Source organism: Platalea leucorodia (assembly GCF_965183815.1).
Source record: "Platalea leucorodia genome assembly, chromosome: 3".
Taxonomy (NCBI): Eukaryota; Metazoa; Chordata; class Aves; order Pelecaniformes; family Threskiornithidae; genus Platalea; species Platalea leucorodia.
This window is the reverse complement of record NC_138825.1, coordinates 90,297,754-90,369,842: the sequence shown is the minus strand read 5'-3', so window position 1 is coordinate 90,369,842 and position 72,089 is coordinate 90,297,754. Positions and strand designations below refer to the sequence as shown.

The 72,089-nt window shown below is 43.8% G+C and overlaps 1 protein-coding gene across 1 annotated transcript; it reads right to left on the bottom strand.

Annotated features, from left to right (window-relative positions):
• Nucleotides 1–62,046: 62,046 nt before the first annotated feature.
• TENT5A (terminal nucleotidyltransferase 5A) lies at nt 62,047–65,089 on the bottom strand. Its single transcript, XM_082305522.1, has 2 exons — nt 64,614–65,089; nt 62,047–63,616 (listed from the first exon to the last, which is right to left on the bottom strand). Exons 1-2 carry the CDS (start codon nt 65,046–65,048, stop codon nt 62,837–62,839), a joined length of 1,215 nt encoding a protein of 404 aa, XP_082161648.1. The 5' UTR covers nt 65,049–65,089; the 3' UTR covers nt 62,047–62,836.
• Nucleotides 65,090–72,089: the final 7,000 nt, after the last annotated feature.

Genomic DNA, 72,089 nt, shown 5'->3' with positions numbered 1-72,089 from the left:
AAGCAGGCAACACACACCTTTTAATTGTCACCAGCTAGTTTTAAGACAGAAACACGTTTCTGGATTCTTACTCCATACAAACTCTAAGTCATAAATCCCTTGTATTCATATAAGGTATCTTGTGAATATACTGCATGCATGTTACTTTAGTGTGCTTTACGTTAAAGAAGGTGTTTTCTGAAGATTACATTTTTCCCTTTGCATCACATGGAAATGTGATAGCTTATTAGTAATTCATTTGAACAGACTTAAGTGATTTAAGCATCCTGTTTTGTGGTTGTACAAGATCAGCAAAAGAACTACAATACTTTACAATAGGAGGTATACATTAAATTGAGATGTTGTTGCAGGTCAATGCTCACCACAGGCCTGGCCATTTTTTTGTAAGCATCTGGAGGACATATTCACTGTTCGCAAGCTCAAAGAAGATCAAGGAAGCAGAGAGCCCTTGCCCAACATTGCACACGTCACTTAGTAAGAATCATCTTGGGACTCTCACAATCTTGTTTCCCCATCGCATGCTAAGATCATTTGTAAAACACTTCTAACAGGAAAGATCACTGTCAACCTCCTCTTCTGGCCATGTCGAAAGGAACGTGGAGTTCCTGGAGTGTGTGGAAGATAACTTCCTGACGCAGACGGTAAGGGAGTCATCCAGGGGAGGTGCCCCGCTGGACCTGCTGTGTACGAACAGAGAAGGCCTGGCGGGTGATGTGGTGGTCGGAGGCTGTCTTGGGCCCAGCGACCATGACATGATAGAGTTTTTGATTCTTGGAGAAGTAAGGAAGGGGGTCAGCAAAACCGCTACCCTGAACTTTACAAGGGCGGACTTTGGGCTGTTCAGGAGTCTGGTGAACAGAGTCCCTTGGGAGGCAGTCCTGAAGGGCAAAGGAGTCCAGGAAGGCTGGATGTTATTCAAGAAGGAAGTCTTAAAGGCACAGGAGCAGGCTGTCCCCATGTGCTGTAAGTCGAGCAGGCGGGGGAGAAGACCGGCCTGGGTGAACAGAGAGCTTTGGCTGGAACTCAGGAAAAAAAGGAGAGCCTACTGCATTTGGAAGAAGTGGCAGGCGACTCAGGGGGACTACAAGGATGTTGTGAGGTTATGCAGGGAGAAGATTAGAAAGGTGAAGGCCCAGCTAGAACTTAAACTAGCCACTGCCATTAAAGATAACAAAAAATGTTTTTACAAATATACCAGCGAAAAAAGGAGGGCCAGGGAGAATCTCTGTCCTTTGTTGGATGCAGAGGGAAACATTGCCACGAAGGATGAGGAGAAGGCTGAGGTACTTAATGCCTTCTTTGCCTCAGTCTTTAATAGTCAGACTGGTCATCCTCGGGGTTTTCAGACCCCTGAGCTGGGAGATGGAGATAGGATGCAGAATGAAGCCCCAGTCATCGAAGAGGTGGCAGTCACTGACCTGCTCCTCCACCTGGATGCTCACAAGTCCATGGGGCCAGACGGGATCCACCCGAGGATAATGAGGGAGCTGGCAGAGGAGCTTGCCAAGCCACTCTCCATCATCTACCAGCAGCCCTGATCAACCGGGCAGGTCCCAGATGACTGGAAGCTAGAAAATGTGACACCCCTCTACAAGAAGGGTCAGAAGGAGGATCCGGGGAACTACAGGCCTGTCAGCCTGACCTCAGTGCCGGGAAAGGTCATGGAGCAGATCATCTTGAGTGCCATTATGCAGCATGTGCAAGACAACCGGGGCATCAGGCTCAGCCAGCATGGGTTTATGAAAGGGAGGTCCTGCTTCACTAACCTGATCTCCTTCTACGACAAGGTGACCTGCTTAGTGGATGAGGGGAAGGCTATGGATGTTGTCTACTTGGACTTCAGTAAGGCCTTTGACACTGTCTGCCACAGCATTCTCCTGGAGAAGCTGGCTGCTCATGGCTTGGATAAGTGCACTCTGCACTGGGTTAAAAACTGGCTGGACGGCCGAGCCCAAAGAGTGGTGGTGAATGGAGTCAAATCCAGGTGGCAGCCAGTCCCGAGTGGTGTTCCCCAGTGCTCAGTGTTGGGGCCGGTCCTGTTCAATATCTTCACGGATGATCTGGAGGAGGGGATCGAGTGCACCCTCAGTAAGTTTGCACATGACACCAAGTTGGGTGGAAGTGTCGATCTGCTGGAGGGTAGGAAGGCCCTACGGAGGGACCTGGACAGGCTGGATCGATGGGCTGAGGCCAACTGTATGAGATTCAACAAGGCAAAGTGCTGGGTCCTGCACTTGGGCCACAACCACCCCATGCAATGCTACAGGCTTGGGGAGGAGTGGCTGGAGAGCTGCCTGGCGGAAAAGGACCTGGGAGTGTTGGTTGACAGCTGCCTGAACACGAGCCAGCAGTGTGCTCAGGTGGCCAAGAGGTCTAATGGCATCCTGGCTTGTATCAGGAATAGCGTGGCCAGCAGGACCAGGGAGGTGATAGTGCCCCTGTACTCGGCACTGGTGAGGCCGCACCTTGAGTACTGTGTTCAGTTTTGGGCCCCTCACTACAAGAAGGACATCGAGGTGCTGGAGTGTGTCCAAAGAAGGGCAACGAAGCTGGTGAAGGGTCTAGAGAACAAGTCTTGTGAGGAGCGGCTGAGGGAGCTGGAGTTTAGTCTGGAGAAGAGAAGGCTGAGGGGAGACCTTATCGCTCTCTACAACTACCTGAAAGGAGGTTGTAGCAAGGTGGAAGTCAGTCTCTTCTCCCTAGTAGCAAGCGATAGGGCGAGAGGAAATGGCCTCAAGCTGGGCCAGGGGAAGTTTAGGTTGGATATTAGGAAAAACTTCTTCACCAAAAGGTTAGTCAGGCATTGGAACAGGCTGCCTAGGGAAGCAGTTGAGTCTCCATCCCTGGAGGTATTTAAAAGACGGGTAGATGGGGTGCTCGAGGACATGGTTTAGTGGTGGCCTTGGCAGTGCTAGGTTAACAGTTGGACTCTATGATCTTAAGGGTCTTTTCCAAACTTAAAAATTATATGATTCTGTAATATAGGACATTAATTTCACGGGTGAAAACTTGCCACCAAAAAGCTACACTAAGATTGCACAGGCCCTGGAGAAGAACCTTCATGATTTATTGCCTGGGCTACACTTTGGTAGGAGTTAACATCAACTCACTCCAGGTCCAAACTTGATTCTCTCTGTATTTACTGTGGGATCACGCAGAGCAGTTATTACACCGGCCTCACTGCTTGCTGATGTTGACCAGAGATCCTGGCCCTCTGCGTTTTATCTTCTCTCTCATAGTAAGGACATTCCAGAAAACTAAATCAGAGCCACTAATTTGATAGATCATGATTTGAACATAAACTGCACTTGCCATCTTTTTAGTAGCTTTCTTTTGTGCTGGTTTTGGCTGGGATAGAGTTAATTTTCTTCATAGTAGCTAGTATGGGGCTATGTTTTGGATTTCTGCTGAAAACAGTGTTGGTAATACAGGGATGTTTTTGTTACTGCTGAGCAGTGCTTACACAGAGTCAAGGTCTTTCCTGCTTCTCACCCCACCCCACCAGCGAGTAGGCTGGGGGTGCACAAGAAGTTGGGTGGGGACACGGCTGGGACAGCTGACCCCAACTGACCAAAGGGATATTCCACACCATATGATATCATACTCAGCATATAAAGCTGGGGGAAGAACATTTGGAGTGATGGCGTTTTGTCTTTCCAAGTAACTGTTACACATGATGGAGCCCTGCTTTCCTGGAGATGGCTGAACAGCTGCCTGCCGATGGGAAGTAGTGAATGAATTCCTTGTTTTGCTTTGCTCATGTGCGTGGCTTTTGCTTTACCTATTAAACTGTCTTTATCTCAACCCAGGAGTTTTCTCACTTTTAGTCTTCTGATTCTCTCCCCCATCCCACCAGCAAGGAGTGAGCAAGCGGCTGTACAGTGCTTAGTTGCCATCTGGGGTTAAACCATAACACATTTTTATGCAGTCTGTATCAACAAGCAACCATAAAACTAATTTCCTACAGAACTACTAATTTTGCACTAATTAAAACACTAAAGATTTCACTTTTAGACATATCTGACTGAAAAAATTGCCCAAAAATTCCAGAAAAATATAGGACATTTTCCCCCTTTTTTATTTAAATATTTGGAACAGACATAAAGGTCTCCTGGTTTTCCTCAGTTGAATAGAGAGAAAAAATGTATGCCATCTGAAGAGCTATTCATTCCTATGAGTTATTATGAGGGTAGGCTACTCATTTACTGCTCATTTGTGTTTAGATAATCAGTGCTATATACCCAAATTACATGTATTCCCAGTTTTTCCAGTTCACATAGAGTTCCAAGCCACCACTTCATTCACAGTCATCTGTTATTCCCCTTCCATATGACAGTGCACAAGGCCTGGGCAGGGGGAGGGAAGAAGTAAAATTAGCCTAAACACAACTGTTTTGATGAGCATTATGTGGGACATTTGTGCTTTCAAACAAGCTAGCTATTGCTTCAGTCAATAGGTCACAGTTCTAATGCAGATTATTCATGTGAGCTATCTCCGGAAGAATTAAGAGGTGGTTCTTTATAAAGAAGTTTTATGTCGCTTCACAAAGCATTTCCTTCTGTTTCATAATCTCCTTGAGTTCCCTTTGCTATCAACAGCATTTCAGACTTGTGAAACAGAAAAGAAATTTAGGAGCCAGGACATCAGGTTCATAACATTAACTTATCACTCTTCTCTTCCCATTTCCCCAAATCCTTAAAAACAAAACAAAATTAAATTTCTTGGACCTGAAAGGCATGAAAGGTCATCAGAATATTTTAAAAAAGTATTCTGCGAAACATCTGTAAAATACATGGGAAAACAATTGCCTTACTCTTTTTTTTTTTTTTGAGAAACAGTATTTTAAAGATAAAAAGCCATTGTGCCATTAAAAAAAAAAGCTTTCTTCCCCCCCCCCCCCCTCAGCTGCTTCACTTTTCCTCTCTGAGACATCTGGATCTGGTGAAGTACATTCTGGTTGACAGACAAGAAAGAAATACTCTTACAACAAAAAGCATATGTAAGGCATATTGGCAAAGATTTTGTTGTCCTGCTATATCACAAAATACAATGAAAGCTACAAAAATGCAAATCTTTAAACAAAGAATTAACTCTTGTTCTTCATCTTTACTTACACACATACCAGGTCAGGCCCAAGGGCCCTATAATTAACAAGGACAAACTGCAAGTATCCGAGAAAGACACTGAGGGGGCAGAAAGCACATCACATGCCACCAGAACTGTCTTCCATCCTCAAGTGCTTTCTGGCACAAAAGCTTCCTGAGACAGTAGTGGTGTCCTTGAATTTAACTGCCAAGATGGCTTTTCTTCCTTGAATTTCCTTGATCAAATTTGTGACATAAAATGATACCTACAACATCCCACGGTAAGGTGTTCTGCAGAGTTATTGCACGCTCAGTGAAGTATTACCTTGCCTGTCAAGTTCACTCAATGCTTCCTAACTCCTCTGAACAGTTGTTCCTGGTTCATCTTCCACACAGTGCTTACACCTGTATGGCTTTCTGTTGTCTCTCCAAGCTGAAGACTTCTAGTCCTGGGCCATCCTTGGTTTGCCTCTTTCTTTTCCAGCCATAACAGATCTTTTTGAACTAGGCAATCCAAAATGCAAAAAAAGTATTTCATAAGTAGAAGGAACACTGATTTATATAACATTTTGTATTCCTAATTCTTCTAGCATTGTTTGCTTTTCTCCCTGACCTCCCTGAGAAGCAATGAAGTAATGCTTTTGTATAGTATTTCTGGCCCAAGATCCTGGTCCCAGAGACCAATACAGATTGGCCTAGAGGCCAGCACAGAGCACTCAGGATTTAGATTGTTTCTCCCTCCACCTTGTTTGAAATTTAACTGGATCAAACTTCAGCTGTTATTTTATTCTTTGGTATCAGCAGGTGCTTCTGTGACTCCCTTCACTCAGCCTTTACTATTCTAAATCATTAGCCACCAAATTTTGACATTTCACTACTATTCAAACCAGTTACTAAGATGTTGAGCACTGCAGATCCCAGCAAAGATTTTTGTAAGATCCCACTAATGTTCTGACTTTTCATAGTTTCCTAGCTTTTAACAACTTTTTATCCTTGTAAGGGCACTATCTCTTATATTGCAGAAACTTAGATTCTTTGATTTTCAGACATGCAGCTTGTCAACTGCCTTAGGAAAACCAGCTATAATATATCAGCCAAGTCTCCGTTGTCCATAACTTCTGCTATAAATTCTTTAAAGGAATTCAAGCATTTAAATGTTCTGTTTACAGATACCACATTTGCCTTTTACTAGTAGTCTGCTCACAGAAAGAGAAGACTTCCAGCCACACAAATCGAATCCAGACCTTTATTTGCCCAAAATTCAATGGTTTTTGAATTCAGCATTTTGCTCAGAGTTATAAGAAAACAGCAGTTTCATTGGCATGAATTGAGTCAAAATGACAGGACGTTGGCAGCTGGTCCATATAGGCTATTTTAACTGAATGAGCAGCTCTTGTGCTGCAGTCTTCTTCATTTTGTCTTTCCAGTCCCATATCAATACAAAGATACAAAAATTCATTCACAGCCTTGATTGCTGCTGATGGGTTATTGTAAACTAATAGGCTCAATACAATGTAAAATGAGGGCATGATTCATGCAGTGACAAACAAAAGACAAGGCACCACTGACAGAATTTTTCAAGAAAGACGAATACATGAAAACTAGTTTTACTTGGATTCCTTGATGACAAAGACATTTAAATACAGTCATTGGGATGCTAATGAAATTATAGTTTGGAAGCAAAAACCTCAGCCAAAATAAAAGCTGAATACAAGCAAAGTGGGAATCGGAGACTGAAAAATCCTCATGCAAGATGCCGGAGTCCCCCTCATTGTATAACTGAAAGCCTGAATAGTCCTGAATAAGTTATTCATCCCATATGAAATACATATTACTTTGTTGCTCTGTTTTATTTAGAAGGTCTGAACTGGAATTTGTTCTGTAAAAACTGTCAGGAAAAGATTATTTACATATAAATAAAAAGAATGCGCTTCCAAAAAAGTAGTCACAGTTCTAGGTAAGTCCCCAAAAAGAAGCCTGAAGTGGCTTTAGGTCCCAGAATTATGTGTTTGCATCTCTGCTAAGAGAGCATCATGCTTGTTTTCTGCGCCAGTCAGAGCATGAAATGTAAACTTGGCTGACCTACTTTTGAGAAGTTACTCATACTGGGGTGTGTTCCTTAGTAGCTTTCTTTTTTCCTATTAAAACCCAGTTAAATATATTAAATAGAAATCACTGGCATGATAATTAGTCTGTTTCCTCAGCAGACTTCTGCTCCCTGCATGCTGCAGCGGAGAGGTGGGGCACTAAAATATGCCATCTTGGTCTGTGCAGAAGCCCCCAAATTAATAATCTATCGCATTAACATCTCCAGTTACAAAAAAAAAAAAATATTTAATAACATAATGCCATGATATATTGTTCTTCCCAGAAAAATGCACACACTATTTTTCATTTATCTTGTTATCGACTGCTACTTGTTCTGGTCTTTATGTTGTTTCCCACTTTATTCTAGCATTGCAAGGACTGGGTTGGATCTTCTTCTGACTTTTCAGAGGCAGCACTGAAAAGGAGGAGTCAATTCAGCTCCAACGCAGAAATTTCTGAGTAGGTTTGCAAATGAGCCATTTTCTGTCCTGCCTCTGAAAGCTCAATGAATCCCAGAAGAAGATGGGGAGACATCACCAAGAAATGGACATAGGTGCAGAGAGCATCCTAGAAGTGACACTGCCTTCTCTCAAAGGTGCTGGTTCAGAATTATGGTCTTTGAGAGACGAAGGCCGTTTCATTTCCCCACAGATACTGGAACCCTTGCCGTGTATGCAATATTATGCTATGAACAAGATACAGTCTATAATAATTAGCATCTACCTTATAAAATTGATTACATGGCTTCCTAGTTTCCCATATTTTGAGCAAGTGCTCTAAAATATTACAAACTGTGACCCCTCTGAGTTCAGTAACGTAAAGTCTAGCTCTTTGGTTATCCTCAAGACACAACACAGAGCCCCAGGTGAGGTACCAGGCATCACACGCTGTGGTCTGCCACGTTAATGTGTCTGTGGGTAAGCAGTCTGTGACTTCCAGTTCACACTAGTTATCACCTCTCTTCTTCGCTCTTGCCAAGTTTATGTTTTCCACCAACCCAATGTGGCAATTGTACCTGTACTGCCTGGAGCCTTTCTGCTTTGGCACATCACTCATTATCACACAATTCCTCTCTGTGATGCTGATCTTCCTCACCCCAAATCACTAGTTGTTTCTATTTCCTTCAGGTCTTCAAGTACTGTAACCTACTACTTTGGTTGTATCTCACAGAGAGAAAAAAGCCTAAAAGGATTCCTGGAACAGCTCCTTCAATTCCTCTTCAGCATTTTTTTTTTTTTTTTTTTTTTTAAGAAAATCCAAAGATTCAAAGTTCAAATTTGAAAATTCAAATAACTTTATGATTTCCAGCAGTTGACTTCTACCCAAAACTTCTACCCACAATGGAAAATACTCCCCAGTGTTGAGCTAGACTCTGAACATTCTCAGCTCTCCAAGATGACAGCACCAAGGGAAAGGATGTCATTCAGTTCTCTCAGCCATACTAAATCCCAAAGTCATCTATTCTAACTGCAGCACCTTTGTTGTTAATGAATAGCAAGGCAGACTGTTGTCAGCTAAAGGGAAGGGTGGCTCTCAGAGACCAGATTAGGTCTGACTGCCATACTCTGCTGTTAGATCTGGTGAGGGTGTGATGTCAATAAGGGGATTCTCTTTTGTCCCACCACAGTCCCACCTTTCTGAAGTTTCTTCCTTCGTCCAGCTGCTGTACACCCTAGCCTCTATTCATCATCCCCTCATGGCTTCCCAGGTCCTGTCTTCCACACTGCGACCTTTGACTTTTACTTGCCCTGCTATAGCATTTTCAGCTGGCTTTACTCTGTAATTACAGAGTTTGGGTGTTGGTAGTTCAAGTGTCCACAGGTTCCCCCCACCCTCATCCACATCCTGTTTATTTCTGCTTCCCTGCACATGCAGGCCGTGTACAGGTTATGAGAGCTCTAACAAGGTCAAAACTCAATATAATATCATTGAAAGGAGTGGTGATAGGTTTTCCGTTCTTTCTACCTTCTTCGTTTATTTTCAGTCCACCTTAGGTATCATTAGTTATACATGAACTGCTTGCTATATGAAGCAGAAATGAAACACCTGGCAGCAGATTTACTACAGTATTTTTAAACCCTATCTTAAACTGAGAAATGCTACATAATCAGTCTGCCCACTGAATTCAAAGGACAAAGGAGTATATATTTATCAAGAAGTGCACATATTTATCAGATGTTTATATAGATTTCTGAAAAGATATGTTCTACTTCAAACTACATGTTACTGTTACAGGGGGAATGTCAGGCTCTATAGCATGTGTTTAGAGACTGAAAACAACCATGCATGGTGGTCTTCTATGGATATGAAGGAAACGAAGAAATATACCTGCAAGAGTTGGTGTAGAATTCTGTTTTAGCAGTATTAAGTTTTAGAAAAATTGGATAATATAGAAATCTTAAACTGTACCCTGAAGGCACCAAAGTCCAAAGATGTCATATAACCATAAATAGCCCGATTCATTACATTGTTATATTGAAAATCAACTCAAATGAAAAGCAATTATAGATAGGAAATTGCTTTGAAATTAAAGGAAGAAAAACAAAACCAAACAAATTATTCAAATCCACATTCTGTTTGCATTTTTCTTGCGTCTGTCAGATTCCAGTAAACACCTTTCTAACAGCTTTAACTCATCAAGCATTGAGTATATTTTATCAAGAGTTTCAATATGTATTACTAGCAAAAGCAACATCAAAACAATTTAGCATGTACTAACACTTTGAACTCATAGATGAGTTTAATCTGCAGTGGATAAGCATGCATATTTCCCATTTCTAGATACACTAATGAAAACCTAGCCAGAACCAAAATTAAATACTTCAGATTTCATAAAAAGTAACAGCATATGAAGAATATAGTGTCCTAGTCATGTGGAACTGAATTTACAGAATGTCACTATGGACAAATTATATCATCATTGCATTATCTGTAGTGTATATGACTACAAAAACATGCATTCGAAAAATAATGTCTAGTGGAAAACGGCAGCTTTTGAAGAAACCACTATAAATGGCTGGCTATATTTCATATTAATTCCTTCTTCCACTAGAGTCAGAGTATCACACACGGTTCATATTGCAATACTTGCATATGTTGATTGCTTTCTAAGGCAGTTTAAACCATCTGGTTAAGAACAGATAAACATGTAGTCTGAGATTCTTCAAAATAAAGTTTCAGAGGAATTACATTGTCTTTGAATTTTGAATTAGTTACATGGAAAAAGAGCAGAGATGTTCTAGGGAAGAGGGTGCTGAGGAGAAGAGTAGTTTTATTTTCCACGTAACAGATGCATCACACTTTGAGAGCAAAATCAGAAGAGATCTGGTAGAACAGCAGCATATAATACTCTAGACATTGTGTTTGTGTCCATTGGAATATAGTATTTTATTACCATGCCTCGGAAGTTAACATCCAGTGGAAAGCTAGAGCTTGGTAGGGAAAGAGAACTTGGTAGAAGATAGATCTCCCACGAAAGGTAGAGCAAAGTTGTTGCATTGACTCATATCAACATTGCTCAACCAAAAATACCATCATAGGTACCACACATTGAAATGCAAAAAAGTTCCACATAGATACTATCTGGGTTTTTGAACAGTTACCATATCTATGTCATAAACCTTTAGGCTATTAACTTTTACGTGAACTCTAAAATTATTCAATCTCAGGGCAAGGAATTAGCTGTGCAGCTGAAAGAGCGCACAAGTGACAAGGTTATCTATCTAGCACTGCTGGGCAGTGTTCTGTGCATATTTTAAAAAATCTGGTATTAATTCAGTCACTTCTCTTTGCACAGCATATCCCAAGCTGCTGGATGAACATACCATAGTTTTGTCAAATATTGCAATTTTGTCACAGCACACAACTAGATCAAAAAGTACATGGCCTTTACAAAATGATGTTAGAAAAGATTTAAAGCTTGTTGCACGACCACTTCTTTGGCTGCTACAACATCAGCAAGGAACTGAAGAAACATCATACTAATGCCAGCACATTCAGTAGTACCCCTACACTCCGTATCACCCTGTAGTCAAAGGAAGGGGATAAGCTTGTCAAAACCGGCGTATCAATCACATGCTGCCATTTCTCCACTTCCCAGCAAAGAACTAGCCAGCAAAAGTCTTACCAATGCAATCAGAAACCTATAAGACTTTTCTGCCTACACAAAGAGCCCAGTTTTAAATACTGACGCTAAAACTTTCGACTGGCAATACTGGCTTGTCCAGTGTATAATTTCAGGTAAGTGGAAGAAGAGCTTGCTCTACATTATTATTCCAGGGCCCTATCAAAAAAGGTCCTAAAACAGAACAGACCAGACTTGGGGCTGTGACCTGCAAGCAGGAGGAGACACATAACATGGCAACAAACTGCTTCAACAACAGGCCTTGAATACATGATCGCTTGATCTGGTACCCAGATTCAGTGTAGCAGAAGCTAACCAAGGTCAAATGAGCAGTTTCTGCTCAGTGTGGTAATTCTATAATGCATACAAGACAAATTCTACAATAATTCTGGGAAAAGGTAATTTATACTTTTCTAGAAATTGCTTATAGATTATATGTCTTGCATACATTTTAAAGTTCCCACAATGGGTAGTAATGTTCAATTTCCAATTGATGCTGCTGGGACATGAAAGTTAAATTGGGTGTGCTAGCAATTACTGCATGATTATTGTCAAAAGTGAAGATTTCCTAGATTTATTTTTTTTTATATATAATTGATGCCCTACACACCTCAGAGAAAGCACTTTCTTATTAGAATTTCATGAAAGCAAAATATAGTTCATCCTTTAAATATGCTAGGAAACATTGTCTATTGCAATTTAACTGTTCATTGAGTTCCTGGAGTTTTATGTTCCCAAACCATAAAATTTTTTTGTACATAAACACATAAAATAGTCCTACATAGATAGTAAATTTTTCAATAGTAATAAAACCAGAACTCGAATATTTGAAATCATGGCCAAAGCCCATTCAACCAGTTAGGTTTCCTAACTTACAGCAAAGGAGTGTCTCAGCAACAAAAGCTATTTAAGGCAGGAAACCAAATTTTATCCATTACCAAACAGTTAAATAAAACAAAATAGGAAATCTTATTCGTGGAAAGACGTGACTATGGGTGGCAAACTCTGACAGGCCTCAGACATTACGAATGTTTGCACAGAAGACGTATTTGGAATCAGGCAATGCAGAATACAAGGTTCCTTGCTATTGCTGCTTGCCTTGCCTTCATTTCCATTCAGTCTCCTCTGCACTTCATTCCTTCATGCTGACTGTCAGACTATTTAACAGTCCTGATTTCTGTAGCTTCTGATAGTTAGATGTGAAACAGAAGGCACTATTCAAAGAGAAAGGACAATTTTCCTCCCTCAGCTTTTCATCAGGAGCTCATAGTGTGAAATACAGTATTGCTGTTATCAAGCAAAAGAAAATAAACAGTGGGAGAGTAGCAAAAGAGCCTGTTGCTATTGCTATGGAGTCCATGTGAATGGAAAACATATAGTGTAAGAGAGAAACACTTTCTCTTGATGGTTCAGATAAGCTTATATCATATTTCATGATCTATTAGTGGCAGCCAAAAGTTAGATCACTCTTTGTATATCCCCTAAGCCTGTGTCAGTTAACTGAGCTGTTAACAGGGGACTATGCAGCAAAAAAAAAAAAGAGGAAAAGAAAACCTCTTATTTGTTTAAATTCATTAACCGGATTAAACTCATTCCTTATTACACTAGATTTTGCCAATATGATCTATCTTCAGGGCCTCTGCTAGAGAACAGTTGCAGACAGACAATAGCTTGCCCTGCTGACTTAGCACAGCCAGAAAAAAACAAGGGGTTAAACAGTCTGAGAGGTAAAAGAGCTAGGGACTGCAGGGCACACAAACTCAGCACATCTCTGCAAGAGCATCTGCCAACAAGAATCCTTCCTTGAGCACATCTGGCAAGAATCAAACTCCTTCAGATATACAGGCAGCACTCCCTCGCAACCCAACCCACGCTGGCACAGCTCACTGCAGAGCAATTTCACCGTCTTGTGACAGAGTATGTCAAGGCCTTTTATTTTGCTAATGAGCTCTATATGTCTGTTTTAGTAACTCTGTCTGCTGTGCTGAAATGGAAACTCTGTTGCTCAATTACTGTTAATTTTTACTTGGAACATCTCTCCAAGCACTTTCGATCCAGGTGGAAAGAGGCAACCACTCTAAAGAGTGACCTCAATCTATCAGGAAACCCGTTTATTTTTAGACTGTGATTGTTAGTTGTGCAAGTGATACGGCAAGTTGAGCTTGCAGTTTCCCAATGAATCAACCAGAGAATCATGCACTAGCAAAGCAGCATAATGTTAAGACATCCCCTTGGCAACAAGATGACTACCAAACTAAAAGGCAAAGAAACACACGTACAGAAAGAAGTCTTGCGCATGCTGTCATCCAGCTTTAAAATACAGTAATAATTCAAAAGCCCAGGCATTAAGGAGAATAGTCACCTGTAGCAAGCAACAGGCCCTGTGAGATAAAATGCTTAGGTAATATCATAGCAGCAGTACATCAGCTGTCAGCAAGAAGTCACACTAATGAAGTCACTATGTCAGATGTTCAGGGGCAAAATGCCATCTTCAGTACATCTCTAAACTCTATTAAACAGCATGACTACTATGTTTGGGACACCAGCCTTATGGCTACTATACCTAGTTTATTCAGAGGTCACACACGACCACGGTCCCCACTTCCTCCTGCTGCTGCCGTCAGCTCTCAGTTCCTTGATTATTTCTGCAAGGCAAACCACAATAAAAGGTGCCGCTTGTCATGTCCCCAGAGGACAAAGCCTGGCACATAAGGATAGACTTCATTAACTCTTCAGGAGTAACATGATTCCTTTCTTCACACCTTAATCTCACCTGAGAAAAACCATTACCGTCTTCTATGATGCTAGCACTGGAGTGAACTCTCAGGGACAGCGCTTAAGGCTCCAAGTGGTGGACGACCTCGGATGGTTTCTCATTCATGAGCATGAGACCTAAGCTAGGAAAGCATTACCTCTTCTCTCATCAGCCCCCTGAAGCTTATCCTTCAAGTCGCTGTCTCAGAAAGTGCTAGCGGAGAGAGAGCAGCAGTGCACTATAAAGGCCAAATTCTTCATCAGTCTGTGATAAAGCTATATTGTCACTGCAACACTTCAGAGACACCACCTCTTCCTGTGGCTCTGAGATGTTTGTTCTGCAGAAGGCAGAAATCCTCTACAGAGTAGGAGTAAATGGAAAGAAACACATACCACCAAGTCTCCTAGATCTTTGTATTTGCATATATTTCCTTACCCGCTGATGGGCAAGAATCCCCTCAGGACACCTGTTTCCTACCATAGGGGTGGAGCACAGCACGTCTCAGGCCAACCAAGCACTGTTCTTCTTTCAAGGAAAGAAACTGCAGTATCATTCCCAAATCACAGTCTACTGCCAGAGGAGCACAGCAAAAATTTGCCTCGTTGTTGCTTGTTTTCCCTACTTTCTGCACTGTGAACTGGATGGGGCAATCAGCTTCCCACAACAGCAGCAAGCTATTCATTAAGGCAATTTAAATACAGGTTGGTGCAGCAGACAGACTATGCAGGAGCTCTGCAACAAGTACCAGTGTTTATAGTGCCTGAGTCATGGGCTAAAATAAGCTTCAAAGAAGGAAGCTACAAATGCTTTATCATAAATACCCTACATACACGTTTAAAAAAAAAAAAGGAAATTAAAAAAAGACTGTTCAGCTAAGCTGAACAACAAGTTGGCACCAACATGATCCTGAAGTAGTGACATTTGTTCCACAACAGGGTAATGTCTCAAGAGCAAACCTTTCCTGATGTCAGTGGAAAGGGGGAAGGCTGCAGAGAAGTTCTCCACCTCTGCTTTCTCTTGATCATCTTAAGCATTCAAGAGCTACTGGAAAACAACCTCCTGATTTTTCTATCTGCACTACCTTAATTTAATTTCTTTTTTCCCACACTTGCTTTATGGCATGACCTCAGAAACATATGGGGCCACAGAACAGCCTAGGCTTGTCCAGCATAAACTCTGTTGCTAAAGAAAGTGGATGCTAAATTCTCAAGGGGCAAAAAGAAATCACATCAGTAAGCTACAACACCCCCCAAAGTCTGTGGAAGGTGTCCCTACTGACAGCATGAGTTCAGCTGCATAGGTCCTTACAGCCCACAGTTTTGCAGTCTATAGCTCACAATTCTTCCTTCCGAGTTCTCCCTGCTGCTCTGAGCTCCACGTTACCTGTGCTGAAGTCTGTCATGTAAAAAAAAGGATATGTCTCACAAATGTTGCTGCCACCATTACCCTCATAAATCACTGCATGGAACTCCTAAATCCTATATTACATTTGCAGAATGCAAAAGCATCTGTGTTATCCAACACTAAGAAAATAAACAAAACAAAGATGTAAAGGGACAGTCAAACTAATGGTGAATGACAGAGCCCTCTTCTGCTGTACTTGACTTCTAGACGCAGTTAAGGCACCTTAAGTCATAAGCAGAGAAACACCTTCTGCTTATGACTGTGCTGTCTTAGGGCTATTAATCCTATATATGGAGGTTCTAGCTCTGTTACAGTCTATCCACTGACTGAGGCCATCTTCCCATCAGTGAAGTCACTCTGTTCACACCCCAGCAGAGTCTGAGTGCAAACTAATATTTCTGTAGCACAGACTACCAGGAGAGCATGCCCTCAACGTGAAGGCAGACAGGCTAATCTGACAGTCTGTATGCATGAGAGTTCTTCTCTTGAAAGGAGGACGCCCCATTATTTGATTATCTCGGCAGATGAACCCACTGTTCAAGAGCAAGACCACTCCATTTATTGTCAGAGACAGAGAAAGGAGGGAGAAAAATAACACCAAATAAGAAAGCTGGGATTCAAATACATATTCAAAAAAAACCAACAACAATAAAACTGGACCATAAAGAGTTCTATGCTTGGTCACTCTCTGTGCAAGCTAATCCTTCGCTAACACATGTATGACTTTTAGGCAATTTTTAAGTTTCCTGAAGTGGCATATCATTCTGACGTGGACAGATGTCAGGTCATGTTGTTAGGCTCTCATAGAAATGGCTAAAAACTAGTCATATTTGTCAAGCTGCATACAAAATAATTCCATAGTATGAAGTAATTCAGGCATGAATTGGAAAAGGCACAGAATTAACCTGTGCTTGAAAGCTTTTCTCAAGGAAGTTCACAAAGATGTCACAGCTTTGTTGTATTTCCAATAGGTTACAGAGCTATATTCCTGCCAGAACAACAGTTCTTTCTGTTTGTCAAGTGTCTTATTTATAGTAAAGGACTATTATTCAGTTACACTTTTTTATTCCAATTACTGTTTCTAAAAACCTATTCATTTTCTTTAATAAAACCTACATAGGCATGACAATGTTGTATTTCATTTTTAGAAGTGAAATATATGTTGGATGAAGCTTCTGGAAACATTGAAAGGAGAAAGCAGCAAGTCAGAGAAACTGAAGAAACATGAGGTTTTAAGAACATGTATTTTTCTAATCACAACAACAAGACCCTTTTAAATAACAAAAAAGCTCTTACCATAAATTCTCAGATGCTATTTTTAACCTGTCTGTGTGTTTTCCCTGACTGTGCTAGCGTTTATGTAGGTAGCACAAATATCATAAAAGCATGTTGTATCCTGGACTGCAGAACCATGCATGCAGTACACTCAGCAATTAATTTAATTTTTCTTACCCGTAGATTCACTGCTTGAATCACATCCCTGGGCTTCTGCTATCATACTCCATACCTAAATGCTGCTACAGCTTAGTCAGAAACCAAGTGACCCGTGCACATTGCTGACAAACCGGTGCAGATTCTAGGAAATACGCAAGTCAGCTTGTATGTCCTGGCTCATGGATTTTGTCTGCACAGATTTGCTGGCCTAGAGCTCTTATGCAGACTTTTTATTGTCTCAGCAAACAAAAACAAACAAAGAGAAAACTGCAGAACTTCCTAAGGAATAAACAACAGTTTCACTACCAGCACCTTCCAGCTCAGAAAGAGCCAGAACAGCCTGTAAATTCCTTGAACAAAACATTTGCCTCAGAGAACATGGAAGCTTACCCCAGTTTTCAGTGGAAAACAACTTTTTCTTGAAACAAAACAAGACAAAACCCCCCCAGCAAACACCAAAGCTCCTGGTGTAAAAAAAAATATATATATATATATATTTATATTTTCAAACCTTAGCAAGGCAAACTTTCACCACGGACAAATACAGACAGAATTAGATGTGCCTTAGACAGCACCTGCACTTTGCTGGGAGCAATGACTACCAGAGGGATCACACCAAAGTTGTCATCTTATACAGAAGAGGTCTTCTCTGTTCACTTTTGTGAAAGTTAAACATATCCCAAGGGACAAGATTCAGGCCCGCTAAAACAAGTGCTTATTGCAGTACTTAAAACATGGGTCTCAGTCTGTACAAAAGCATACAGGATCCCTGTGCTGTCTGAAGGATATTCCCAAATGCCTTGACATGAAGAGCACTACCTAGGGACATCCAGGAGGAAAATGGCAGATATTCAGACAGTGTCTGAACTGCCTGGAGCCCAAATCAGGTCCATAAGAATTTTCATCCACCTGGGATTTTGGTCATGCCATGCATCACAGCTGATACAGAACCATGACCAGGGGAGGCAACTACTGCCTTTTTTGCATCATGGTGGTTAGAGCATTCATCCATGCATGAAATGGAAACACTGGCTTCAAATTCTGCTAGCCTGAGGAGATTCAAACCCATATCACCTATCTCCCAACAGACCTTCCTAGTGACTGTGCTATTCTTGGTTGATGTGTTTTATGTCCCTTTTTTTAAATGATCAGCCAGAACTTAGCCATGAAGCTGAGGTTCACTTCACCAGAAGGCTAAAATGCAATACAAACCGTAGCCTCTGCTCCATAGAGGCTATGACGCCTACTGGAAAAGGACAAACCTGAACTCTGCTTCCTTAAATTTTGAAGGTTTTTGGGTTTGTTTTTGCCTTTTTTTTTTTTAACCTAGCAACTTTTCTTATGGAAAATGCATGCATAATCCTGGAAATCGAACCTTTCAAACACTGTCCCTTCTGGCTGAGCCACCTAACCAAGAGATTTCTAGGGACTTCTAGAGAAGCAAAATGCCCAAGATACCTTTGTGAATGCAGGGCTTTGAAGTACAGTCACCAGAGTTAGTGAGGATCAAGCAGCATTGCGGCAGTCCTGAGTGGTCCTCCGGACCCAAGTGCTGCATTCCCCATCCATCTGCCTCCAGCATCTCAAGCAGGTGGCCTGAACCTTCTCCAAAGACCTCTGCTGAGCACAGCCACTGTGGGTTTTAATCGGGTTTTTTTGTTGTTGTTTAGCCTATACTGTTAATGTTACAGACGACGCAACCACGGAAAATAAATGTCTTTTCTCCACTGCTAGATCAAACTAGATACAAGGAGGAAAGTTTTGGAGTTTGAAAAAGAACAGGTGTCACCCTAGATGGAAGCTTTAACTAGCGAAAATGCACTGAACTCCAGCCCCTGCTAGCATCTACCAAAATGAGGTTATAGATGTGCAGCCAGCATGAATGACAGTTCAGAATATCACCAAATGGTAGCATTTACTGTTACATCCCATCCTTAACAGGGCAATATATAACCCTGTAGAGACATAGAAATACTTTTGTTTACTGTGTAAAGCCACAGGACACTTAACTTCTGAAAAATCAGGCCCAAAGCTAGGTATCAAAATCTGAAAATATTGGTTTCACCTGATCAGATATTTGGCATCACTGGAATCTGGCAGAGAGCAAGTATATATTTTTCTCATCATTTCAAGAGTAATTCTCTAGGACTGATATGTTCTTCATGTCCTCACTCCTGGCAGCACAGATAATAGCTGTTGGTACTGGCAGAATTCATATATTGCTCCCGTGCCTGTTTCACTCTTTATTAATATTGACTTTTTCTGGCAAAACTCCTTTCCAAGGATTTAAAACTTCAAATTTGGTAAGTTTATAAGTGAAGAGATCAAGAAAGCCATGGATAAAAACAAATCCCCTAAAATCTTGCCAAATATGCTATCGGATTCCCTAAAGGCTTACTTGAGAAAAAGAGATTCATTTATTTTTCCTCACCAAGAGCCAAAACAACAGACAGAATAACACTGGAAACTCTAAAAAACAGATTAAAAAGAAGTACAAAGGTCTGTTTGGGGTTAGCATTACCAATGACAATTCTAGCATGTTAATCAAATTGATATTTAAATTGCATATGTAAGTCATCTCAGAGCAGGTTTCTTGACAAAAAAAATTACTCTGTAAGTAATGGGGTAAGTCTGATGGGGTAAGTCAAGGAAATAGCAAGTAACTGCATATCCTGATTCTAAGAAAATATTAGGATTCGTAATAAAAATGAAATAATAGATGAGTCCAAGTCATGAAATAACCCAGTCTTCAGATCCAGTATCAGAATCCATTTTTGGTATGTGTTCACTATGATCAGGAATTTTTTTTTTTTTTTTTTAAGAATTAAAAAAAATGGCTCTCATTTTTTTGTCTCTGTAATTCATGATTCAGATATCTATTGAAAGAGTAACTCTAAACTAAAATCTATTGTCTTTGTACAAGTTTCTGTTGTTTATTACCAACCTTTTATACATAATATTTAAATTTTTAAATATACTTCAGTAATAATAAATAAACTGGTAACAGAGATCCCCATCTATCAGACTCTATAGGACTTCAAACTAACTTCAGTAGAATTTGCCTAAGGTTTTAATAAGGTTTGAAGTCCTGTAATAGGAAAGGTTGACTGTCCCATTGTGTGTCTTCTTTCTGCTTCAAAGTAAAAACAGTTTTACTGTCTTATTATTAGTAGGGGCTTAATTACATTTTGATGAAAGGCCAGTTACAAGAGCGTAAGAAATGGTATGTATTACCTCTCTGCCCCAACTCAAAGACCCTCCTTATACCAAGAACTGCAAGCAGAACTCGGATTGACAGTGCATTTCAAGATACTAGCCTAAACATCTGATAAGAAAACACTCTCTAAATGTTATTTAGATTCATGTATGCGAAACACAAAGAGACTAAAATAAACTCTAGGCAGGAATACTAAAAAAAAGAAAAAGATGACTTGAGTACAGAGCACTGTCAGGGATTTCTAAGCTTAATTCCTTCTTAGCAGCAGTCCCAGCATAGTCCGAATTGAACAAACATTGTCCTTTTACCATGATAAGCTTCAGAGTGAACATTTCCATGAGAAGCTCCAACCTCAGATCACATAAGCAGCAGACACAGACATCTACTCACACCCAACACTGTCAGAGGTAGATTTCTTACCTCTGGTACTATAGTTTGGCTCTTGCATAACACTTCAGGGGAGGCTGGGAAGGAAGCGACTCAGAAGAGGAGAACGCCTGGTCTTAGCCTACAGCAAGTCAAACTGGGCAGGGTCCCAGTTTCTCTCCAAATTGTAATTAATTTTTCACTCTCCCTCTGTGCCTGCCTCTGACTCAGCATTAATACCAGACCTTTCACAGCTTAACAGCACATGTTTTACATCTGCTGATCTGAAAGAAACACACATGTGACTCATCAGCCCTCTTATTCTTCTCTCTCCTCCTCCTGCCACCTCAGCTGTAATCAATCCTGTAATTGATCCTGAAAGTAATTGATCCTGAAAGATTTTTGGGAGCTTTCTACCCTTTACTACAACCTTCTCTAGATCAAATCAATGGGATATGGCCACAACCATCACCGTCTCCCCTGTCATTGTATATGAACATTAGCACTGCAGTCACACTGACAGTGCTTGAACAGGGCACAGCGTCACAGCACTAGGAGCCATACAGACGTATAGCCTTATCTCACCCCTAAATCAGTCTGACCCCAAAGCTTGTCTACTTTTCATTTGCTATATTGCTTCCAAGAATAAGCATGAAACTAACTTTACAATTTTAGTTGGCCAAAAACCCAGAAGGTGTCAGAAAAAAAAAATCAGCTTTCCTTTGGGCAGTCAGTGCATGAGAGCCAAGCATGACAACCAGCAATCCCTGTAGGAATGCAACTGTGGGTTCATAAGGCACATTCAGCTTGCCTGCCATAGCATCAAAGTTCAAGACAGCAATGAGCAGCTCAAATCTCCTGTTGAGTGCATGCCAATACTTGACTTTCTCGGCAGTCGTAAAGATGTCGGGGTCTCACTTAAGTATCAGAGGGTCTAATTTAGGTACCTATTACATGTCATCTGAATATGGTCCCAGTCATCAAAACAAAAACACATTACAAAACACATTGAGGTATTGTTTCAAGTTTTCCCTGCAGCTTCCCTGGAAAAAAAGATGCTAAGTAAATGAACAAAAGCAATGTGAAGCAACCTGCCCCTCAGGGAAAGCACTCCACTCCAGCAATCAGCAGACAGCCCACGGCAAGAGGTGCTGCTACAGTATGACCCAGTGACCCACAATGAACACCCTGAACAGCAAGAGCTTGGCAGGACCAGCCCACTCATTGAAAAAGCTTTCTTCCAAAACAGAGTTGCTTGTCTTTTTGCAAGGGATAAAATAGGCAAGTCATAAGACTTATTATTTAAAAAAAAGAGGCTGATTTATATATTTGCAGAAACAGATATAATGTTTAACACTATTCAACACATGTATGAGACTTACACAAGTCCAAATTTTGCTCCTATCTTTCCTCTGTGGTGAGCTTTTGATTTCTCTTATGTTTAACACACAGTTTAGATGATTATTTTTGCAAAGGCGCTTACTCTACCCATGGAGGACGCAGCAAGGCAGCAGATGGTAAATGCAGGAACCCTACATGAACCTTGCCTTTCATGAAAGATGTGGACAGACAATGAACTGGCCTCTGCAATGGCTAGATGTTAGACAGGGGAATGGTGCAGGTAAGACTCTACTCAAGGGAGATAAACAATACATTTTGTTCTCTATTCCAGCATCTACTGTAGGGTCCTCTTTCTGTGGCTTGAACATAGTCTTTCCCCTTATTTTTCACCAAACTCTCTCAGTGACACTATTCATCTGAAACTTCTCATGTGCTTTACATATCAGATTTTAAGACATCAAAGCTCCTATCAAGACAGCGAATAAGAAGTCAGCCTGGCGATCAATGGGTTATTACTCAGGGTGATTCATTTAAGACAACACAGTTATGTTAAATAACTATTTTAAGATGTTATGATTCAATTTGATTTGAATTGCTTCTTGTTGAACTTGTAACCTTTCACTCCACCCTCTCCCTCTTGGGCCTGCTCTTACTGAAGTCACTTGGATCCCTGCCATAACATATACAGGCTGCAAGCAATGGTGTAGAAAAAGCAGTACAGAAAGGTTGTGCGATGGAAGAATTTGGCATCCTTTTCAGGGAGAAATAGAATAATCACCAACTTGGCATTTGAGTTTCTAGAAGCTTCCCCCCGCCTTCTTCTCAGATCTTGGATCAAATACAAAAAAGCAAAAATAATACTGATTTAAATAGTACTGCTTATAGAATCACAGCTTTTGCTGTATGGAGTGTCTCAGGTCTGGAATAATAGACATGTCAAACCCAGAAATGAAGTTCACTGGCATATGTGAAAACTAATATAGCCTCTATCCACACTTGGTTTGCTGCCTCTTAGCCGGTGCCATGTCAGTAATCATTCATTTTGAAATACTGTCACAATTTTTACTTAAACATTACAGAAATCAAGGGCAGGAGCGCTAAAGGATCTCAGAATTGTATTATGTGGGTCCAACTTCTACATCTAAGAACAAATCATTTTAAGGCAGACCTTCCCTCCCTTAGCTTCCTAGTAATACCTTCCACTAGGATTCAGTAAGGAAACCAGGGAAAGGAAAGTCAATTGCTTTGAGCTAAATCCTTACTCACATCTCTAGGTGTCTGTTCTTTTTTCCCTGCCTTTGATTTCCAATAGCATCAGCTTAAGAAATATCAAGGAATTAAAATGCACAGAGATATGAGGAAGGCTCTTCCCAGAGGTGTAAGTATCCAGAGGAGGAAAAATATTATACGTAGAACGGTATCTCCATGCACAAAGCAAATGAGAATTTCCCAGCCTTCTCACCAGTTCACACGTACCAATCTGGCAAGAGATGGGAACACACTCCATGTGCAGAACTATTTAACCACTATAGATTTAACATAGGGTAGAAAAGGAATGAAAGAAAAAGTAGTAGTCTGTAGTTGATTCAGTGAGATTATTTTGATGTAAAATGGAAATGAAATTTCTTTCAGCACCTGCTGTCTCTGAGCACAGAGACAGAGGTCTGGTTTGAAAGAACCCACTTTACATAACAATTTTTTATGTTACTTTTAAGTGGGTAAGACTGACTCAGCCTTCCCTGTCTCACTAAGTCCTCACCACACCTCACTTGCTTGGCAAATATAAATAAATAATGTTATTTTTGAAAGACTGAAGGAAGCCAGAGAAAGTAATGATGCAGCCTGATAACTTTAAACCACAGTGCAAAATTTAAACAGCTAAACAGCATTAGATCATACACAGAGTGCAGAGTAGTGAAGATCTTTGACTTTAACGCAACCAGCAACATGATTAATTTAGACAAACCCAGTGAACTAGAAGACACCCACATAAGTGAAAATTACAGATTGAGAACATACACGAGGGAGAAGGGGTGTGAAAGAAGAAAATATTATGGAACGGTGTTCACTATTGAGTATTTATAATCTCACTTTACCTAGAATAATCCCAGCTCCACATGATGCCAGCTACATAAAAAGCTTGAGTGACACCCAGCTGGATCACTGCACAGCTTCCAGGTATCTTAAACTTATCCCTGCTCCAAAATATGCATGAAGCAGCAATTTAATAGCTGATCGTTATTTTAGACTCAGAGGTCCCAGCAGGCTCATTTCCTTTCAGCTCTTCAGCCATCGCATTTAGCTACGTCTTGACTTATCCCTCAGCCAAGAGGGACAAGTCTGATCATCTGTTCTGATCTCCTGGATAAGACAAGCCATTCATACCAGCTCACCTGGGAGCTGAACTGCATGCCCTGAATTCTTCACTGGGACAAATCTTCCAAAAGCCTAGTATTCCCCCATTAACTAAAGCATCTCTGGATTGTGTGCTGTCGTACTGCAATCTGCACTCCACAGAATTCATCTAATACTGTTACTAAACTCTCTTAAGAAACTACACAGAAAGTTTACAAATGTGCTGATCCTTATCCCTCCAGCACCCTTGAATTATCAAAACTGCTTGAAGTAGCAACATCTATCATACAAGAGATGGAAACCGTGTGTTCCAAAGCAGCAGTCTGGTTCAACAGAAGAAAGACTACGTAAAAGGAAAAAAAAAAAAAAAAAAACAAAGGAAAATAAAAACAACCAAAGCCATTGATCTGATATACTGGAGACTCTAGCTGGACTCAGTGAGTGCTCTTCACCCCAACAGACTGTGGAAATAAGAGGACAAAGCTTTCATTTAGACATTTTTCATCTTCCTGTTGGCACATATGATAAAGCCACTTTTGACTGCAATTGTCATACTAGGAAATGTAGATCCACAAGACCTGAGAATTCATTTTTCAGTGCGGTATCTAAGAATCTGAATTGCAGAAGTTAGCACTGAGAATTAGGAAAAAATTTGAGCTCTGCCACTGGAAACTGGGAAAAATAATACATCCCTACCACAGATGTTATTATTACTTAGCAATTAATGGATAGAACACAAAAATTTTGGGCACAGTTTACTTAATGCAATCCATTTTTTTCTTCTGAATACTTCAGTCCAGCTCCTCCATCTACTTAGGCACAAAACATCCTTGCAGATTGCATGAACAGCCAGAATAATATTTTCCAGACGTAAAATTAATGGCACTGGTTGGGTTTTGGTGTAATGGGTAGGGCTGAGACAGAGAAGATGCTAGTATCTCTTAAAGCAGCTTCTGTTCTAAATTAATCCCCAGGACTTCCTAGGATGCTTGATGCACTGAGAGGGCTATAAAGGTAATTCATCCTTTCCGACTGCTGCTGACTCCAAGGCTGTAGCTGCTCTCAGCAGGACGGCATTTATTTTTCATCAAACAGGAACATTTTCAGTTATAGTTTTGCCTAATACAGGACCACTTAGGGCCTGATCCTGTGAAGTGGTGATTAATCTCTGCAAGGTGAGAGACTAATCCCAAAGGAACCAAGGAGTCACTCCACTTGGCATATTAGAACTTGAAGTTTCAGTTGTGATCTTGCAGGTCTTTTACCAGGCAGATAATCTATTTTGATGACTGAACTGCATAAACCGTTCTCTCATCATTGAGCAGGGATACTCATTTGGACCCACATCCTGCTGCCAAAGTCTCATCAAGCGTTTATTCTAGCAACCAAATGCTATCCGTATTACTTCATAGACAATCTGAATCAGCAAATATATACTTCTCATTAGAGAAATTTAAGAATGCTGACTGGAAAATAAGACAGATTTTTTTCCTCATTCCTTAGCTTCTTGCCCATCAGAGGTGTTTTTTTTCACCATATTGGTAGTTTTCCAATCACTGATCTGTTCAATACATTTGGAAAAAGGTTTTTCATTGTTTTCTGTTTTATTCTTGAAACGGTCACTTTGGCTGAATTTCACTGTAAGAATTTTGATTGCTTAGAAAATTATTTTCTTCATGTAATTATTTCTTACCTTTCACTGCCCTCCTCAAATTGTTCAACTGTAGTAACAGGTTATATTTTCCCATAGCTTGGAAGAGCATACACCACAAAACTTTACAGACTCTATTTGCCTTCTGCTTTCACCTTAAGCGCTGTCCCCCACCAGCCTGAAGGAAAACTGGACCTTCCCCCTATGCCTACACAAAACTTTACTAACAACTCCACTTTAACTAACTGACATCTTCACATTTCATAGACTATTCATACTTCTTTGCCTACAGGTGAATGACATGGTCAGTTTATAGAACTCAGTGGTTAATCCGCCTTGCAGCACCACGGGCTGAGGAAAGGTTATTCATACCTGTGCTTTTGCATGAGTAGTTATATAGATATTAAGCTCCCTAAATGCAAACAGCATTACAGACAAAAGCACACACTATAGGATGCTATTGCAGAAGGATTTACAAAAACAGGCTTCCTCCCCAGAGAACCAGGAAGCAGATGGAGAGGACAGTAAGAGCAAGGAGGGCAGCCAGCTGTAAGAGGTGAAGGGAGAAAACTATAATTAGCCATTTTGAGGGTGCCTCCAGGTGTTACCATCAAATTTAAAGGGTTGGCACTAGAAACGCCATGCTGAAGGAATACTTCTGTAAGAGAGTAATTTTATATTACTAAGTTAATATGAACTAAAAATAAGGAAGAAATGGTTGTCAGAGGAGAGAAGAGTGCAGAATTATGTCTGAATGTCATTACACATCCTAAAAAAGTTGTAGTACTGATTCTCAGGATTTAGGAAGGTGAACAGGAGACACAGCAGTAAATTCTGTAGGTTGCCTTGGTTATGATTACGTCCACAATGATCTTATTTTTTTCTATTATTTTTATTACGGTTATACTTAGACACGAATATGACTTACAGTTCTGGAAAGGGCCTGTGGCAAAATCAATGGCACCACTTCTGCTTCCTGCTTTTTATGGGAAGCCTTTTTCTGTACAAATGTTCTAAGAATATATATCAGAGGAGGAATTGATCATGTGTAGCTGGGCAGGGACTTTCATGTCTATTAGTATAGCTCCTTAGACTTCATATCGCCAACAGATTCCAACATGTAGAGAACACGGTGAAACCACAGACCTTTGAAATGTCTATGTCCCTACAGCAAGGTCACAACCAAATGTTAGTTTTGAATACCTACAATTTGAACTCGTGGTGGCATTGCTGTTGGTGATCTGTCTCAAAAACTATTCTGGGTCCTGAGAAACTCAAAGACAAAAGCAGAGGGGTGGCTGTTATACAGGGAGTTTACAGTTAAAACCAGCTTAATCAAATCTACCTCTGTGAATCATGTGGTTTATCGAGTGGCAGTCTCCTCCAGGTCATTCATAAAGGTGTTAAACAGGACAGCGCCCAGATGTAGGAAAAGCACCTGATATTCCTTCCCCTTGTTGCCATTAATGAGAAAGGGAAAGGAAGCCGTGGTTTGGCACACCTGACACAATTACTGGCTATCAGAAAAGACTGGAGCTATCACAGGTGGGCATTTACAAAGAAAGAGCTTTATAGCCCCCAGAAGTGACTTTGACCCACAGCAGTGCCCCTAGAATGACGTCTCATGCTCCCTGGTGCTCACTGATCTCTGTTCTGCTCCCAGCTGCATGCCACAGATGAACTCTCCCTAGCAGACAGCTTTACTGGCAGAGCCAGCATAGCAATCCAAGAGTGAGTGGAGATGAAGCCTGCAGAGGTGGTACAGTCAGGATATACTTCATGCTGTCTCCTGTTCCTACTGCAATAGCTTCCCAGCCTGTCCATGCTGATCTGCTCTATCATGAGGGCTTTTCTGGAGGAGAGAGGTTCTTTCTAAGCAGGCATAGGCCTCTTCTTATTCTCACGACCCAGGGATATGGGGGGGAAACATAGTGACAAAGGATGAGGAAAAGGCTGAGGTACTTAATGCCTTCTTTGCCTTACTCTTTAACAGTCAGACCAGCTGTTCTCAGGGTACCCAGCCCCCTGAGCTGGAAGGCAAGGATGGGGAACAGAATGACGCCCCCATAATCCAAGGGGAAATGGCTAGCGACCTGCTACACCACTTAGACACACAAGTCTACAGAGCCGGATGGGATCCACCCAAGGGTACTGAGGGAGCTGGTGGAAGTGCTCACCAAGCCACTCTCCATCATCTACCAGCAGTCCTGGCTAACCAGGAAGGTCCCAGTTGACTGGAGGTTAGCAAATGTGACGCCCATCTACAGGAAGGGCTGGACGGAAGATCTGGGGAACTACAGGCCTGTCAGTCTGACCTCGGTGCCGGGGAAGGTTATGGAGCAGATCATCCTGAGTGCCATCACGCGGCACGTGCGGGACAACCAGGGGATAAGGCCCAGTCAGCATGGGTTTATGAAAGGCAGGTCCTGCTTGACTAACCTGGTATCCTTCTATGACAAGGTGACCTGCTTAGTGGATGAGGGAAAGGCTGTGAATGTTGTCTACCTGTACTTTACTAAAGCCTTGGACATCGTTTCCCACAGCAGTTTCCTGGAGAAACTGGCTGATCATGGCTTGGACGGGCGCATTCTTCGCTGGGTAAAAAAACTGTCTGGATGGCTGGGCCCAAAGAGTTGTGGTGAATGGAGTTAAATCCAGTTGGCGGCTGGTCACGAGTGGTGTTCCCCAGGGCTCGGGGTTGGAGTCAGTTCTGTTTAATATCTTTATCAGTGATCTGGATGAGGGGATTGAGTGCACCCTCAGTAAGTTTGCAGATGACACCATGTTCTGCAGGAGTGTTGATCTGCTGGAGGGTAGGAAGGCCCTACAGAGGGATCTGGACAGGCTGGATCGATGGGCTGAGGCCAACTGTATGACGTTCAACAAGGCTCAGTGCCGGGTCCTGCACTTGGGTCAGAACAACCCCATGCAACACTACAGGCTTGGGGAGGAGTGGCTGGAGAGCTGCCTGGCAGAAAAGGACCTGGGGGGTGCTGGTCGACAGCCGGCTGAGCATGAGCTGGCAGTGTGCCCAGATGGCCAAGAGAGCCAATAGCATCCTGGCATGTGTCAGGAATAGCGTGTCCAGTAGGACTAGGGAAGGGATCCGCCCCCTGTGCCCGGCACTGGTGAGGCTGTGCCTTGAATACTGTGTTCAGTTTTGGGCTCCTCACTACAAGAAAGACATTGAGGTGCTGGAACGTGTCCAAAGAAGGGCAACGAAGTTGGTGAAGGGTCTAGAGAACAAGTCTTACAAGGAGTGGCTGAGGGAGCTGGGGTTGTTTAGCCTGGAGAAAAGGAATCTCAGGGGAGACCTTTTTGTTCTCTACAACTACCTAAAAGGACGTTGTAATGAGGTGAGGGTTGGTCTCTTCTGCCAAGTAACAAGCGATAGGACAAGAGGAAATGGCTTCAAGTTGCACCAGGGGAGGTTTAGATTGGATATTAGGAAAAACTTCTTCACTGAAAGGGTTGTCAGGCACTGGAACAGGCTGCCCAGGGAAGTGGTTGAGTCTCCATCCCTGGAGGTATTTAAAAGACAAGTAGATGTGGTGCTTAAGGACATGGTTTAGTGGTGGACTTGGCAGTGCTAGGTTAATGGTTGGCCTTGATGATCTTAAAGGTCTTTTCCAACCTGTGATTGTATCATTCTATTCTATGATCCTCTTGCTTTTGCTTATGAATGCAAGGACAGTGATTTGCAATCACAAGAGCACAGAAGAAAAAGCCACTTCTGGCCCAGACCCATTTCCACTCAAGCTCTGTCGCTGAACATCCTCTGGGTAGCTGGCTGAAGCAGTCTAATGCAATGAAAAAAGCTATTGGCTTTATGTTTTAAATTAACCTTCTCATGTGTCTTCTACGCAGCCACAAAAGCACCTTTTTCATTTTTAAGTCAGGTAGAAAATTTCCATCTTCACTCCAGTGTAAAGGATGAAATATCAAAAATATCACTATCCACCTAAGTAATTTTTAATGAATTGAGTCCTTTGTCCAACAACAAATGAACTTGTCCCTTTGGCAGAGTAATAAAATCTAATCTGTTCTTATTTTTGGATTAATTTCAAAAACTGTCTCTCTGCATTTGAGAGCTTTCTCTTATCCTTCTATGTGCATTTTTTCTTTCTTAAAATAAACTTTAAACCCTATTTTTACCTTCCTTTCTAATTTCTGCTTGGGGGAAGATTTCTTACTCTAAAAGGCCTAGAGCTAAACTGAGAAATCCTTGCCAATGTGTAGTTTCATTTGCATCTACCTTGCAGAAACATAAATGGTATGTTTCTTGTCCTGACTTGAAGTACACAGGCTCTGAGGTACTCAGTCCATGGGTTCTACTCTAATACACATATTTTTTATCAACTGGACCATGCCATCCTTTTACCCTGTTGACCTTCAGGAAAGTAGAAGAAAGACATTGGTGTAACATTCTTCCCAAAAATATCTAGTGTCTACCCTTGGTTTATACAGGTTTTTAATCTGGAAATGTTGGGCTCCTTTTTTTCATTATATATAACAGCTCAAATAAACAACACAAATAAATACATATTTTATGCGTTAAATTATACAAGTCATAAAAGTCTTTTAAAAAAGGCAAAATATATTTTAAGTCTGTCTAGTCTCATGAACCTTCTTATTTTTCCTGTCACGTCACAGTTCATGACAAATTCCTTTTTCTCCTTTTCATGATATGCAGCTATTTCTGTTTCTGTTCACCCGCTGCCAGAATCTGATCTCAGTAACATTGGTGTAATCGCACTGTAACTCCAGAGTGGCCCCCAGTGTCTGGATGAAAGTCTGATACTCTTGGTTCAATCCAGATAAAACAGTAGTAATGCTTGTTGGCAGAAGGCAACATTTTTGGGGATTTGACAAGGACTGTGACCAGACTTCAGACTGAGGGCAAACATGTATAGCCATCTGTTGTCAAGACAATCTGCAGTCCCAGGGTCTGTTGGGTTTGGCTGCGGAGGGTCTGCTGTCAGTCCCTTGGGCAGGATTCATGGGGTATATTCTCAGGATCCTGCACTCTGGGTTTCGTTCCCAGTGCTGTCTACTGCTGCAGACCGGCCCCAGCCCCAGTGCACTGTGTGAGAGCTCTCTGGGCCAATTTCTTCCCCTTTGGCACAGGTCCTGTCCTACCCTCAGGCAATCACCTCTTCCAGACAGTGCTCTGCTGTGGGTTGAAGAGGGGGGCTGTGACCCACAGAAGATGGGGACTTTTTCAGGATGTTGCAAGACATCATAGCATAGACCTACAAACTACCATTCAAGCTATTTAATTATCTTAGTCACACCCATGAAGACTACAGAAAGTACGAGAACCTTTTTTTAAAAACGTGTAACACATTATAGTATGAAATATATTAAACAACATGCGCTTTGTGAGCTTTCTAACTCACTGATGGCACCACCCCATCACTGTCTATGGAGGCCGAGAGAAACAAAACCAGTTGCAATCTGACTAAGCATCTCATTCTTCAAGGAAGGAGCTACTGCTGGAGAAGACCATTATGTTATGTCCTGTCTTTTCAATCTCATACACCTTTCCACTTTAGCAAAATGTAATTTACTATACCTAAAAGACCAATGATATTTTTCCTAGTTGACACAGCCTCAGACATGCAGATTTGTCTCATTTACTGTGGCCTTTCCTCTTCTAGTATTTCCCCTACTATACTGTTTGTGCCCCACGAAAGTCTTTTAAAACATCTCCCTTTACTGATTTATCTGCTGAGACTTGCTTCTACTCAAGCTCTGGATCATAGTCTATCAAATTAAGAATTATGTTATCTTGACTCTTAAACTGTACTACTTGCTTGTCACTGTCCTGTTACTGCTCTTCAAATGGTTTTCGTAATGAATACAAAAGGATTATTTCTGTAGTATTCTGTTTTCTTTCTTTAGTTAGTGTATCAAGCTGTTCTCAGGCAAACACAATATGGTGCTCTAGTTTCCAGTCTGAAGGATAAAACTGTTTCCATTTGAGTTTGGCTGGATACACCAGTCCTGCCTGCAGGGTCCTTGCACAATTTGCATTTCCACCTAGATCCTTATTCTCCCTGAGTTTTAACTGGTCTGTATCAAACTGTAATTTTTCCACTATGTTTGTTGACCAGATGCTGAATGGACTCCTAACTAGTGAAGAAATTTGAGCTACTTATGTTACTAGTATGTCTATACCAAATAAAATCAATATTAGAATAATTACATTACCATAACCCAAGAACTTCCTGAATGTGTGGGCTAGTGGTGGAAATCCCAGGCCACTCCATGCAGGTTGTCCACATGACTGTCATTTCTATTTTTGTGCATGCCACCATAGTGAACAGCAATAGCTGACAAGCACTGGCTGCTCTGGCAGACCTCAGAGGGTGGTGTTTCTTACCGTGCTCAGTGGGCCCATTACTCACCTGGGAATTGCACCTCTTGCATGTTTCAGCTCTGCTCCACAACGCCATTTCGTGAATGAAAGGCCTGACACAAACCTATTCTGACAAGTCTGAAAGGGAATGGCAAACTTCACAGGAATGCCCCAAACTCCTGGCCAGAGTCCGAATTCAATATATCAGCCAGGGACTGGCCTGTAACCCTCACGCTAGGAACCATCTGCTTACATGCTAAGCAGAAGTTGCGGGCCTATGACAGCAGCAAATTCAAAGTATTATCAAGCTTGGAGACAATCAAACTATATGTGTCCTCCTTCTTGTACTGATTGTTGCTTGAATATCTACCAAATTACAGCAAGTGATCAAAAGATATCCAGTGCAACAGTTGCTATACCTGCTGCCCTTCAAAAAGTGTGATGGACTCTTAAAATCAGAATTACACACATGGCTTTTTACTGGATCCCTTGCTGTTCCTTTGCAAACAGACATCAGTCTGGGAAAATGTCTCTCATTTTTGCTAGCTTTGGAGCTCTTAAACTCTTTGTATGGATACAGGTCTGGCTGCTACAGCCAGCTGGATTAGACTGTTGTAATGTGCTCCATACCTTAAATCACTCCACAAGCCTGACTGTGGTCAGTAGATGACAGCCCAGTTCAGCTTGCAGTGGAAGTCACTATTGATACTAGTGTTTAGCAACTGCTTTGATTGTCCAGAGACAACATAAACTGCAGTTTTGTTCTCTAAATGCTGGACGGCTTGGACTCTGGTTACATCTTCCACTGAGGTGCAACCACTGCAATGTGGCCACAGGAGCTGAAGTCTCCACAGCTTAAAATAAAGTGACTTACCCTCATGATGTTGCGATGGCCCCTTGGCTTTGCAATTTATCCCACTTGTTTGAACTGCAATATCTTGTATCTGTTCACTTTCAAGACAAATTTTGTTTACAGGAATAGCAAATGCAAGACACGGGCTGCTATTTATTCCTCACAAGTAAGGTACTGTTTAGCTGATTTTATTTCTATAGGAGGCATATGTGAAGACTTCTATTTTACTTGTCCTGTACTGTGCTTTCACAGTAGAGTACTTGGAAAAAAAAAGATAGGCACTTTTAAAATGCTTGTAGTGGTTACAAATCAACATAACAAATCGCAGAGTGGTGTCTGCACACACGCGCTGCAGACAGGAGCGCAGAGCACAGCTCCTGGTGCTGTTCAGCTGCACCCCACAGCACAACCGCACACCCACCCTCTCCCTGCTCAGAGCCTGGGCAGGCAGAGCCAGCTTCTGTCCTCCGGCATAAATACACCTTCGGACTCCCAGAGGAGTCTCACAAGGGCTGATTCAAGCAGTGCAGGGGGAAGAAGGATAACATACCCACGCAGTTGCTGCAATCTCGTAGTCCGACTCCTGACCTGCACCATTCTTCTAATTATTACCCAACAGGATCAAATGCCATTACACTCTCCTCTTTTTCTCTGTCCCTGTTCAGGGTATCATCTCTATTAGCACAACATTAGTATGCAAACTCAAGTGTCATTAGAGCTAAGTAAGGCTGGAGGTGTGTATGGAGGTACACAAGCAGCTGCAGAGAGGTGTCATGATGATACACAAGAGCTGGGTACTTAAATTCAATATGAAGTGGGGGGCCAAAGTATCCTAAGAATTGAAAATGGTCTTTGGAGCCAGCAAATAAGAAAGTCCAACTTTACTCTAAAAAAACCAAAATACTTTATGGCACATTAGCAAAAGAGGAACCAACTGTGAAGCAGAAATTAAGATACTGATTAGCACAATTTGTTGCTCATGTAAGCAAGTACAACATATTTAGGGTCCATGCAGTCCTGAGATAAACCTATGTAAGACATCAGAGGATTAAATCCATCTCACTTCATTTTAGCTACCTAAAAGTTGAATTTCTAGTCTCAACTGCACAACGAGGCTCTCTGTAGCCAAAGGGGAGACACACAGAAACCTCCAGCTCTGTGTCCTCCCCCTGTTCTCACCAGCCCCACCTGGAAAGGATTGGGTTGCCTCTGTAGACACCTATTTCCTTTCATCGGTTAGAGAAGGCACAGGGGCGCACGGATGCCAAACTTTCAGGTCGATCCGGTTCAGCCAGGTGAACCACAGGACAAGGGGTAAATTAGGTAGGGATGCAAAGCACTGTGCCGCTGGGAGCGGGCAGCCCCGGCTGTGCCCACAGCCTGTGAGTGCTGGCCTGGGGGATCAGCCCAGCTCATCCTAGCCAGCCAAAATCAAGGGGACACCCCCTAAACCACTGGGCTAGCAGATTTTGAGGGAGCAGGGAACGACTTCAAGCACCGACGAGCAGCCGAGCCACAGCGACTCCAAAAGTACAACTGAATGGGAATGAGGATTTTTACCTGTGGCCACCAGTGTTGTAGCAGGAGCGCATTTCCCGTTATAACATGCTCAGTTGATGCCTGCACGCATTTGGAATATTTTTCCCCACAGCGTAGTTTGATCATCACCTTATCCCCATAAAAGTTAACCAGCCACATTCCCTTTCCAGTACAACACTCAAGCTAACTTCAGCCTACCTCTGTATTCACAGGCAGTCAGACACAAATTCTCCTCCACTTTGCTTTCTGCTCTAAACCAGGTAAACATTAGTATGAGAGATGGCAGATTATTGTTAAATAGTCCACTGTTTTGCCACTGAACCGAGTAATGAGGGTAGCCTTGCCTAAAAGCTCTCTGACTTTGCACATTTTAATCAAGAATAGAGGTCAATGATGAAAAATTAAAGTTCTCATTTTTCCAGAGCATGTAATTTATCTTATAATTTAATCAAGACTAACATGCTGCTTTTTATTACATAGCATATCATTTGTCATACAAGGGCCAAATTTCCATTAGGATTTGCGTGACTGAAGACTGTCAGGCCCTCAGTAGATTTTCAAAACCATTTAATGCTTTTGAAAACATCATCAAATATGTTCAAGCCTGTAGACATACTTTCAAAATCAGGTCCAAACCTCCTAAAACAAAAATCAGAGGTAAAGTTAGTTACACAGTATCAAATCAGCAAAGAAGCAAATGTGAAGTGCATGAATTAAAGGAAGGAACAGAAAATCAGGGCTGCAGCCAAAACAGAAACCAAGAAGTGTGTATAAAGAAAGGAAATCAAATGCATCCCTTTGTCAGACGAAATAACACAGTTGCTTTCATTCCCTATAATTACCTCTGTCGATCCAGCTCTTCCTGGCTGCTCCCACACAGACAACCAGAGGTCCGGTGCTCTCTTCTTACACCACTTTCAGGGGGAAAAGGGACTGGAAAACTGCTGTGTCTGGCTTTCTAGGGCTGTGTCTGCCAAGAAGTTGTGCCACTGGCACGTCGCATCCTATACATCATTACTCGGTGGCTCTACTCAGTGTACATTTTTGGATTCACACCAGTCAGGAAGCCCAGGGTCAGAATTATACCTTAACTCTCATAGTAGTTATGTTGCAGCTAATTGGAAGACACTTCACAGACTTCAAGGAGATAACCAAAAATGCCAGGAGGTAGCACACTGCAGTGCCTGCTAATGTTTGTGGGGCTTGGGTTTTTTCCTCCAAGACCCATTTCACTGCAGTGGCAATGAGTAGTACCATGATGTGCTGCAGGTAATGGCAAGGTTTTGGCAACATGTTGTTCAGTGTTCCCATCACTACTCTTTCTCTCAAATGCATGCTGCAGACATGTCCTCGCTGGTCCGTGTGCTTCCCACTGAAGTTGGCCAGGGAAGCCCGATTGCAGGCTCACAGCTTGCAAGAAGAGTCCTTCAGCAAAACAAGTAACATCATCTGCATCCATGCTCATATTCCTATTCCCTGTGGACACATAGGACTACAAATGAAGCATGAAGGTACACAGGCACCCAGTGGGAAGGCAGCATAATTGGAAGGGAGACTGCATTTCTACATTTTTGTTCTTGCTTCCAAATGAGCAGTAAACTGACCCTGGATCCCTTGCAAAGACTGCATGAAGCAGAAGGGATCAGGAAAGTCAGCAAAAGCAGCTAGGCTCTACTAACATCCATGAGAAGCAACCTTGGGAAAGAGGTTACCAGAAAGTTGTTTATGCATCAACATGGCTTTTGTCAAAAAGAGATTTGTCTAGTAGACTCGCATCTCCCAAGATAGGTGGTGTTCAACTCCAGAGACTGTCTGTGCAAAAATTAAAATCAAGAGGTTTATGCTTTGGGTGCTGTGCTGGAAGTTTACGTAAACAATTGTCTCCATCAGGCAACTGCTTATTTGGATTCTCCCACACATGTCTTTTGTGTCACCTAGAAATCTCTTCCATATTGAAGGAGAGGACTGTGGACTTTAGTCCCAGGTGTCCTAGACATACCATTCAGTCTTCACAGATCACTGCAGTTAACACGAGGTCCTGCATGTCCAGGGCATCTCAAACCTACAGCACATGCACTGATGGTGCGCAAAGGAGCAGTAAGTCAACCCAGTCTCATTGCAGTCCTCTGTACTACTCCCACAGCCCATTGCGGTATGACAGACTTGCATCACCTGCACACATAAGACCTGCCTAGGAAACCCCCCTTCTCCCCGCAAATCATTACACCTGAGTCCCAATCCACCTTGTATGAAGTTGCTGTTTCTAGTTATTTTTAATACTCTAGTTATCAAGGACAAGGAAAGTGCATTGAATTGTACAGGGAAAACAGGAAATAGAATCATCATAGAACAGAATCATAGAATAGTTCGGGTTGGAATGGACCTTTAGAGGTCATCTAGTCCAACCTTCCTGCAATGAGTAGGGACAAGCCTGACCTTGAATGTTTCCAGGGATGGGACATCTCTCTGGGCAACCTCTTCCAGTGTTTCACCACCCTCACTGTAAAAAATTTCTTCCTTATATCTAATCTAAATCTACTCTCTTTTAGTTTATAACCATTATCCCTTGTCCTGTCACTACTGGCCCTGCTAAAAAGTCTGTTCCCATCTTTCTTATAATCCCCCTTTAAGTACTGAAAGGCCACAATAAGATCTCCTCGCAGCCTTCTCTTCTCCAGGCTGAACAACCCCGGCTCTTTCAGCCTTTCCTCATAGCAGAGATGTTCCAGCCCTCTGATCATTTTTGTGGCCCTCCTCTGGACCCTCTCCAACAGGTCCATGCCTTTCCTGTGCTGAGGACCCCAGAGCTGGATGCAGTACTCCAGGTGGGGTCTCACCAGAGCAGAGCAGAGGGGCAGAATCACCTCCCTCGACCTGCTGGCCATGCTTCTTTTGATGCAGCCCAGGATATGGTTGGCTTTCTAACATGTCTGGTACAGCAGCACTCAGTGGCGGTGTGACTTTGTTCAGGCCTCGGTAGTCCACTGTTAGCCTCCACTCTCCATTAGATTTTTGCACTGGCCATATGGGACTGTTAAAGGGTGAATGAGTGTTATTGGTCACTCCTTGACTCTCCAGTCAGCAGATCAGCTTATGGATGGGAACCAGGGAGTCTCGATTGGTGCGATATTGTCGCCGGTGCACTGTCATTGTAGCAACTGGCACCTGCTGTTCTTTAACCTGCAGCAACCCCACCACAGACAGATCCTCTGAGAGACCAAACAAGCTAGACAGCTGTTCAATCTTCTCCATACTCAAGGAAGCTATACCAAAAGCCCACCGGTACCCTTCTGGGTCTTTGAAGTACCTTCTCCTGAGGTAGTCTATGCGAAGGATACATGGAGCCTCCAGACCAGTCACAATAAGATGCTTTTGCCAGTCATTCCCAATTAGGCTTACCTCAGACTCCAACACAGATGGGATCATCCCATCACTACAGAAATACAGATGGATTCTGCCTCTTTGTAATCTGATGGTATTAAAGTACACTGTGACCCAGTGTCCACTAGACTGTTATACTCCTGTGTGGCTGGTGTGCCAGGCCATTGAATTGACACAGTTCAGTAAACCTGGTTGTCTCTTTCCTCCGCCTGGCTGAAGGCAGAGCCCCTCTATTCCTGGTCAGAGTCTTCATTACTTGATTTTTGTAACTGCAAAACAGAAGTTCTTTCATCAGGGTCAAAAGTACAATCAGCCCTTCTACTCTGCCCAACAGACACTGAAGCAGTAATTTTCCTGGATGGATGCTTTTTGGCTATTGTTTTTCCTTGCAGTTCCTGTGCCTGAGCTTCTAGTCTCCAGGTAGGGTCGCCATCCCACTTCCTCGCAGGAAGAACCACAGGGCTGCACATGGTATGCGCCACCGGTGCCCTTTCCCTTGAACAGAAAAAGGCTGACTCTTAATAGCTGAGGCCTTGGTTGGAGTGCATGAGGAAGACCTATCCTTGACTTGCTCGGACATTTTTTGGGTCAGTTCCTTCACAGCCAAGATGCAGGCCCACATGGAGGAAGCGAGATTATCTTCATATTCTCAGAGTTGTCTGGCCAGTTCGTCTATAGTTGGCGCCTCCGTGTCTGTCCAGCTCATTATCGCCAGGGTGTGGGCGTATGACGTCAGTGTATTTTGTACAAACTTCTGCCACATGGACCGCATGCACCAGATTTCATCCAGGTCTTTGGATGCCTGGGCGTCATCCAGGTTGTTATAGATCACCTCCACCATGACTAATTCCCTCAGATACTGGATACCTCCCTCAATGGTGGTCCATTTTCTTCAGGAATTTGCAAGTTTTTCCTTGAAGGGATACTTGTCCTTCACACTTGACAGGAGTCGCCACCAAAGACTGAGGACTCCTGCCTTTTTTCCAATCCCTTTGTCAGGGGCCTTATCCTTAGCGAGGGATCCCAGCTGCCAGGCTTCCTTACCCTCTGATTCCTGACTACTAATCCCAATATCCCAGCATTGGACTAACCAGCTAAGAATTAGCTCACCTGGTTGACAGCTAAAATCTTTTTGCGTATCTCACAGCTCACTTAGGGTTAGGGATCGGGGGGTTCTGTTTCATTTATGATTTCAGTCTCTTCTTCCTCCTGTTCTTGTGACTGCTCTGCTGCAGAACAGCCTGCCTCTTCTGATTCTTTCCCCTGCTGCCTCTTAGGAGAAGCTTCATCCCTTACTGAATGAGCTGACTTCAGCTTCCATTGTTTCTTTTTAGTTATAGGGGAGACTGATATAGTGTCTGGTTTAGCCATGGTGTCTGTTGGTATATTTTTCCCTCTCTTCTCCCTGAGGCTGCTGCATAATATCGAGCAGTGTTTGGTAGATGCTGGCCAGGGCCCAGCACAGTGCGGTAAGTTGTGCCTCTTTGGAAGAGCCACAGCATATTTTTTTCAAACATTAGGATCCTGCAGTTGTTCAGGAGTGACGTTCCAGACCGTTGGTGCAGGACTCTTAGGTGTTGCTATAACACAAATGCTGATGATTTTTGATAGCACCAGAGTATCAGTACTACCTTTCTCCTGCCTGAAAAATGCCAGGCCAGTCCCAATCTTCAGAGGCAGCAGAATTCAGCCAACATAAGGCAGGAACCTTGAAGGCACAGCGTCCTGATGCTGACACATATGCAACAAAAGTCCTCTGCAATAAGCAGTAAATGAGAGAAGGGGATGGCATAGATTCAAATTAATAATACCCAGTGTAGCTTATGAGGCAGTCCTGGGGCTTGAGAAGCTTCTGTCATGGCTTCTGCCATGCTGCTGCACTGGGAGAAGTCCCTCAGAGGGCCACCGAGGTCCCTGGGGCCTGGAGGTGGGGTTTCCTCAGCCTGAGGACGAGGAGGCTGCCTGATGGGTGGAGATGAAGCCAACTTTCTGTGGCAGTTCATGAAGAACAGCAACAGATCAAGAAGAGACATCAGAGAGACAGCCATTCTGGAGAAGCAAAAGACTGCAGATCTGCCAGGAAGAAGTGCTGGCCTTCAGCATTAAGGCCCCTTCTAGCTGCTTCATTAGTTCTTTTCAAAATTGGGCAATAAAAAATTTTAAAAAACCAACAAATATTGAATGTTAATGAAGACAGGCTTTATTCCTTTTTCTCTATTATTCTTTTTTGTCTACTTAAGTCAACCTTAGACATTCTTTTCAAGTAACCAACACTTAAAAAAACAATGACCCTATATTAATTTGATATTTGATTTATAATTAATCAGAACTATATCTACAAAAATCTTGATATTTCTATAAAAGGTCATGTTACCAACTCAGTTGAACTGCATGTTTGGATGTAATGTATAGTTACCTTAACCGAAGCCTATCTAAACTACCTCAGTTATCTAAATTGGCACATATTCCTTTCATTAACAGATTGAAAAACCTCTGTAAGCGAACACAAGCTATCAAAGACATCCAAGTGCCTTTGTGCTTCTGTCACTAAGAAGTTTAGACCCAGCCAGGGGCTTTGTAAACCATGGGAATAACCAAATTCATGTTTTAAAAAATTGGTGTCCAGGTTTTAGTAAAGCTGCTTTTAAGTTATTTGAGAAAATAGAAAAGCCTTGTTGAGTTGGTCTTTAAAACTTTTGACCCAAGAAATACCAATACACATGAAAGCATTTTTTTCTGTTAACTGACAATCTCTCTCCTTTAGTGTGAGGACTTAGCTGAAATCTGGGTGTGTACTAGTCTGATTACACTATGATGGATAGTATAACTGCATATACCAGGGTGCATAGCTGAGAGGTACTCTCAGCTCTGCAAGGGGAAAGGCAGGACCCTTGTGGGTTTTTTTTGGAGATTTGGGACTGGAGATCATCCTGTCATTATTTTTTTCCTAAAATATAATCCAACCTTCATGGCCTGGAGGAAAGATCTTTAACTCCTGTTTTTAAGAGGCCAAATGGAAAAAGAAGTCAGAAGTGGAGAGTCAGCATCATTTTAATCTTGAGCAGGAGAGAACTGCGGAAGAGGACACCAAACAGGAAGACCGCACAAAGCAGTGGAGAACGAACATACAAATGTTTGCATCTATCCACTGCCTTCATCAGGCAGTGCTAATGCAGCGCAGGCATGGTACACCCAAGGTATCCAACTTGCCAATGCTCTCAGCATCATGGATTTTCCCTCAGCTGTGAGAAGGAGCCAGGGCTGTTCACACCAAGGAATACCTGCTGCTTCCCAGTCTGTTTCTCCACATCCCTTTGTCTGCCAAAAGGCCCAAGCTGTTCTTTGTGGGCTGGGTGTGACACCCAAGTTGTGACTAAGAGCCTTGATCTTGATTCTGATGATAGGATCAGCTACCTCCAACTCATACAATTTCACCTCAAAAGACTGGATGAGAAAACAAGTCCAGAAAGGGTTTTTTTTTCCCCAAGACACTGTGCAGTTTATTAAGCGCATGATGGGCTTTTTTCACATCTCACTGCAGCCATTTCACAGGTCTTAAACAACAAGGTAAAAGTCAGAAGCTAGCAGAGAATGCATCAGAAGAAGAGTCACTAACCATGATGGTGCCAGAAATTTCAGGTTCATGTGTTGAATCATGGGACGCACTGGTACGAAGGCTTCTGGAAAAAAAAAAACAACAAATGTGTGTATTTCCAGAGGTGAGGACACAACGAAACACAGCTTAAACAAAACATTCTTCCCACCCCAAGTCTTGCACCCAACAGACTTCCTAAGAGCTCACCTCAAGAAGCAGTTTCTGAAATGTCTCTAGAAGGGCATGTGCCATCTTTCTACTTCTTTTTTAGTTAGACTGTTCAACACGTCCACCATTCCCTGAGGTGTCTAGTGTGGGGATGTACTTCCCTGATCTTCTAGGGACAAGTTAGATAGGACTGGCATTATTGGGACTTCCAGGCTAAGAGCCACAGCTGTTAGTGAGGGCTTTGCTGCACAGAGCGGGAGTGCTGACTTGGATCCATGGCAAGCTGCATAACGAAACACTACATCACCTTCACTGCGTCTCCAGAAGTTTTGCATAAAGAGAAACAGTTTTCTCTCTTCACCTTCTTCCAATACATTGATGACTTTTCTGCGAGTGTGTAACCAGATCTGTGTGAAATGATTGGTAATAGCAGCCTGAAGTAATGGGGGGAAAAACAGCTTTTATTCTCTTGCATAAAATGTCAAAACATGGATCAGACTGGCTGAACATCCAGAAATTCTTTCCATCCGATCACCGGATTTGCCAGCCATTCTAGGATGTCTTTTTCAAAAAATGAAGACGACTTGCAAAATTGTCTAGCTTGAGTAAAGACAGATACTGTTTCCAATAGGAGGGGTGAGTTTATTTTGGAGTTTTAGATTATCTGTTTTTGCAAGTCTTATATTTAGGGATTGCTTTTCATTCCAAAATAGTCAAAGCTGCTTTATATCACAGCAAAAGGTCCTTAAAAAGTGTCGTCTTTGTTTGTTTAAGTGAGACATTATCTTATTCATAGCATTTAATATAATCCTTTTGGAGTCTATTAGATCTTGTCCAAGTTGCTGATCATGTAAAATTCCAAAGTACTTAAAAAGAGGCCAGCAACAACACAAGGATTAATAAACAAAATATGACTGGCCAGCTTTATGGGCAAAGCAAAGTGCCCATTTGGGTATTTCTTTTTCTTATGTAGGTAAAAGGAGGGGAAAAAGAAGTTGATTATCCTTGCAGAGGGCAACTGGTAAAAATTGTAATTTGCATGGTAAATGGCTCTTCAGCGATGAAACTGAGAGGGAGAAAAATAAGTGATGTAAAATGTTCAAAAATTTATGAAAACCTCTCTGTTCAGGATTTTGTGTGTGTGTGTGTGGCAATCAGAATGAAAACTGGTAAGTATGATTATTTATTAAATTTGATGTTGTGTATAGCAGCTACAGATTGTGGTGACAAAATTCTGTCCGGGGCTTTCTTTGCTCTGTATCCACACTCAGCAAAACCTCAGGAAAAAACAAAAGAGCATTTGGAGAGCCTGTGCAGTGTGTGCTTAGCAAATTTGAAGCTTGAACAATTAGAAATGTGGCCAATGAGAATAAGAGCTGCTGTGTATATATACATGCTGCACATACATGCTGCAGTGAAAGAGCAAAAGATATTTGCCATCTGGAGAAGTCATAGATGGAAAGTGTTTGTGTGCTGAAACAGCCATAAAATAGGAAATCTGACATTATTTTTCCTACCTTTGGCAGTGGAGTTTGTCAATGTGTCCTTTGTTGGGAATGTGTTTTAGTGTCAGGAAGACACTCAGCCTTCGAAGCCCTCAACTTCTTAAAGTTATTGCCTCTCAGATGAAGGCAGAGCATATCTGAGAGCATCTGCTCTGCTGAATGCAACCAAACAGCCGAGCTTGAACCCAGAGGAAAACCGCACTCCTCCTAAGTAGTCATCAAACCCTCAGACTAGTTCCTCCGGTTAAACCAAGCCTGTCCTTCCACTTCACAGGGCACAGGCCCATCACCTTTTAATGCTCACCAGGATCAAGTCAATGCTTAAAACCATCAGTTATCACCACGCAGTATGTCTTATTCAGCATCACCTCTGGACTGGATCCTTTGCTGCTTAGCTTAGGAGGTGACATGTGGTTTGACTCAGCCTGGCCTGCCACTGGTTTGGCAGAGGTGCAGGTCCCATGGTGGCAGTGCACACACTCTTGTTTCGCATTCCTGAGAGACTGGATCTCTGCATCGAACAGCTTAGGAACTGAATTGCTTTTGGCCTGAGACTCCTGCTTGTGGGGGCAATACCCCACTTCATGGTGGGCTGCACCAACCAACCTCTGAAACCTGCCAGACTTCAAACCCATGGGGAGCCAAAGTTGGAGCCGAGCAGCCTGGAAAGTGGAAGGAAACATCACTTCTTTGCCAACTTAGCCAGAGGCTCCAGGCAAGGACAGAAGGCAAGGCTGAGTTACTGTTGTGGGGCAAGAGGAGCTGGAGAAGGAGAAAAAACCATGACGGGAGCACAGAAGAGGCCAAATGTCAAGAATCTCATCCTTTTAGATTCACTGGAGAAGGAAGATGCTTAATACAAAACAAGCGTATTTATTTTTGCTAGGTTACTCTTTGTGGGTTTGTAACAAACTTTTTCTATAATGGGAACGTTAGTGCACATAGTGTATATAGTATATTGTACATCATATAGACCATGATTTTCCCTTGTTCCCTGCTTCCCCAGATGCAGTTTTGGGCCTGAGGATAAAAGGTCAACCTCGCAAACATAGCAGTAGCTGCTTTTATTCAGTCCTTCCCAAGGAAACCAGGTGGCTGCTTCAACCAGACTATTTTTTGTCAGAAGACAGATTTACAATGGAAAGGCTTACCTCAAATGACCTTAGACTAAAGATGTAACCCACTCTCCTCTGTCCTTCAGCTTTGTAGCAGCAGATTTCTATATGAGTAAATAAGCCAAGGTCCAGGTGTTGACACCTATAGAGAATGATTGCAGAGCATTATAGGACATTGCTTTACACATAGAGACTATCTAACCTGCGTACTTGAAATAAACTTATGTTTCTAAGATTTAGTATTAGCAACTTTTCCATAGGAAAGGTGATATTTCAATTGGCAATTTCCAATTGCAAATAAAATACTACAGCTGGAAAAATATACATACTGGAATTCACAAAATTCCCATGAAAACAAGAGAGGAAGTCTTCTCCTGGTTTGAAGCTGTATGTGGAAAAGACATTAGATACTGTCATAATCTGAATTGAAGCCCGATATCTTTACCCTGTGATTAATGTGGAAAAACAGTGACTTAACAGGTAAAAATAATGTCTATATGAGCAGTCTTCAGCTTTTTATTTCAGCTTCTCAGAATGTGGAACTTTAGGTACTGCAGTGGAGCACATCACTGGAAAATGCTACTGTTTAAAGAGACTATCCTAGGGAAACATATAAAATCTGCTTGCTTTTTTTTTTTTTCTTCCTTTCTTCATAGCAGGATTTTAAGGTCATTGAGATCACAAGGAAGGAGAGGTAATGCAGAATCTTTTGGGCATGGTTAAGATTCAGATAGATAAACCCTAGATAAAGATCCAGATTTTCATATGGCAAGCCAAATCCAAACCTTCTCACAGCCATCCATGAGACAGATGACGGTCAGTATGTCACCCAATAAATCACCAGAAGAAAGTCCACAGATTCACATGCTGCTTTGATTTTATTTCCCAACAGTCTCAGAAGAAATGCCAGATGTTCTGATCTCACGTAAGGGAGTATGCGCTCTATACTGCGTGAACATTGCGAGTAAGAGCTGGAGTCCAACCAGCAATCCTACCTAGTAACCAACAGTCAAAAACGATTGACTTCAGTAGGTTTTTGGGTCACGTACTTGGATCCTGTGGATTCTGCCAACTCCTGGGTAGCAAGAGTGGTGAAATTAAACACATACTACACTGGGGGCTAGAAGAACACAAAACCATTGTGGCAACTCAACAGAAACAATTGGGTACCAAACACACTAAGATCTGGAATGCAGGGCTGCTTGCAGACTTTTTTTTTTTTTCTCACAGTGTCCTGGTTTCAGCTGGGATAGAGTTAGTTTTCTTAGTAGCTGGTAGAGCGCTGTGTTTTGGATTTAGGATGAGAATAATGTTGATAATGCACTGATGTTTTGGTTCTTGCTGAGCAGAGTTTACACTAGTCAAGGACTTTTCAGCTTCTTGTGCTCTGCCAGGTGCATAAGAAGCTGGGAGGGAGCACAGCCAGGACAGCTGACACAGACTGGCCAAAGGGCTATGCCATACCGTATGGTGTCATGCTCAGTATATAAGCTGGGGGAAGAAGAAGGAAGGGGGGGACATTGGGCGTGATGGCGTTTGTCTTCCCAAGTAACCGTTATGCATGATGGAGCCCTGCTTTCCTGAGGATGGCTGAACACCTGCCTGCCGATGGGAAGTAGTGAATGAATTCCTTGCTTTGCTTTGCTTGTGCGCACAGCTTTTGCTTTACCCATTAAACTGTCTTTACCTCAACCCAGGAGTTTTCTCAGTTTTACTCTTCCGATTCTCTCCCCCATCCCACCGGGGAGGAGTGAGCGAGCGGCTGTGTGGTGTTTAGTTGCTGGCTGGGGTTAAACCACGACACACAGTAAAAACTGTGGGCATCTTGGAGGGGCTGAAATTACCAGGAGTCTGCAAGTAATCATGCCCTGGAATGCCGGACGCCCAGCACTGGCGGAGAAGAAGCAGAGGAAGCCGAGGGTGCTGCGCTGTTGCCACAACTGGTTTTAATTGCTCCAATTACAGAACAAGAAACAAGTCCAGGTGCCATTGAAGCCAATGGTAAATCATTGGGTTTGGCCCTACAGATCTGCTTTTGTTACTATTAACTTCTCCTCGCTTTTCAGAAAATGGAGATTGCTTTTAGCGATATTCTAACTTCTCATCAACATGCTATTGTTACGTGTTATTTCTAGGCAATTCTACAACTGTGTATGATTCAATTTACAGAATGAAATATTGGCCCCAGTGCAACTTTCAGTTTTGTGCTTTTTATCTTTCAGATTTCTCACTGCTTATACTTACAGCTCTTAGTGATGCTCCGTTCGTTTTTTACATTTTTCTATGTAATGCCACCCGCTGCCATTATCAGTTTACCAGTACAACCCCTGGATTGTATCATATTCTCCGGTATACCCAGCTGGCTAAAGGAAATTTTCAGCTCAGTTTTAAGTGTGACGAAAAGAGTTTGCTGGATAGCACGTGCAATTTCAGATGTGACAGTCTGGCTCTCAGACTCCCTGATGCAAAGTACAGCAAAGTGTTAATAGATTTTGCCAAGTAATTGGCTTGGAAAGGAATAGGGGATTTAAGCCATCCTTTATTGGTAGAAACTCCAGACAAGTGAGCAACTCCCAAAGGTTTTTTGTGAAGGTTTTCAGTGTCTCATGGCCTATTGAATTTTGCATTTGTATTGCCCTGAGTGAAATTCTGTGGTTCTCATTACAATTTATGTATAACCTGCACTGTTTGCAGCCAAGACCCAAAGATGAGAACAAATCTCCACAGAGTTAAAAGCAGTGAAGAGGTAATCTGACCCCAGAGGCTAACAGGAGGAGAGTGACTGGAAATAGGGCTGGTTCAGGTAAAATCTGAACTGCCACCCATTAACCAGGCCAAAGGAAAGCAGACACTGGAAGACAGTCTCTGTCAAGCCTCTTAGGAAAAGGACAAGACTACAATGCCACATGCTCAGGACAGGCTCTCAGAATTAGACCCATATCAATAAAAAACTGGCCCTTCCTTCATCCTGTCTTCTGTTCCCTCTACTAAAGCCAGGGTCATCTGCAAAGAGTGCCCAAATCTTGAAAAGAGCTTATATTGGAGCGAGATGTCCTCCGAACAGTTTGCATCCTTTAGTCTTGCTCTGTCAGGTCACAGAACTCTGTGGCCCTATTTTTTTTTTAATAAGTAGTTGGTCATTAGTTCTTGGAGTCAAAAGCTGTGAGGGGAACAACAGATCAAACGTGTATTGTGTATATTAGAAGTGAACTAATTCTGCTCCAATAAATACCAGGTTTCAAACTCTGCTCAAGCATCTAAGGAGGAAGCAAATACCATCAGGAGACAGTAGGAGGGACATGGCAACAGAGCTAGAGGACAAAGGTTTGTTATTGCCAGGCAGCGTGGGAATGATGAGAAGAGGCTAAAAATTATTTCAAGGCAGAAAAACAAAAAGAAATGCAAAGAGTGGGAGAGAAAGGAAGAGATGGGAGTTTACCGCACTATTTTTTGGGAGCTAATAGTCAGGACTAGACTGGGGATGTAGCTGAGAATTTACTGTTTTAAGAAGGTCTCCACAGTACAATATACAGGAAGCCATATAGGGGAGATAGGAAAGCAGGTTCAAAAGCAGGATATGGTGCACGAAGCAACTCCTCCATATCCATCTCCAGTAACTGTACACATGAAGCAAGCCTGCAGGATTGAGCTCTGATACGCCAATTCTCACACAGACATAGTTCAAAAGAAAGAACAAAAACCCAGACAAGGAATGAGCCACCTTGATGTTATCAGTCCAGTCCTCATCCCTGCAGCCTTCCCCAGACCCGGCCTCCCTTGCTCAATCCTCTGCTTCTGGATTTTACATCACCTCTTCCTCTTCTCCAGGGCAAGAATGAGCTCGAGGCGGTTGGTGCTGCAATGCCACACACGTGCACGGCCTCACTCCTCGCAGCCAGATGCTAATTGCTGCAGCCATGCCAAGCAGGTAGCTACACAACGAGAGTCACAAGACAGAGGCATCAGGAAACAAAACCACAGCCATAACGTTTGATGGCACTTCTCCCATTATTTTTTTCTTGGTGCCTTAAGCAAAATGTCTGTACCTTAAAACAGCCTCGTCCAGTTTCAGTGTCGCGTCACCTCCCTCAAAGGCTCAGAAGCACTGAAATTTCATGGAGCAAACAGATCTGCTGGCTGAAGAAGTCTTCACTCTGCAGATCCTTTCTGTCTGCATCTGCTGTGCAAAGTTTTTAAACAGAAATCTTTCCACTCTTCCCCTGCTGGCCAGATCCTGATGAGATATACTGATCCCTTGCCTGTATGCATCCTCAGGACACATTGTTTACTATTAGTTTGAGATATGAAACGCTAATCACCTGTCAGCTTTGGATTATGATGGATCTCCTTCTGCCTGGTCCTGGCAAGGAGGCGTGAGACATTTGCTCACAGCTGCCTGACCAGCCAGGGAGGGCACAGGGCTCCAGGGGCAGAGGAGCTAATGAACTAACTTTCTCCCACCCCACTTGAAGGGTTTGCTACAAGAAAATATATTAGATATTTGTTTGCTCTGGCTGCGAGTGCACAATAAGGAAGAGTTTAAGGACAACTGATCCTGCCTTTGGGCAAGGGGACAACGCAGAATACTCTTGCTGGCTGTTCCCACCCCATTTTCTCCAATAAGGAGATTACGCCAACTGACTTTTGGAGTTACACACTAATAGCACCAACAAGCACCCCCCAACCCTAGAAACAGCCTATATAAAGGCCTTTCGCTGCTTCACCTCCTCCCCATCCTGCCATGCTCCAGCAGATTCAGATATTCCTAACAACGGGCTGGGGCCCCTGGGAGGAGCTGAGCGATCTGGCAGCCATGCCAGGTACTTGCAGGGTTTGATGTGGTTTCTGCTCGCTCCCCAAACCACCCAGCTCATCAGCAAGGAAAATGCTGGTCCACAGCATGTCCGCAGCATCACATGGGAGGGGACCAAGGTCTTTGGTACTTCCCTGGAAATGCTTCCATAGACACGATGATTTCTTTCTAGGAAGCTAAAAATCTCCAGGCGGTCTTTGCGACAGTGGGGCTCTGTCAGCAGACGTGCTTTTGTGGATTATTGTCAAAAATCAGATGCCTGTAAAGCAAGCCAGGAAGTGTCCGCTGGGGAAAGAAATCCCCTTGCCTTTCAAGAAAAGTTAATAAATGTCAGAGAAAAAATCTGAAGACATAATAATGGCTGTGAGGATTAACTTTCTCTTATGGCAGCAGTGCCAGATTATTTATTGGAGATAGATACATTTTTCCTATTTGTGGTTTGGTTTGTTTTTCTTCCTTAAAAACAGATAATCAAGGGTTTATGAATGAAAGGCACACTGGGAAAAAAAAATCAATGATGTGACACACAAAATTAAATTTCAGTGTCAAAAAGCTTGGATTTAGCATAGGAGGAAAAGGGTATTTCATGCAGGCATTCTACTGCAAAAAGGAAGGCCACTGGAGATTAGTGAGGAAATAAATAGGATTAATACATAAGGACTAAATAGGAAGGAAGTTTGACCTATAAGAAATTAATGAGGAACATACACTTGCCCTTTCTTTGCCCCCCGACGTATGAGCCGAACTGTATTTTATGGCTTTCAAGGTGAAGAGCAAGTGACAGAACAGCAAAGAAACTTTGCGAAGAATTTTTGCTTGGAGCCCTCCTGGGACTCTTTCCCTCAGAGACAGAAAAGGCTATATATACTAACTCTGCAGACAATATGCTAACTCTGCAGTTTTTGGTGATGAGCAGAGGAAGTCCCTACAGACGGCTTCGCTGGCACATGCTTCCTTCCTGCAAGCATGAGACAACCAGTGAAGAGGACTTGGTTTTGCACAGAAGCCACTGAACTGCAACTGAATAGGCCTTAGCTAAGTTGCCTTTGAAATCATATAATTAAAAGCCATAAAGAAAAACTTAAAAGGCATTATCCATTCTTTATATGCACACATACACACGCACAAATGCTGCCAGAAAAATTTGCTATTTCAAAACAAATTTACCACACAGCTCCAGATAAATATTTGGACGATTAAATGTCAAAAGACTTAATATAATTCTTATTCTGGAAATCACATTTTTTTATTTCTACATTGACCTCATCTTTTAAAAAAAGCTGAAGCACATTTAAAATAATTTGTTCTGTTTCAGATGGAATAAAATGCCTCAAATGAAGCTGACAAAATGAACTGCGTAATTCTCATTAAATCCCCTGTTTCAGTACCAGTTTTTCCCCATGCCCAATCCCTCTTTCTTTATTTTCAAGTGTGCTAACTTAAGCGGCTTCCTTTCCCCATCCGCTTGCTCAGGTTTTGTCCCAGAACCAAAAAATGGTTTCCTAACCGAGCTCTCTACTTACTTACGTTTCCCACTGTTGGCAGGGGCTGCCCATAAACAGGGGTGTCCCCTGAGAGTATCCAAGACCCTCGCCTCTGCAGCGTGGCAGCCCACCTCCATTTCCTTTGGTCGCTTTCTTTCCCTGAATACTAGGGGATGTTCTGATTTATTTGAAGTGCCTTAGCTGGCTGCCAAGAGGGGAGAAGATGTGTTTCAACGGGTCTAGTCACTGTATCCAAAATCAGGTGGAGCTCCCTGGGCATCCTGAGAGCACCGGGGTCAATGGGAACAGCTGCTGGGGTGCAGTGTGGGCCAGGCGTGAAGAAAGAATGGAGTTTCTGATATGTTCACTATAACAAAAGAGACTAGACAGGCCTACCTGAAAACCCTGGTCACCCTAGGTCCCATCATAAGCAGTGTATGAAATCCCATATCCCATATTCACAGCAAGTAACGCCTGATTTCTTCCTACAGCTCCACTGAAATCCAGCTCTCCTTCATAAGCAGAAAGTTGGCATAATCCAGATCTATTGTAAAAAAGATTTCATAAGTCACTTTTCCCCTGGTGCACATCCAGCAAATTAGGTGTGCACCACGGCTAGTGCACAGGTCAAGGCCAACTGCGTAGTGTCCCTTTGCCCGGACATGCTCATTCCAGGCTCTTCTTGCAGTGTCCTGCAAGGGCTGTAGACACTGAGGAGGGATTCTGCTCATGAAGCTCTGGGGTGACCAGAAATAAATAACAAAAAAGCAAACTGTACACTGTATTGTAAATCTCCTTTGGACCCAAGAGGGTGCGGCAGGTGGCTTCCCCCGGGCCACAAGCTTTTCACTCTCATCTGTCCAAAGAAGAAAGTAGAAATTACATCAACCCCATATTATGTAGGAAGGAGTCTGAGCCATGAGCTCTCTCTGTTCTTCAGGAAAGTCAGCTTAGACTGGTATGAGAAGGACATTCTCTGTGGTGGACTGGCCAGACCTCTGATTAGTGAAGCAGTTGCTTCCCAAGAAATCAGTGGGGTGGTTGTTTTTTTTTAGATTTGCCAATTTTTGCTTTTACTATGTCTAGGAAAAACTGGATCTAAAATTATTGGTGCAAAATAAATACGTCTGATCCCTGCCTTTCCAAATAAGAATGTTTCTGTCTATTGCACAACCAAAATGAGCAATATTTGAAATGCTTTTCAAAAAAAGTTATCATTCTGGTCTTTCTTGGCATGTTATTTAAACTATACCTAACAAATGGATTCATTTAGAAATCCACATGCCTTCCAGAGAGTAAATAAAGTTCTTATGTGAATAAGTTCCTATATTTGTTGCCAAGCTCTCAGGGAAAATGTCCGCTAATGGTTATCACAACATCAGAGACATGAGCCAAACTTTTGCCAATGCACTACATTATACTTTTGGGGGAGATGGAATCATATATTAAAGAAATAGCTCGTATTAGCCAGCAATTGTGCTGTGAAGAGCTGCACGGAGGAGATCACCCAGAGGGCATGGTCCCTCCTGATGGGCAGCAGGGCACAGTGCGATAGCCTGGCAGGGGGGTAGAACGGGGAGTTCCAGCCCTAATTCTGAATTTCTTGCCTTTTGTGGGTTTAAGCCATATGTGGACTCACCGAGTTTCTGATGGGTGTTTTACAGCCAAACTATAAACCCTGAAAACAGGGAATGATGATGGAAACACAGACTATCCCATAACCACAGTACCCGGCTCTTGTGGGCGCCACTATAGTCACAGGCTTACAGTTGAGTTTCAAATTATTCTATTGAATTACAGAAAGGGCTGTTATTAAGCTCCCCTCCCCTCGACCTCATTATATACAGTGGTTTGCCATCATTAAACCCTCTTTCTAACAACTTTTGTCTATAAACTGCTTAGCATATCAAGATTTTTCTGAACACTGCAATTTGATATATTCAGGAGGTAATACACTATAGTGAGACTGTGTGTCCCAGGATAATGCTTTCCTGCTGTCAGTTTAGGGCTGAGACATTGTGGATTTATGACGGTGAGTATTTTGGGGAGGTGGATTCAATTCCAACTGGTGGAGGTAGTCCTGCAGGGTGGAGTTAATCTTTGCTTGTTAAGAAAATTCTTGAGCCTGATGCATTTGTCTGGTAGCCAGCCTAATTATTAAAAAAAAAAAAAAAAAAAAAAAAAAAAAAAAAGTGTGGTATCACCTACATAGAAGTAAAAAGCAATAACCCAGTCAGGACACCCACTCATTTGTGGAAAGCTAAGTTTCAAGAGGTGCAAAGTATGGGCTCAGCTTCTTCAGCACGTTTGCAATTTCTGGCTGTGCAGTCATTTAGTGTTGCTGCACGTGACTCCACAGTTGTTTCATTTCACCTCCTGAAGTGACTGCAATTCAAGATGGGGCCATGGGAGAGAGAAATGCACCTGTTCTTGCATTGCCTATAGAGAAAGAGGACTGATTTCAGTTTTCGGTGACAAAAATGTATTGCATCAAGCACAGAGCTTTTTAAGAGAGCAAGTGGGTTCAGTTATTCATGAAGGCAAACTGAGATTTTGACATGACAGTCTTAGCAAGTGAACAAATTTAGAGAATTCAATAATATTTCATGAAAATTGCCTCTTTGGGAACACTTTTTGCAGCATATATCCCATTTCTTAGAAAAGCGAGAGCTTGCCTTAAGCAAACAAGTTGACTTACTGCAAGACAGCTAAAGGAAAAGAATAAGCTCATTGAAATCCCCACGCAGAGAAGCTCTAAGGGAAGGGACTCACACAGGGGTGTTTGCACAGTGCTTGGTACAATGGGTCCTAACCTGGTCATGCCCTTTGGTTGCTATTGCAGAGCAAACATTCCACAACAAAGAACTAGCAAGTAATGCTAGGGTCAAGTTAAGCTACCGAATCTGCATTGTCTGTTCCCTGCATGCTTTCTCAAGCACTGAGGTAGCTGCTACCACTGCATCCAAAGGCCGGCTAAAACCAAAGGATAACTCTCCTATTGGCCCCACTGGCTTTTGCTCAGGTGTCTGGTGCATCGGCCAGAATTTCATCAGATGCTTCCCATCATTCACAGGTGTTCCCACTGCTGTGGGAGGGCATTTCTGGGATGATGGAAGATTATCATCCCATAGGAAAGACTCCCATGCAGATGTCTTCAGAGTCCAAAGGGTGAGCTCTTGGCAGTGAAGAATATCTGCTAGACACCTTTGTGCTGCTTATACAGAATACCCTCTGATCAGCCAAAAAGCACAGCTTAGGAGAGTAGTCCATGCATATTGGTCAGTAATGTGCACCTGTGACAACTAAACTGCAAGTAATGTACCAAGTGACCTGCGGCAAATACGATGACTGCTCACAAAATTCCAGAAAACAAATGTATCATGCTCAGTGTTGAGCCAATACTGTATGAGCACTTCACAGAAAGATTGTCAGTAGTTCCTCACCAGCACCTGAAGCCCTTGTTTCTCTCTTCTTAGTAGATTACTTTTGGGATGGCCACCAGTCCAGCCCTGCAGAGGCTCTTCTGCCCAATGGGTTGTCTTCATACAAGCAACAGCAATAGCCTGATCCAAGGCAGATACTGCTTTCCTCATTTCGTATAAAATACAGATATTCTTCCTGGGGTCAGAGAACAGCAGGTGACAAGTGGCATCTGTAAGACCCTGGAGACAAATCTGAAGCTGTCTAGGTTTGGGGTGAAATTTCTTTAGTTTCACGTTCTTGTACATTATGTGATTTTTTAATAATTTTATGGAATGTGGCATATGTGAAGACCCATGGTGGCTGCAAGAAAGCAAATGTTGCTCCCCAAGCATCTAGCACACAGCACAAATGCCTCTGTGCGGCCCCACAGTGGACCAAGACTTCAGCACACACTGGCACAGAATCAGTTTGGCCAACTGGAAAATCCTGCCTTAAATATTTGACATTAATGGTGAGAAAGGGTTGGGAAGAAATCAAAAGCACGTCAGAAAGCTCAATCTAAAAAAAATATGCTATTCAATTTTACAGTTCCATAAAAACAGCAAGAGAGCAGTTCACAGCTGGCGAGAAGGAAGGCCCAAGCTCTTGGTTTCACTTCCGCCACTGACTGACGTTTATAAGGTTACTTATAAACAGTACTTACATAAATCAGTCAAGTCACAGTTCACACCACTGTCTCAAAGCAGACAAATATCATATATTTCTTGTTTCCTAAATGAGAAAGCCTGAGGTCAGGAACATGAGATGCATATGCTTCTCCAGTGGGTAATTCAGCCCAAAGCCAAGTGTCTGGTTTGCAAAGAGCGTGAACAACCTACTACAACCCAAAGAGAAGCCTTCAAGCTGAGGAAGAGCTTCTCTACTAGTTTGGATGCTGACATTTTTAGTAAGTACCTTGCAGTGCATTTTTGCCTGATTTAATCATAATTGTTGTTCTTCTAAATTTTTAATTCATTTAACTGCTATTCTGCACTTCTTGAGATATCCAAATAACTGTTTGTACAAGCCTGTATGCATAATTCCACCTGTCATGGAGAACTAACTGCTAGTGGAGAACTTGGTTTGAAATATTTCAGAAGGAATATTCGCAGGACACCCAGAACCCCTGTTTACACAGAGATGTTCCACACCGCTTGCTGAACTTCACCTAACAAGCCGCCTAGCACAGACCTTACATCAGTGGCTCTCAAACACCAGGGACCAGCAGAATTATTGATAGCCTGAAGAGCATGTGGTGCCAGTTCCTCCACTTCTGCTGCAAGAATCGGGATGAGAAGGCAGCAGAGAAGCAAGCACAGAACAGCAATGCAGAAGTGAGAGCAAAAGAAATTTCTCAAGAATAAAAGATTTTAAAAAAAAAAAGATCGTGGCTTTACTTTTTCCTCAAAGGATGAGTTAAATTAAGAACAGTTGCAATTACAGAAAGACTGCCTTGCAATTACTTTTGCACATCAGAATGTGCTGCAAGAGCTCCATGGGTGTCTTGGATTGAGGGAATGACCCAAGCAAGGGAGTCACAGTTAAAATGAGGGGCATTCAGCCACATTCAAGCACACCTTCTCTAAGGAACACGTTCCCTGAGAGAAAATTTTCTCAGAGCTGTGTTTGTCTCCCTTAGGAATGCCTGCCTTCCCGCTCCAGGCACCTCTCATCACCTTTGTTCAAATGGTAGAGAGGTAACCAGATACGCACGCTGACAGGGATGAGCTAGATGTCTCCAAAACATAGTCATTGTCTACTGTCTGTAGCTGTGATTTTAGAAGTGACTCTTCTACACCCTGCAAGAGAGAAGCCAAAGAGAAGAAAGCCTGTATAGGTTAGATATAGATAATTTAACTTTTTAAAAGCACTAGCTGTTCTCAGTTTCTCCATTTTCAGGAAGACAAACTTAATTACCAGGAGAGTTGCTCACCCAGAAGAGTTGTTCACCCCCAAGTCCAACAGAAGGCAAAATATGTTAGGCATACTATCCTCTTGAAAAGCAGGAATTTATGCCCTCCAAGCTATTATGGGAAACTAAGGGATGCTTTTACCCTGGAGAATACCCATGTTTTGCACACAATATTTAGGTGTGTATTTGGGAAATATTTGTTTGCCCAAAACAATGCAAAAGGAAAATTTTCTGGCGTGTACTGGCATTGCACGTCCTGATGAAATAGCAGCCACATGAAATGGTGGAATTGTGCATCCACAAAACAATCGCTCTGAATAGCCTAAGGCTATGTAAGTGTGTAGAAGATGAGTCTGTTCATCATGTTTTATCAGGCCTTTGAAGGCTTAGTATTTCTTCTCTAAAGCACATATTTTGATTTTGTGCTCCTGCTCCTTACATGCGGAGTCCCACAGGCAGAGTTGCTTCTGACAGACTTCTATACATATTTAGGGGATTGCTGCAAAACTACACCAGCTCCAACGCCATGGTACGTAGCTATAGACTGTGCTTTACCTAAGTGCATATGGCCACATGCACTGAATTTTACTAAAACCATGTAAATGAAAGGGAGGAGGGTGCTTGGTGGCAGTTTCAGGAAGGCACAACCAGATCCACACAAACACTTGAGAACAAGGTGCACACGACAGTGCTACAAAAACCTCTGCAGAGGTTTCATGGAGGTTTCCCAAGAGCGGGATTATAAAACTGAACGCAGCATTATTAATTTATTGCCTTCCAGGGACTGCAGATACATTTACTAGAGGATGTAGGGTTGATTTAGCCTATATGCAGCTTCATTTCTGGGCAAAGGAGTTCCTGGGGATTTTTCTTTTTTTTTTTAACGCAATAAAATAAAAATGTGCTGCTGCGGCCAAGAGAAACTGCAGACTGTTACTTATCTTTACAAGTGACAGCTTCCCTGATCAGACTCATTTTAGCATGGCGATCACAAGTTAAAGACGTGAGCCATTTCTCCCCTCCTACTTTAATCTATCAGCATGTCCTCCAGCTTTCCATGGTGTTGTCGCTCAGGTGATTCACATTCTCACACCTTGCTTTTGCCCTCCCCCTTCCACAGTCCTGAATGCTTCTCCCTCCTTAAAAACACAACCTACTAAATCACAGTGTTCAGTTGGCTCTGTCCCCATCATACTCTTCCTCGGTTTGGGAAGGAGGACTCACAACGCTCCAGATACTCAACTGGCATTCATCTTTCAAAAAAATCCTCCAAAATTTAAGCAGAGAAACTGGAATTAACTCACTCCAAAGCATAAGAGCATCCATTTGGGCTTGGATTTTGAGAAACAAGCAAAGGCATTTGGATTTAGATGGTTTCCAACCCCCTGATTTCCATCTGCAGCTTTGGGTGTTGCAGCCGCTTTTGTCAGACTGCCTAAAATATTTTATAACTGAGCAAGTTAACAGGAGGAAGCGTTACACCACGTCCCCCTCCCTTTCCTGGCAGTAAAGTGGGAGGAAAGGCGATGGCGCACAGGCAGGGATGCCAAGCGCATCCCCCTCTTCGGGCCAGGCTGGCCGACGGTCCGTCCCGTGCCCGGCAGGTTTCAAAAGAGGCACTGTGCAGAAGGCGCCCGACATTCGGCGAGGGGGCTGCTCCTGCGCCTGGAAAAACGAGCGGTCCCAGCAGCTTGTTTGTTTGTTTGTTTTTACAGGGGAATACAGGTTCACTCATCATTACAATAAGCACATTCACGCCCGTGCTTAGCTGGTGTGAGCCTTCCAAGCCCCGCGACCGTGTATGAATGAGCCTAGTAAGAGCTACATACTGCAGAGTCTTAGTCAGTGTTTTTCAAATTTGGGTCAGTCTGAGGCACCCTGGTTGAAAAAGTATTGCCACGAGCATTGTAAATTAATATTTTATATTCCGTTGAAGTGCCTTTTGAGGAAATTAGCCTTCATTACAGAGGCATCTCCCCTGTAAACACAGCAAACAGAAAATACCTCTGCTGACAAGGACAGCATTGTAGGGCAGGGAAGGAGAGTAAACATTGAATCTGTGGGAAGAACTGGACGGATTCAGCAGCTGAATCAAATGGGTATCTGCATCCCTGCTCTCCAGCAGCTCCCCGAGCTGCAGTACCTGCAGCACCCATCTGCTACAGACTGTCCCGCCTTTGCACCCAGGGATCAGCACGCCACTGCCTCCCAGACCTACTGAAACAGGCAGGTGGAGGCGTCAGCCCCTATCAAATACACCTCAGGGGCATCAGGACCCTGGCGTTACTGCCAGGTGGTTCGCGATGCACAAGTCCCCGGCATCACGAAAAGGTTTCGGGCCCAGTACTGGGATCTAAACTGGGAAGGCAGCAAGAGTACAGGGCTGCTACAGCGCTGTTTCGGTTTTCAGATTTCAGATCGTTTGCACGGCCCCAGCAGCGCTAGGGCGAGTATTTTTGGCACTGGCTGGGGAGGTTCCTCCGCCGGGGAGTGCAGCCAGTCAAAGTTGGCTGGCACGGGGCAGGGCTTTTCAAACCGTCTTGTGCTCCAATCGGAAAGCCACCGAACGCTGCTCTTCTCAGGAAAGTACTGCCCTTGTCCTTTTTTAATGAGAGCGAACTTGGTATTCATTAGGAGCAGGCCAGAGCTATTTCAGACACGGAAGACAGCAGACACAAATCAATAGAAAAAAATAACTTCTTTTTATTTACAAAAAAAATCCAAATATTGGATGCTGTAAACAAAATTCACAATCTGTTCCCTCTAGAGTCTGTTTTCCATCAGCTCTTTTTCTGTCTGTGACAAAGCCTATAGTCAAAATGTTCCAAAAGAGCAATCCAAGGAGCAGTTTGCTGCAACAGGATGCCTTGCAGAAGGCAACAGTTGTAAGGAAATCTGAGGGAAAGCAAATCTGCACAGACTCCTACAGACTGCAGGAGCCTGCAGTGCTTTAGCCAAGCTGTCTTGAAATTTGCAGGCTTTTTTTTTTTTTTTTTACTATTTATTTTGTTAGCAAACCATTATTACAACAGCAAAACAGTACACTGATTTTCTTTCTTGCAAGGGAAACTCTCTGCATAAAGAAAACCATACAAAATAATATATCCAAATAGGAGCTGAATATGCAATTACAGTTTTTCTTTTTCTGTGCAGTTTTATCTAACACACTTCATTTTCTCAATTAAAAAAAAAAAAGCGCTTTTTTGAACTGGTAGGAGCTTCTGACATGATGTAAGCCAAGCATTTAATCGGAGGTGTTTAGAAGATTTGTGTGAAGGCCTTTGTGTAAGATAAAAAAATATTTTAAGTGCAATAAGAGAAACTAGAAAAATATCATCTTTTTGGTCTTCTAATTGCCCTTCCATTTTTAGAAAAATGTTCTTGCATTTGGGAGGACAGCTACATCTAAGGGAAAAAAAAAAATCCCATTTCAAAGCTCTCGGTTGTTTCAGGATCGCTACATTTAACCAAGTTTAGCGCCCTGTTGGTTAGCAGTAAATTCAGCTGCGGCACAAACAGTTTTACTGTAATCAGGTCAATGTTTTTAATCAGTTCAGCTCTTTAAAAGGGGCACTGTGTCTTGTAGCACAAGTTCTAACCTTACATCTGATTGGATGGGAAAAATGAAGTCTACAAAGCAAGAACGCAGTCGTTAACTTTAAAAGTACCAGTGTGCTGAAGAGGAGGGGAAAAACCAGTTAAAAAAAAGTCAGACTTTATGGAGGGGAAGGTGTGCAAACCGCAGAAATAAGCCAGCTTTGAAAAGGGGTTCTTATTTTACTCTTGGCCTGAACTCATGCCTTCTTCCCACCTCTAACACCAGGCACCTTTTAAGCTACTAGTCACAGATAAAACAAAGCCCCACCAGTTCCACCACTTGATCATTAACATATGCAAAACAGATCCGGAATACCTATATAATATATATAAAAACATATTATATATGTATCAAAATGCAAATGCTGAAAGGTGCAGTTTAGCTCAGAGCCCTGCTGCATGCACTATAAGGTAACTAGCTGCTGTCAATCATAAAAAAAAAAAAAAAACACAACACAATAAAATTTGAGCTGAGAGGAAGTAAATCAAAACTTTCTTTCAAGCAATGGAAAAAAAAGGGTCCTTCAAAGGAAAAATACATCATGTCATGTACTATCAGCGTTCTGCGGTTGTGGCACAGCTATAGATTCTCAAACCCTTTTAAAGAGCGGATGACTCATTTATTTGCTGCAAATAGTTGTGGTGAGAGAAGACATACCACATTACCAGCTGATCCTATTTCCCCAGCCCTCCCCATAGCTTCCGCCAGCAAACCCTCCCAGCAGCGGGAGGCAAGGGGAAATAGCGGGCCAGGAGCACCCAGCCCGGACCCTCCGGGGGGCTGGAGGGGAACCTGGTGGGGACCAGGGGATGAGAATCCCGGTGGGAGGCTGCAGCCAGCACCGGAGGAAAGGAAGGTGGGGACGAGGTCCGGGAGTCAACGCCGCCAACGGCAATGAACCAGCTCTTGCGTTTCCTGAAGGGCTCACGGGGAAGGTGCTTCAGTAAACAAATCGGGTTCCTGTTAAATTGCCTCCAGAGTGAAAAGTACAAAGCGCGACAAAAATAGATGTACCTTCCTCGCTCCGTAGGGAAAACACACTGCCAGGACATGAGTCCTCTCCCTCTCCCCTGCCCCTGCCTCCTCCAGCGCCAGACCCTGCCTGCAAGCAGGCAGGGCACAGCGAGTTTTCGTTCAAAAGCCTGAATTCCCTTTTATTTTGTTTGTTTTGGTTTGGGTTTTTTTTGTTTTTTCTCCTCAGTAAGAAAAAGCAAAATATTAGAGTCAAGTGTCACTTAGTCGTTAGGTTTTCAAAGCCCAACAAAGAATTTAACACCTTCAGAGATGGCACTGAAGTGAAAACAACAGCGGAGGTTGCTTTTTTTCCCCCTGCTGGTCTTTTGGGAGAGGAAATGAAAGTGAACAGTTATTGTTCCAATGTGAAGTGATTCCATTTAAATAAAGTACAGTACTGAAACTGTAAATGCAGTGTGACAACCAGATCAAAGATGTTTAATATTTGCATAAAAATATATATATATTATATATATATAAAATATAATTTTAAGCAAACGTGCAACACTCTTAAAAAGGGTTCATTTCACATTTGCTAAATTCTAGTGGTCCTGGAATGCGTAACGCATTCTATTAAAAATACTCCTTTAAATATTAACAATTAGTGTTCAAATCACCAACTAATACAATATTCCTTAGCTGTCAGGGGGTTTAAATAAACCTATCTTTGATCCACGTTCCACTGAATTACACATCATGGAGGTATGCAGTCACAACATTAGTGGGTTAAATGTCAAAATGGCATTACAGTACAAAATAGTTAAAAAAAAAAATCAGCTAGTCATATATTTCTCCATCTGTGGAATTATTATGGCTCACAAGCAACCCACTGAATTACTGTAATCCTTGTTCTTGCAACCAAAGACATTATCTGAATCCCACCTTAATCCTGACTGGTTCATTTACTCCAAATTTCTCAGGTGTGGGTTAAAGATTCACTGCAAGGTGCCCACTGTCCTATGACATCCTGTTGCAAACTGGAAAACACGTAGTACTTTATTTAAACATTCCTTAATTGCTACATTTTCCTAGACCACATTAATATATATTGTGTGTGTATATATATAGATATACACCTATAACATGTACATATATACACACACAAACATATATACACACATACACACACGTACCTAGGATAATAGCACACTGACATAACATTAACTCTATACAGGTATTTGCCAAGAAAAAAAATAGGGCATTTCCTCCACCACTTATTCACAAGCTTATGGGTTTTTCTGTTTTTCATCCTTGTGTCCCTGATAAAACAAAATGCATGGTTAAACCACAAAACTATATTTTTTTCTCACTTCAAATTTTATGAAGGCATCAGGCACTTTTGATTACTGTTGGTGTGTACAAATATAGCAACATCTTTCTTTTCTTTTATATATATATGTATATATATATATATACTCTACTGTATCTTCTTTGCTCGGATAACTTATTTGTGAAATCTTTGGTCCTTGAGTATATTCTGTTTGCCACAGCTGGTTTTCCTGCATTCTCACATTTTTAAAATGTGAGGCATGCACACAGCTGGAAATAATGGACTTTGTCATCGTATGTGTTTCTGTTTTCATAACTGTACCAATCCACTACTGTTCATTTGGAGCAAGCTGTTTCTGGTAAAGCATTCTAGTCAAGCAAGCTATACATTCTACACAGTCAATCCATAGACGGTACTTGCTGCAAGCCCCAAATGCAGTAATTCCAATATACATTTTTATTCAGCTTATCTCTGCTTTATGCCTCTAACTTTTAATTCCTGAATATATATAGAATTGTTTTTTGTGTTTTTTTCTTTTTGTTGTTTTTTTTTTGTTTTGTTTCTTTCATAGTCTCCCTTTTGCAGATCCCATTCTAGAGTAAGAATAAAAACAAAAGAAAATAAGGCTTTCCCACCTTCTCTATGCCAAAGCTATGGGAGCAGATATCGCCAACCCATATTGTCATCAAGCATTCCTCCCTCACTTATTTCAGGGAAAGCTGGTTGCTTTTAATGACAGGCCTCTTGTGCTCTGGGGTAGGATCCAATTATTTTGGGGTTCTTTCTCGATCATGCTCCCATTATTTATTAGAAGAACCACAAGCCTTTCCCAAGCTTGAAATCTAGAGCAGATCATCATTGCACAAAACACCCCATTTCAAAGGGACGTGTTGCCCCTTCCTACGTCTTAGAAAATGTTCTCCCCACCGGGTCTACTAATTTCGGTCCTTAATTACAGGGCAGCCAAGTAGAGTATGTGTGCTGCTGGCAAGGGAACACCGTCTGAACCTGGGCAATATAGTAATTGCTGAAGTTGGCATCTGCTACGTATGGGGCTGGCTGGTAATAGCAGGTGACATTGGCCACATTGGGGATGATATTTTGCTCGGCTAGGACCCGGATGGCCAGCATGGCGATCAGACTCAGAGTCTGTCTCCTCTCATGTCCCATCAGGCACACTGTGCTCTCATTCACCACATCATGAAGGGTCATGAGATAGTCATACTTGCGGTCCTCTAATCCCACAAAGTGGTTCTGCAAGTAGGACTCCAGCTTTCTCTGCTGTTCTCCAATGTCTGAGAAGTCAATGAAAAACCTCGAACACATGTATCTCTGCAGGGACTTAATCTCGGATTCAGAGGCAGCCCTAAAGCCCCTTACCAAAAGGTTGCAGTACTTCAGAAGACCACCTCCTCTGATTTCTTCTGGGTTTCTGGTGGCAATTATCTTGTTGCAGAGGTGATCAAAGGCTTCCTGGAAATCCCCATAGACGCTCTCACCAATGATAGTCGGGTGAAAAGTTTCAGTCATCGGATTCTCTGAGCACTCATAAAAAAGCAGCAGGGAGTCCAGCTTGATTTGAAAGGAATCGACACTGAATTCAAACTGCCGCCTCAGAGAGTCCACAAATTTCAGCTCCACATTTTTGCCACTGTTGTTGGACAAGGAGATGAGACTCCATCGGTCTGAATCATTGCATACTTTTACCATTTTCTGCACATAAGCCTCCTATAATTGGAAAGACAAAATGAGCGAATGAAGACACAGATGCAAGAAATTTCCCCTTCGCTGCATTCATTCACATGCCACCCCCCCCTTCACCTCGTCCCAGCATTTCATGAAAGATTTAATGGAGCCTGCAGATACAAACCAGAGGAGAAATGCTTAAGGTGAGAGCTCGGAGTGCTGTCAGTGCAAGGGGATGACAGGGGAGGGTGTTCTGCTGGGACTGCATCGTGCGAGGGCAACGCTGCTTCTTTCAATCACGTCTAAATACATCTACACATGAAGCCCATGGCACGCATGCACCCCCCCCACAAAAGGTCACCGCTACAATCAGATAAGAAATCTTTTTTACCGGTTTCCACTTCTCTCCCCCCTCCCCACAAAAAAAAAAACTTAGCAAGTGTTTACTCCCCTCAATCCTGATCTTTCAGTGCAGGTTCCACAAATCTGCCCCATATTCCAAAAAAATCCCTCTAAAAAATCTTAAAAGGCATCTGGCATTCAGCCTAATGAACTCGAGAGAACTGTCTCCAAGAGGAGGGAATACGCCTCTCCGCTGGGGCATTTAGCACACAAGAAAGCATGCCTTGCAGACAGCGGTTCCTCCTTGTAGATATTAAAGTCAGCTCAGCTCCCCCCAGCCACCCCGGGAACTGGGTCCGGCAAACCAAGCTGCCGCAGAGCCGAGCTGGGAGATCTGCGGCGCCCTGCGCACGCACGCCCCAGGTAAGTCAACGCTGCCAGCAAATCAAACGAGAGAGAGGGAGGAAAGATTAATTAATCCTGAGGAGCCCCGGCCAGGACGCTTTACTGCAAACTCCTCCTCGGTTTTAAGCGTGGGGTGAAAAAATCACCCACGGTCCCCGTGGGTCTCGGGGCGTGGGGGGGAGCTGCGTCTCTCGGCGCACCCCTCCATCCCCGGAGGGGAAGGCGCCCCGTTCCCCGCAGGCTGGCGCGTACACCTGCCCGCGCTGGGCGCCTGGGCACAGGGCAGGTTTACCTTGAGGGTGAGCGGCGTGATCTTCTCCTTGTTCACCCCCTCGGGTAAGAAATCCAAGAGGCAGTCCAAGACCACGTCCTTCACAGTCTGAAACTCGGCTTCCCCTTTGAGGTCGGCGCAGAAGATGAGGTCCAAGTCCTTGTAGCCCAGGCCGCTGTCCTGGTGGAGGACGTGGCTGGCGGCCGAGCCGTTGAGCCGCACGTCCCGCAGGCCGATGCCCTTCTCCTCCAGCCGGCTCCGCACCACCTTGACGATCTGGCGGGGCTGCATGGCCAGCGTGGGGAAGTTGCCGCGGCCGTGGATGGGGATGGTCTCGCTGAGGATGCGGTCCAGCCGCTGCACTTGCTCCCAGCTCAGCACGTTGCAGTGGGCGCTCTCGCAGCCGCCCGCGTAACTCCCGCCGGGGCTGCCGCCGGCCTTCTCATCGTCTGCCATGGTGCGCGGCCGCCGCCTCCCCGGGCTGGATGGCACCGCTCCGGCTCCTCACTGCCCCCCCGGGGCCCCTCTCCCTCCGCGCCTGGCAAAAAGAGGACGAAAAGCCAGCGGTCAGCAGCGGCGCGCACCCGGCGCCGGAGCTCCGCTCCCCCCGCAGCCGCCCCGCACCGCCGGACGGCTCCCACCGCCCCTTCCAGCGGGGAAGAGGGGGAGACGCACCTATCGAGTAAATTTAAAAAAAAAAAAAAATAAAAGGAGGGGGGGAGAAAAAGCCCCCCGAAGCCAGGCGGTGCCGCAGGGCAGGGGAAGGCGCCCGACCTGCAGAGCCGCCGCCTGCGCCGCTGTCCGCGCCCCCGCCGGGGCAGAGGCCGCCCCGCGCCGCCCGCCGCCCCGCTCGCTGCCGCCGCGGGCTGCCGCCGTCTCCGGAGCTTTCGTAGTTCTGCCCGGGAAAGGTCCCCAGTAGTTTTTATACGGGGTTTCTCCGCTCTTCCGGGGCTCCGAGTCACGGCGCCCGCGTCCCGCCCCCTCCATCTGCATGGCCGGCCTCGGCGGTGCCCCCGGCACGCCCACGCCCTGCGCACCCACGGGCCGCCCCGCCGGCTCCCCGCCGCCGCGCCACGCCACGGCTCGGCACGGCACGGCACGGCTCGGCACGGCACGGCACGGCACGGCACGGTTCGGCACGGCACGGCACGGCACGGCACGGCACGGCTCGGCACGGCACAGCCCGCCCCTCCGCGCCGGCGGAGCGCCCAGCGCGGCCCAGCGCGGCCGCCCCGCCCCACGCGCGGCCCCGCTGGAAAAGCCGCGGAGCGCAGCCGCCCCCCGCACGGGGTTTGGCCGCTCGCCGAGGGGGGAGGCAACAAGTGAAACCCCCGCCCTGCGCCCGCGGGGGGCGCGGACCCCCCGGCTCCTGCAGGCACCCAGCTCCGCGCTGCCATTCATTCCCTATTTTTTTTTTCCCCTGCCTTTTTTACCACCCACTCCCTGCCCGACATTCCCGGTCATCCCAGGCACAGCGAAACTTCATACCAGAGCGCCGGAATTTGGCGAGGGCCCCGCTGCGAGCAGATGCCGAGGATCCCGGACTGTGTGGTTTGAGCCGCTCAGCTCCTGACCGAGATTTTCAAAGCCGGCTGCGGCAGCGCAGGGGCATCACGGCGCGCCCGCTCGGCCCTCCCTGCCTCCCTCCCTCCTTCCCTGCCTCCCTCCTCGCCGGCGGAGGGGGAAAAAAAGAAATCCCGAAGAGCACGAACCAGGCAGTGCCTTCCAGGGGAGCCGGCTGCCCGTAAAGTACAACTTCGGGAACTGCGGAGCGGGAAAAAGAACGTGTGATACAGGCATACTATGCAAACATATATATACTTCTTATTTTCAATCACATTTTAATTATTTTAATATTTTATTTAATAGCAATGGATGCATCGCCTTGTTTGTCACCTGTTAAAAGTCCCAGATATGCATATAAACATTATTTAAAACAGGCTAAGCGCAGCCCCGCCGTGCGCAGCGGCACCCGCGGACTCGGGGACGGGCGGGCGCAGCGGGCAGGGCCCCCCCGCCGCCCGGCTGCGCACCCCGCGCAGCGCCGCGCTGCAGCCGCGCGGCTTGCGCGGGGAGAAGCGGGGGGCCCGGGGCGGTGTTGCGTCACCGCTCGCAGCTTCGTGACGCGCAGCGGGAGGGGCCAATGGGGGTGCGCGGCGGCGTGACGTGCGGCCTCCCCAACCAGGCGCGTTGCCAAAAGGGGGTGTATGAGGGAGCCCGACGGGGCTCCCCCCGTTTTTAGCACACCCCCCCCCGTACCTCCCGCCGTGGGATGGGGCTGGGGGGGGCCTCTGCCCCGCCCCTCGCGAGCCGGCAGGGTTGCCCCCACCCCAAAACCCCGCGGGGGCCCGGCGGTGCGCCCAGAGCCCCCCGTGGGGCGCGGGGCGGGGACGCCCCCCCACCCCCACGGCCGTCGCGGGTCGCAGCCGTGTGACAAGGGCGCCCCCTGCCGGGCGCCGGGCGCGCTCCCCGGAGCGGGGGGGGCACAGCCGCGGGGCAGAAACCGCTTCACAGTGGCGGGTGGGTTTTTTGTTTTTTGTTTTTTTTTTTTGGGGGGGGGGGGTTAAGCTTTGATTCACCGCCCAAATTCCCTGTTACCTCATGCCTGCAGCGTAACCCCGCGGCAGGAGCACGGGGCGATCCCAGCCGCCCTGCCGCCCCGCGGGACAAGGAGCGGGGGGGACTTCACCCTGCGCCTCCCCCGTGGAGCGCCCCCCCCACCCCGTGCCACGCACCGGTGGGTGGCGGTGGGCTGCCCGCCTCTGCGGTGGCTGGGCGAGCCTGGAAAGGCGACCCGGCTGGCCAGGGGAAAGGTTTGTAGTGTTCTGTGCCAATGCGTTTATTTAAAAAAAAAAAAAAAAAAAAAAAGAAAAAAGAAAAAAGTAAGCAGGAAGCTTTTAAAATCCAAATGTGTACAAGTGAGTGCTGCTTGAAAGCAGAAGCGGCGTATCGTGCATCCGCCGGCACGCTGAGTGGGGTTGGCCCGCTTACTCCTTTATTTAAAATAAATATTCAGACTAAGCAGGGCAGCAGCCGGCCTGCTGGCCTGCACCCGCTGCTGGGGGCCCGAGCGCCGGGGTGCCGCTGCTGGGCCCGGGGAGCAGCATCTCCTCAAAGCGGCCGGAGAGGAGGGTGCCAAGCAGCGCCCAGCGCCCTGCGGCGCAGAGCTGGTGCCCGAGGCTCCCCGGGCCCCGCCGGGTGGAGGCCGAGGGCGGGGGGCTCACGGGGGGGCTGGCCGGGGAGGGGGGGCTGCCCTCAGTGCGACGCTGAGCCGTCCCTGCCCTCACTGCATATTTAGGAAACTCGGGGAGGTTAAAACACAACCGAGCGGAGCAACTCCCCGTTCCCAGTCTGGCTTCGCTCAGGTGAACCACAGCTCACTCGGGCACGCGATTTAATCTTTCAAAGGGAGTAACTACCTCCTTATTTATAAGAAAATTATCAATATCACTGCGGCCGGATGACTGATTTCTAGAACAAGGGCAAAGATTGGACCTGCCGGCTCATCCCACATTAAGCTAGGCTACCCCCGAGAAACTGAGAAAACCCTGGCTAGTAGTCACCATTCCATTTAACTTGTGTTTCTCAGCATGTTGCAATGAAATTTTAGCAGTATTTCAAACACCGCAGCATGTATTGGTGCATGTACACTGGCCAGTAGGATTTAATGCTATTTTATACGCATCTTGTTTCATTTCCCCACGAAGTGTGATTTTTAACCTCTCTCAAGTTGTTATTACTTGCACACTGAAGAAGAAAAACTGGCAGGAGTTCATTGTGGGGAATACTGACCTGCTAAAGACAAGGTGAATGCAGTTCAGCAGGAAGCCATTTACACTGCAGGGCTTTGCTGAAGGAGCAAGGCCAGCCAAGCCCTGCCCTCACCTCACCCTCCCTCCCTCAATGTAAGCACCTGCAAATCACCTCCCACTCACTCGAAAGAAGAGGGGAAATCGTTTCCAGTCAGAATCATTGCATTTACACTTTCTCGGTTCAGAAAGGTACATGGGATATTAATCATCACACTCTTTGTATAAATTAAGAATTATTTGCACTGATGTGCAATTCTTTTCACTTCTTCTAATTAATGGATGCTAGATAGATGGTGCATTTTTTTTAATAAACCGTCTAAATGTAGGGGAAATAGAATTTTATCAGCACAGTGCTTTATCTAGGGTACATGTATACTCTAGATTTTTTGCTCTTCTGCCCTACTTGAATGTGAAAGCCCCTGTTGCTTTAAATGAGTAGAAATCATTAGGAGTTGTAGCAAGAAATTTAATTAGGGCGAATTTCGTTGCGAGAAATTTAGAAATATTTGCATGAGTTACAGAGATCTTTCTAATGATGACTGATACTGGTAATGCTGCTGCTAATAAAAGCATTAATGCAGCTCACGAACACGCTCTGTCCCTTTAATGACAAATACATATTTTTGGAAGGAAAAGGTCTTTTTTTTAACTTGTCAATGTGAGCAGTAATTCTTTGAGAGAATTTTGATTGCCTTACTCACACAGGTTGTTTGTACTGCACAAGCAATGAATAGGAACACAAGATCTGTGATGTGAATCATGTCTTTCTGTATGTTCGCACAATATTGTTCAATTAGTCCCTTCACCTCACCCATACTCTCAGCCCTGCTCCAGAACAAATGACGAGTAATAGCAATAAATGTGTTTCTATATGCATTTGTGTATATTTGTCTAATAACATCGTTGGTGCGAGCTGTTCATTCATCTCGGCTGCATAGCAGAAAGCACACTCTCTAGATGAATTCTGCTGAATTTAGTAATTGTCAGTATTTTCTTGACTGAACTACGTGTACCTCGACTGTAACGTCTTTCTGCCTCCCTTTTGCCCATGACATGGTGCCTAAAACGGGAACATGGTTTCCTTGGCAGAAAAAAAAAAAAAAAAAACAACAAAAAACTGTGACTCTTCAGCTGCCTCTGTGCTAGGAATTGGTGCCCATTTGGTGCCCAGCTGGAGCAAAACTTCCAGTTTATTTTTTTTCCCAAGAGGAATTGAGTTTGTGTGTCACAGCTGCTCTGCCAGCGCAGCCAACGTGTGGTACCTACGGACAATCAGGGCATTCACTTCTGAGCAGCCACTCTACTTCAGTCCAAAAGCTAGTGTTGACTCAGCCAGAGGTGTTTGTTTTTGTTAAAAACATAATAAACATCAATGCTGCTATCATCACTAGGTATTAAAAGCAGCAGCCTTCTGTCTCAGATTGACTTGGCAGAAGCAAAGAAGTCTAGGAAGGGCCTAGGAAGTCTAAAAAACTCCCTCAGAAGAAGTTTGGAAAAAAGATACAGCACAATGTTATCACAATTGTGTCATGAAAAGTTTAGTAATATCATTCCTCCTCTCTTCCATTTCTTTCTAATCCTTCTATTAAAGGCAGTTATTCACAGTGCAGAGAAAAATGGCAGGTACCGCCATGGTGGTTTTTCCTGTCTCCTCTTGACAATGTTAAAAATGAAAATAGATGCAATATACTAAGAAAGCAATAGGCTGTAGCAAGATGGATATCAAGAGGCACCATTTCCCGGTGGCTGGGTGTGCAGCATATGGAGCGTGGATGAGCAGGCTGGGCCTGCTCTCTCCGTCTCTGCTCAATAATGCCTTAGCGTGGCTGGCTTGGCCTCTCGTACAGAGTCCAAGGGCAACTAAAACATTAAAAATGAGTTCTTGACCTAATTTTTTGTTCTTTGCCTGCTAGAGGTGGACAGACATCACTGGGCAGCAATCACTGGAAAACTTCTTTATATTATTCACCGTGTTGCTACACAATTATCTTGCTGGAAACAGCAGCTATATGACTGAAGAATATTCCTAGCTATTCTCAACCTGGATAGCATGTGAATATATCAGCTTGCCTCCAGATACAAATTTCTGGAGAATTCAGGCCGCTGTGCCCTTGTTCCCTCCCTGTTGCCTCGCATGCAGCTGCTTTGGGCAGCCGCTGGCTCCGTCCCGCTCCCATCGCATCACGGCTGGGCAACCCGCCGGTGCACTGGGTGTGTTACAGCTCTTCCCTGTGGGGTGCTACCCCAGACCGGAGAGTGGGGAGATGCTGAGGAGGCATCAGCCAACAGGACAGAAGTTCAGAGAACTCCGGACTTGGATGGGAAATGCTGCAAATTAATACAAAGTCTTCAGATCCAAACACAGCCCAACCTCACCCTTGCATGCACACATGTGCACACACATACAGCCCAAAACCTGAATTTCATGAAAACAGCCCATGGTAGATGAGGACTCGCTGGAAGTAACTTGCAGTACCAAAATGACTAGTACTGCTATTGACAATAGCACAGAACAAAGTACCTTCCAGATGAACTCTAAGACCTTGTCTATACCAGACATATTTGCAATCCTTTTCGAATCTTGATTCATTCATATCTTTGCTCGGAACTAGTCTGGGCAAACTTTGAGCTTGGGCATAGAAGCAGAGCTCAAAGGCTGGTTTTGTTGGGGTTTGGGGTTTTTTAGGTTTTGGTTTTTTTCCTCACAAGAGTACTGAAGCCTGATTTTAAAACTCTCTTCAAAGACCTTGTCTTTCTCTTGCATGCATACACAAAATAGTCTTCTGATACCTTGATAGTCTATAGTTCACACTGATTTTTTTCCAAAATTTATTTCCTTACTTGACACTATAAAAAATTATTACATTTTGACATGGAATAGTCTATACTAAGAATTAGTATTGGAATTAGCATTGACTGCTGGAGTAGTCAATACTAAGGTTCTTTGAATAAAATGAAAATCAGAGATATCTAGCAAATGATATTTCAAAGATAAATAAAAGAAATCTGTGTGCTTTCAAAGTACTACTGTTCTATTAGTTTTATTTTCCTTCTGCCAGTTTTTACTGGAAAGATGTTTTACTCATCCTGGGAAAAATTTCAATGTTTGGACTAAATGCTGTGTTGTTTTGAAAAGGTACAGTTTAAAGCAGTCCAAATTATCAGAATTTTCTGACGAGCCTGCCAGTAGCCTTTTGCAATTCTGCTGAGAAAGTGTGTGCTAAATGAAATAGTAGCATCCAACATGTGTGTTGCTGCAACAGCTGCAGGCCAAATCAGAGATCAGGGCACCAAACAGTTCATCTATCAAAAGACATATCCCTGCCTCACCTGGGGAGTTCAAAGCCCAAATATACCAGTAAATAGCAGTATCTTCGATTAGATAAACCCGTCAGCATTTGCCCCCAGAGGAAGGAGTGTTAGGGTTGCCTCCTGAGCAGGATTTTTCAGAGCTGGGGCTGTAGTCGGACGCAGGAGACGGCAGAGGCACCAGCAAGCCTCTCCTCTCCTGCGTGCCAAGCAGGCAGTCATCCTGCACTCTGTAAGGTGCAGGACGGTGCGGTCCTGGCAAACCCCTCTTCTCCAGTTCACCTGCCTAAAAAATAGCCATGCTCTCAGGTTCAGTTGTGTTTTACACTCAGATACTGTTGTGTTTTAGCTCATATTGGCCGATGGGATCTAAATG

What these genes read in the sequence shown, in the direction of transcription:
- TENT5A (XM_082305522.1), bottom strand. Translation starts at nt 65,048, where the DNA reads ATGGCAGACGATGAGAAGGCCGGCGGCAGCCCCGGCGGGAGTTACGCG. An exon ending in TCACGCCGCTCACCCTCAAG is followed by an intron (nt 63,617 to 64,613) that starts GTAAACCTGCCC and finishes TTCCAATTATAG; the next exon opens with GAGGCTTATGTGCAGAAAAT.